Source organism: Cupressus sempervirens, chromosome 2, assembly GCF_028749045.1.
Source record: "Cupressus sempervirens isolate cs-2001-9-10 chromosome 2, ASM2874904v1, whole genome shotgun sequence".
Classification (NCBI taxonomy): Eukaryota; Viridiplantae; Streptophyta; class Pinopsida; order Cupressales; family Cupressaceae; genus Cupressus; species Cupressus sempervirens.
The window spans coordinates 309,272,499-309,344,587 of record NC_143119.1 but is presented as its reverse complement, the minus strand read 5'-3'; the positions used below and the strand labels follow the sequence as shown (position 1 = coordinate 309,344,587).

At 33.0% G+C, this 72,089-nt stretch overlaps 1 non-coding gene and 2 pseudogenes across 1 annotated transcript; 1 reads left to right on the top strand and 2 right to left on the bottom strand.

The window, feature by feature from the left end:
- Positions 1 to 21,447: 21,447 nt before the first annotated feature.
- Positions 21,448 to 27,149, bottom strand: LOC149572321 (origin of replication complex subunit 6-like; annotated as a pseudogene).
- Positions 27,150 to 37,443: 10,294 nt separating this feature from the next.
- Positions 37,444 to 37,515, top strand: TRNAT-UGU (transfer RNA threonine (anticodon UGU)). Its single transcript has one exon. It is a non-coding gene; the product is annotated as a tRNA-Thr (tRNA).
- A 5,435-nt stretch (positions 37,516 to 42,950) lies between these two features.
- LOC149572319 (uncharacterized) lies at positions 42,951 to 46,827 on the bottom strand (annotated as a pseudogene).
- Between the last annotated feature and the right edge of the window lie 25,262 nt (positions 46,828 to 72,089).

The window sequence follows — 72,089 nt, the reverse complement described above, 5'->3', positions numbered from 1 at the left end:
CAATAAAATGACATTGGGTGTCAATAAAAAATCCGACATACCTATCAATGCAGAAACTACGAAAGACACTATATTAACAAAACAAAACCTACAAATATCAATCAAAATCATAGGAAAACATATAAGGAGGCAATAGAAAATTGTAGCAAAAATAAAAATATAATGAAGTTGGAAAAAATGAGGAAGGTAAAGATCAACCTAGGGTAACAGTTACCAGAGAAACCTTCTAGTCTAAGCCAGGCAGGGAATCCGGTAGAGATAAAAATACAAATGAGGTTCTCAGAGAATCAAGTAGAGTGGTAGAATTAAATGAAAAGGAGCACAGGGTCCGTAAAATTATACGCCTCTTTTGCCAAGGAAAAATGCAATAGATTTATTTTCCAAAACAAAAAATTGTCAATCCAATCACCATTTCAAACCACTTTGAGCTTCCACAAACAAATTTAGAAGCAAATGAAGGAAACATCAGTCACCAAACCAAAAGAAGTAGCTAACTTCAACATTGGAAGATACTATCATTCAAAAAAAATAAAATGTGAAAGCTAAATATTCTATTGAAGTTGATGAAAGATCAACCCCATTACTCCCAATAATCACCTACATGCAAACACTTGTTGTAGAATGAGAGAAGAAAAAGCTATGGAGGTTGGAATTCACAAATCCATAGAGGAGACATTCTTGACGAGCAAAAGGAGAAATCGGTATTAATAGAAAAGTGAATGAATTTACAAAGAGAGATCAATCCTTATAAAAGAAGATCAAAGCCCTAATAGGAATCTAACCTAGGTTGTATGATAATAACTAATAAAAGAATTAATTATTATATGCCTAACGTTTAGCTTAAGTAAAATTGAGTCTGTAAGAAAATATCTTATTACTTAACACAATCAAATAGTAGATATATGATTAGAATATCAAAATATCATGAAGATGGTAAATCAATAGAGCATATAGAAAATCTACCTAATATTATGTTGAGCCCTCTATTCAAACTAAAAATAGTTTGAACAAAAGAAGAAGTAATGACAAAACCCCAATGGAATGCCAAGACCAACTAGAGGAACACCAACGAAGATTCCAATACATTCATGATAAACAACTATTACAGTGAAAATCAAAGGATGGAATGCAAAAATTTGGGAGTTTTTGTCTTATGAAATAGACCTAAAGTAGAGGACCTGAAACTCATAGATTGGTCATATGAATTTCATGGAGAATAGGTAAGTTTGTATCCCCTTTCTAATAGTTAGATTTACTTATATTGCAAGAATGTAGAAATTAAAGATAGTCTCCTTTTTGGATCAGTATGTTTTTTTAAAGGTTATAGCGTAATTTTTTTTCATTGGATGCCAAACTTTAATGAAAATATGGTAAAATCCTTAACAATGCCTACTTGGGTTGAGATTAAAGAAATTCGTGTATAACTCATTAACTTTCATACTCTAGAAAGAATATGATACTTTATCAAGGAATTCTTAGGCATAGAAGCCAATTACAAAAATTCTAATAAAATTAAAATATTAATTAACCTATAAAAATAACAAGAGTTCAAACAAATTAAAATCACAACTAATAGATCTATTTATAATTTAAACTGGGTAAAATATGACAAACACATAAGTGAAATTGTCCTTCTAGAATCTAAGAAAGGCACAAAGGAAGGAAGCTTCAAATATATAGGTAGAACTTCATATCTAGGGAGGATATTCCCAAGGTTAACTGTTTGAAAAAAAAAGAATAAGGTAATATAGCTACTAAACCCTAAGGATCAACTAAATAAACAAGTAGCAAGTTCCCTAAAACTGATCAATAATACCAAACAAAGGGATCATTTGGAAAGTTTGATATATAAACTAGATAAGGAAATAGAGGAAAGGGAAAATTAGAGAAGAAGACATAGACAACAAAGAGTGTCCAATTAGCAACCCCTCTCCTTGCCAGGAAGATATTCAAGACAACATCACAAAACAAGTAGAACACAAAGATAATATTTAGGATAATGAAGAGGAAGAAATATTATGTGGTTTAGTAAGAAAACAGAAGGAAACAATTGAGAATGATAGATTTTATTTAGATAATTCAGTCATAATAGACAAGATAAAGATGTTGGAGCAATGTGAAAAATGTAGAAAATAAAATGTATTTTTTGGAAGACAAAAGAGAAAATATCAAACTACATAGCTAGTTGATAAAGGACATAATGTTGATACATAATGGCATTTTCAATCAACTCACTTAATGGGAAAAAGGTGCATAACCTCACATAGACCCAAAGGATCAACTTATGGAGAATGATATGAGGTTAAAGCTAGAAACATCATCAATAGAGGGTATAATTTGTGAAAGCCAAAAGATAGCAGATGAACAACTAGACATGAATCTAATCTTAAGGACAGATAATCATATTCTATTTTCTAACAAACAAATATTTTTGATGCAAGAGCATCCTAGGTGTAAGAGAAATCTTGCATCACCCAAAAGCATTTTATTTTCAGTCTTAAGGACTAGTAGACAGGGTGGTACTATTTATGGGAACTTTTTATTTTTAGCAAGTTTCTCACATGGGCTTAGAATGTTCTCATTTTCTATATGAAGGTTCATTTTGGAATTATAAGCCTACCAAAAAAATCTCATTGCTCCAACTTTAGTATCAGAGAATTTATTGTGGATTTTTAGTGGAAAATTTTGTAGAAAAATCTTCAAGCTCACTGTTGGAGGCCTTAGAGTTCCTAGATGAGGTCTGAAAACTCAATGTAAGGGCACTTGCGTCGATCTAACTATGCTGTAGATCAAGAGTTGGCATTTCTGAAAAGTGGTTATAATAGCCAATTGGAGTAATGGTTCGAGAGTTATGGCCTTTGGAAGTTGGGCTACCAAAATTTCTAAAATAATTTGTCAAAGATGTATTTAATCCACTATATAATATGTATTGTTAGGGCTTATCAACCCTGGGTATTAAATTTGAGCATCTAGAACCTTCCTAGGCAACATAAAATTACCTATTTAAGAAAGGCCCTAACATTGTCTTGGACAACTTTGGGTGGTAAACACTAACAATCCATCCCTCCCCTCCAAAAGGGGATTTTAGTAAATAACCAAATATTGTACTTGGGTTAAGCATTCACAGCTTAGTCTTGCAAATTATTGTAATGAAGATGCCCATGTGGGTTAGCATATTGTATTTGTGAATTATGTAATTCTGCATTTGCAGTGGAAATAAGAAGTCCATATTTTGTTCTTGCAATTTTTGTTGTTTCTTTGTTTCTATTATGGTTTATGGTATTAAGGGGAGCACTCGTCATCAAGTGGTATCAAAGCTAGAGTTCTTGAGTGCATAGATAGATCATTGACTGCGAGGCAATTTGCACTAGAACTGTGGTTTGGGCTGAGTGTGTAGACAAATCTTTGATTGTGAGGCAATTTGCAATCGGGTTTCAGCGGAAGCACGAAAAATAACCATGAAGAAAGTGTGGTAGAAGAGTTGTAGGTGTTGCACTTGAGGGTTTTGGAGCTCTCCAAAGACAAATGCAAGCATTGGAAGAAAAAATGCATAGAGAAATAAATCTTCCTGTAAGAGATGAAAGAAAGGACGAGGACAAAGTAGAAGAAAATATCGAAGTAGAGGCAATTCTAAGACACCCTAGAGGAAGAGAGGCTTTTTAGGGTCATCTCCAAGATTGGGAAAAGACCTAAGTTTGAAGTTTCCACATTTTTGGGAAATCTTAACCCAAAGGAGCTGATCAATTAGATCAATGAATTGGAGGAGTAGTTTGAGTATGAAGATATTGATGATCTTGATAGGGTCAAGCTTGCTATGGTGAAACTGAAGAGACATGTGAAGATCTAGTGGTAGGAGGTTCAGTTGGAGTGAAATAGAAAGGGAAATGATTAAATCACTAGATGGGAACATATAATAGCTAAACTTAAGTGACAATTCATTTCGTTGGATTATGAGTTTGATCTCTTAAAGAAACTGCAAGGTTTGAAGCAAGTGGGAAAATATGTTCAGGAGTATACTGAAGAGTTCTATCGAGTTCTCATTAGAGTCGGCCATGCAGAACTTGATAAGGAGAAAGTGGCTCATTATCTTAATGGGTTAAAGCCAAGTATTCAAGACAAATTGAGTCTGGTTCAAATGAACAGTATTGAGGAGGCATACTAGTTTTCCCTAAGAGTTGATGAGAAACTGAGCAAGAAGTTTGACAAAAAGAATAGTGGAAGAGGTTGCAGTGGAAGATCTAGCAGACAACCTTATGGTGGCTATAATGCTGATCAAAAGAACAAGGATGAGGCTAGGAGTATCAGTCAAAACCAGAGGAGAAATAATCCCAATAATTCCCATGATCAGAACAATAGAGATTAGAGAGGAAGAGGCAGAGGACAAGGATCTGGAAAAGGAGGCTTCTGTGGGAAATGTTTTCACTATAGAGAAGAAGGGCATATAGCATTTGAATGTTCTCAATGCTAAGGAAGGACAAATTGAAGAATAGAAGGCTAGGCTAGAGTTGCAATGTTGATGAAGATGCTAGATCCTCACATTCTAAAGATGCTGAATGAGGAAAAGTCTTAGTTAATAGAAGAGTCCTGCTGAGTGGTGAGAACGAACTTAATCAAAGAAGGAGCTTATTTTGCACAAGGTGCAAATGTGAAGATAAGTGTTGTGATGTGATCGTTGATGGTGTAAAAACTAACAATCTGGTGTCAAAAATGATGGTCACAAAATTGAAGTTGAAGAGATAGAAACACCCACATCTATATTGTATTGGTTGGGTGTAAGATAACCACAAGGTCATGGTCAATAAGCAGTGCTTAGTGAAGTTCAAGATTGGAAGCTATCAGGATGAAGTGCTATGTGATATCATACCTATGGGCATATGTCATATGTTGCAAGGTAGGTCGTGGCAATTTGATAGACATGTTGGACATGATGGGTGAGAAAATACCTACACTTTGACCAAGGATGGAGTGAAACATAAGTTGAAGTCATTCAAGGAGAAAGAAGAAAAGGTATGTAGTGCTACCAAAATATGTTTTGTCAATGAAAAAGAGTTCCTCAAAGGTATGAAGCATGAGCATGTGTGTTTTGCTATAATTCCAAAAGATAATAAAGAAGAAATAGAGGAGGTACTTGCATAAGTTGTAGATATATTGGCAGAATTTTCTAATATTGTTCTCTGTAGTGAAAAAATTTCCCACGAGTCAATTTACCTAACAAGGCAGTGCACAGAATGACACTAGTAGAAAGTGAAGAGTTGAAAAAAAAAGTTCATGAGTTATTTTAGAAGGGGTTGATTGGAGAGAATCTAAGTCCATGTGTTGTATCAATTGTATTAACACCAAAGAAGAAAAGAGAATGGAGGATGTGCACTAATTCTTGCACTATCAACAAGATCACAATCAAGTACAGATTTCCATTGCCAAGGATGGATGATATTATGGACTGTTTGAGTGGCGCTAAGTATTTCACAAAGATAGATCTGAAGAGTGGATACCATCAGATTCATATCAAAGAAGGTGATGAGTGGAAGACTACTTTCAAGACAAAAGAAGGATTGTACGAGTGGTTAGTCATGCCCTTTGGGCTAACCAATCACTAAGAAATTTCATGCAACTCATGAATGAGGTACTAAAGGAGTTTTTGGGTAAGTTTTTCATTTTTTACCTAGATGATACTTTGATATTTAGTAAGACATTGGAGGAGCATTTGATTCATATTCGCAAGGTGTTTGATAAATTGAGGGAAGAAAAGTTGTTGATAAACTTGAAAAAGTGTAGTTTGTAAAGAAGGAGTTGGTGTACCTAGGATTTGTAGTCTCAACAGAAGATCTGAAAATTGATTTAGAGAAAGTAAAGGCTATCCTTGAATGGCCTACTCCAAGAAGTGTGATAGAGATAAGATCTTTTCATGGGCTAGCTAGTTTTTACATAAAGTTCATAATAGGTTTTAACAATTTTTGTGGACCCTTGACTGAAACAATGAGAGGGGATAGGAAAGAATTTAAGTGGATTATAGGAACAAATAAGAGTTTTAATATGTTTAAATAGAAAGTTATTGAGCAACATATTTTAGAACTTCTAGATTTTAACAAGGTGTTTAAAGTAGATTGTGATGCTAGTGGTACTGCAATAGGAGTTGTTATGAGCCAAGAAGGTAGACCTGTTGCTTATTTTAGTGAGAAGTTGAATGATGAAAAAAGAAAATATTTTGTTTATGATCAAAAATTTTGCACCATAGTTTAAGCATTGAAAAAGTGGACACTATCTTCTTCCTAAGGAGTTTGTTTTGTATATTGATCATCAAGCTTTGTAATATTTTAATAGCCAACGATAATTTAACCAAAGGCATTTGAAGTGGGTTGAGTTTTTGTAGAGTTATACATTTTTTTGGAAACACAAGAGTGGGAAGTCTAACAAACTTGTAGATGCTCTTAGTAGAAGACAACTTTTTCTAACATAAATGTGAATAGAGGCAATTGGGTTCAAGGAACATAGTACTTTGTATCCAGATGATCCTGAGTTTGGTGAAGCGTGGAAGGCTTGTAAAGAACTTGTTACACTTGACAAGACAAAGTGGTTGGATTTCATGATCTAGGATAGTATGTTGTTCAAAGGAAGCCAATTGTGCATTCCTATAAATTCAATGAGAGATAATTTCATCAAGAAGAAGCATAGTGGAAGATTGGCTGAACATTTTGGTGGAGATAAAACCATAGCTTTGGTTGCTGAGAATTATTACTGGTCGTAGTTGTAGCAAGATGTGAAGAAGTTTGTACAAAGTTGTAGAGTATGTTAGATGGCAAAAGGAGTGAAGCAAAATATAGGGTTGTATCAACCATTACTTGTACCAAACAAGCTATGGGAGGATGTCAACATGGATTTTGTTCTTGGATTACCGAGGACATAGTAAAGACATGATTCTATTTTTGTGGTGGTTGACAAGTTTTCAAAGATGACACATTTTATTCCTTGCAAGAAGACTAGTGATGATGTTCATGTAGCATAATTGTTTTTCAGAGAAGTGGTGAGACTACATGGTCTTTACAAGAGTATAGATTAAGATCAAGATACGAATTTTGTTGGGTATTTATGGCATACATTGTGGAAGAAGTTGAAGATAGATTTGAAGTTTAGTTCATCACATCATCCACAGATTGATGGACAGATAGAAGTTGTGAAATGCAGTTTTGAAAACTCGCTAAGATGTTTGATTGGAGATAAGCCAAAAGGATGGAATATGATTTTAGCACAAACAAAATTTTCATATAATAATTATGTTAACAAGAGTACTGGTAAATCACCATTCCAAATTGTATGTGAGATTAGTCCCAAAAATGCTTTTGAATTTAGGCACTTGGATAAAGGATAGATAAGTAGTGCTGAAGTAGAAGAATTTGTTGAATATTTGAAGAACATCCATGAGGAGGTGAGGAAACACATCATAAAGATGAATATATGATACAAGGCTAAGGAAGATGTGAAAAGGAGGTATAAGGAAGTTTAGATTGGAGATGAAGTCATGGTTCATTTGAAAAATGAGCATTTTCCAGTGGGTACATATAATAAGCTGAAGATGAAGAAGTTTGGACCATGCAAGATAGTGAAAAGGCATGATTCTGGAAAGCTTATGAAGTGGAGTTGCCTACTAAATTGAATATTTCAACAGTATTTAACATTTTAGATTTGATAGAGTATTATGAAGGAGGTGACAGAGATGAAGTTGTAGAAGTGTGGTGGAGTATTCCAGTAGCTAGTTTGGCTAAAAAGGAGACTAAGGAGATACTAGACAATCGTGTTGGCAAAATTACAAGGAATAGAACTTATGAGGAATATCTAGCCAAATGGAAAGAGAGGCCAATGGAGGATTCATCATGGCTAGCAAGGGAGGAGGTTAACTATCTTGGTTTTCCTCTAAAAACCTAAGATGTGATGGAGTTACTTCTCAAATTACCCTGGGTGTTTGATGCAGGAGCATCCTAGGTGTAAGAGCAATCTTGCATCACCCAAAAATATTTTACTTTCAGTCTTTTCTATTTTAATAAGGATTAGTAGACAGGGTGGTTACTATTTATGAGAACTTGCTATTTTTAATAAGTTTCTCATACGAGCTTGGAATATTTTCATTTTCTACATGAAGTTTCATTTTGGAATTATAAGCCTACCATACAAATCTCATTGCTCCAACTTAAGTATTAGAAAAGTTATTGCATATTTTTGGTGAAAAATTTGCAAAAAAAACTCCAGGCTCACTATTGGAGGCCTTAGAAAAGGTTTGAAAACTCGATGGAAGGGTGTTTGCACCAATCTGAGTCTGTAAATCAGGAGCTGACATTTCTGAAAAGTGGTTATAATAGCCAATCGGAGTAATAGTTCTAGAGTTATGGCCTTTGAAAGTTGGGCTAACAAAATTTCTAAAATAATTTGTCAAAGATGTATTTGGCCGACTCTATATGTATTGTTAGGGTCTGTCAGCCCTAGGTATTAATTTTGAGCATCTGGAACTTTCCTGGATGACGTAAAATTTTGCCTATTTAAAAAAGGCCCAAACATTGTCTAAGACAACTCTGGGTGAATCAATAGTTTAAACTTGGACCCATAAAACTTTCAATATTCATCTACTTCATGCATTAAATGATTAAATTGAAATAACATATAAAGTATATGCATCTAAATCATATAACCATGTAAGCATTCACACACATAACACTAGATATGACTACCCAGAAACCCTCCAAGTGAGAAGGTAAAATTGAGGTGGGGATGACACTCACAAATCTTCACTACTATAGTAATAAAGTGTATCCAATAAAGGTTACAATGTTTTGACCATAGAACATGATCTTTCCTGTAAAAGGTCTACCCTGTTAAAGGCTTACAAAGACTATTAGGTCTCACCTTGTTAGAGGATTTCAACATCCTATTAGAAGTGTGCCTTGTTAGAGGACTTCAAAATATAACTAAATAAGCACCTTGTTAAAGGACTACTCTATTAAGAGATTTGACTGAAACCACCTGTTAAAATATCTCATCATAGATCTTGTAGTTGGCACTTGCTTTCCTGATAACAAATCACCTCTAAACAATGTCTCCTTGATCCTTCATGATCATATGTCTCAATGTTGTATCCTTTTCTCTGTCCTCTGTTCTTCTCTAACTAATTCTACAATTCACTCTTTCTTCATAACTTCTAAGTCACCTTGAAAGCTCTACATGCAAACTATCTTTTTCACTCCTTTGACTCTCCTTCATCCATTGATAGTTTAGGGTTTTCATCCTCCTTAAGAAGACTTAGGTGGCTTAGGGTTAGGTATGAATCTATGGCTAAGATTCATCCATTTTTTCGCTTAATCCTTCCCATTTTCTGATTGGTTGTATGTAATTGCATAGGGAATTCAAATAGAGATTCATCCTTATCTTCCAAATATCAAAATATAATCTTAAGTTGGCTCAAAAATGGTTTACATAGTTGTTTGTGCCATTACAAAAAAAATGTCAAAACTGTGTCACTCAACATATGAAGTCTTTGATGCTTGACATGCACTGTTCTTTATACTATGACTTAGCACATGCATTACACAGCATCCACTATTTACTCGGCTCCTAAATAACTCGGCATGGTCTATCTGCTTGGCAGTTGAGTGACTTGGCATACAAGTGACTTGACATGGTCTAATATTTACATCATGTGCTCAGCATGTATTACTAGTTCGGCATGAACTAAGTAAATGACTTAAGTGTGTTGACACTCACATGTCAAAACCAATCTTAGACCAATAGTTAGCATATTGTACTTGTGAATTTTGTAATTTTACATTTGCGGCACAAATAAGAAGTCCATATTTTGTTCTCGCAATTGTTGTTGTTTCTTTGTTTCTGTTATGGTTTATGGTATTAAAGGGAGCACCCTTCATCATGTTTAGAGATAATCTGATAGAGCCTTTTAAGTAGACATTGTATAACAATACTAGAACCAATTTTAAGCCAAGAATGGACAAGGCTTTATCCTTATCACAACATATTTCACAAGTAAATTTACTAGAATAAGACGAAGGTATAAATAGAGATAGCATAAATACCAAGCACCTAACAACCCAAAAAGGCACAAAAGAAAATAATTTTAAAGAGGGATAAAATCAAAGACTCATCCAAAGTAGAGAAGGTAAGAGGGGAAAGAATTATATAAAAAAGACCAAAAAAGGGAAAATAACCTAGGGTGATAGATCATGAGATCAATATAGAAAATATCAATTCAATGTTAGAAAATGTAGAAGTGGAGAATGCAAGAAAATAAACTCAAGAAATAGAAAAATAACCAGATAATGAGGATACTAATTTGATCAAGGAAAAATATAAAAAGAATCAGAAGCTATATAAGTTTTGGAAAATGCCAATAGGAGGTAAACATTCTTTCAAAGAAGAAAATATACTTTGCAATCAGCTAGATATAGAAGGGAAAAATGAACAAAAGTTTACTTAAAGTCTTGAAAAGAATGAAATTAGAACACAAAAATGTTCAAAATCAAAAGCTGAGGAAACAACATTGAACATAGGTAGTAAATAGATCGACTTGATTCTTCCATTCTTTTGGATAAAGTTAACTTAGATGTAGAAGACTTCCCTGAGTCCTTGAGGATCTTGATGCTAAAGAAGAAGAAGAAGAAAGTAAAAAAGTGATGAGATAGAAAAAAGATGGTTAGCTGAAAGAATCATGGAATTGGATAAGGAAGAATTTGAAGATGAGCATATAGAGAATAATAAAGAAAAACATAATTTAGTAGATACCAAGGAAAGTAGTGAATCAATATTAGATAAAAACATAGATTTAGGCACTTTTGTTGGAACAAGGGAAGATAAACACTTAGATATAATAACAAGTAAAGAGTATAACAATGTAAAACAAAAGGAAATGGGATCTATTCCACATTCCCAAGAAAAATTTGAGAAAAGAGGAGAGTGAAAATATATTCCTATTGAGGTAAGACATTCTTAAGGGATTCTGAATTGATAAATCAAGAAGAGGCTCCAAAAAAAATGGAATTTGGTTAATCTACATAGGAACAAAGTAGGTAAAGTCCAAAACTGGGAGGAGTTCGAGATTAGGAACATGAAATTAATAACATGGAATAGGTAGGAACAATCACATTGCCAATTGTACAATTTTTTCAACTAGGAGTAGGGAAAAAAATTCATCCGCTCTAAGTAGTACTAGTAGGCTGTCCAACTATCCTGATAGGCTAGTTCCTAATTCCTATAACAATTAACATTAAACAAAGTTGAAATTAATTCAAAATTTAAAATTAAAGATCAACAAGTAACAAAACATTTATTCTACTATCACTTACTAAGTTCTTACTTGTTAGTGCTAAAACTGACACTAACAGATTACATAGATGGCCCAACTCCAAGGATGTTCTTTAGGGTGCTCCATTTTGCATTATTTGGAAGCTCTATTTTATGTAGTTTGTAAATAAATAGATGTAACATCGTCAATAGTGCATACTTTGAAGAGATATTTTTATATGAATTGAGGAGTTTATCTATAAATGCATTAAATGTTGACAATGGTTCGATGCAATTTGCAATTCTTTCTGGAGTGATTTCCTTGGGAAAGTTTCCTAAATTAGAGTTCATGATGTTGTGCAATTGTTTCATCTAATCTTCTTTTCTAATGAATTTGCTTCCTAAGTCAGTTGAATTTGGTAATCCAACATTTAGCAAGTGAAGTATGTTGTGATTCATCTTCATCAAGTCTCTGGAAGAATATTTCATAGCTTCATCTATTTCCATTAATTTTTCAAAATTTTGATAGATAGCTAAGGCCATTACAAAGGCACAATGGTTTTTTATTCCCTGGCTTGCCAATTCCTTGTTACTGGATCTCTATACTTTATGTAAAATTTATTTTGCAATATTTTCTATGGAATTGATGAAGATATTTTCTTTTATCATCAACAATTCTTTTATACGTTTTCAAAGACACCTCTGATATTGCTATTTAAACTAAGCCATTCAAACAAGCTATCAATGTTCTACATAATTTTTCCCAATTTTTTTGTTTGATAAGTTTAATTGTGTTTCTTATAGTATCCTTGACATGATGATCTCGGAAGATGTTATATTTTTTGAAATTGCATTCTCCATATTTATTTTTTCATTTCAAACATTTCCATTTCACTCATTCTATATTTCCTCTATTTTCCCTTGCCAATTAGTTTCTCTTTTTCTCTCATCCTCCAATTCCTTCTTCAAATCTTGGGTTGGCTTTGTAGTAGTTAACTCTTTTTTCATCTCATCCTTGAGTTCCCTTTTCGAATCATGGATCATCTTTGCAATATAATCCTCATTTTTCTTCGCATTGTCCAATTCCTTCTTCAAATCATGGAGTGTGTTTGCAGTATGAGTAAATTCATCTTTCTTTGCATTCTCCAATTCCTTCTTCAAATCAAGGGTTTTCCTTGCAATTGACTCCTTTGTTTTCTTCACATTCTCTAATTCCTTTTTCATATGATGGATTGTGTTTGCACTAGACTCTGTTGTCTTTGCATTCTCCAATTCCTTCTTCAAATCAAGGATAGTCTTTGTAGTTGACTCCTTTTTTTCTTCATATCCTCCAAGTGCTTCTTCAAATTATGGATTGTGTTTGCACTAGACTCCTATTCTTTCTTCTCATTCTACAATTCCTTCTACAAATTATGACTTATCCTTGCATTAGGCTCCTCATTTTTCTTTTCATTCTCTAATGCCTTCTTCAAATTACTAATTATATTTTTAGTAGAGGAGAACTTTTTCCTTTCATTCTCCAATTCCATCTTTTAATTATTATTTTCCTTGACAACAAAGTCTTGGTCATTTTTAAATTTATTATTTTCACGTGTACTATTCTCTACAGACTTGAACAACTGTGTAGTAAAGACTTTTTCATTCTCAAATCTTTTTTTGCACTCATCTAATTCTTTAGTCATATTTTTTAGTTGTTCCTTCGTCTTTTCTTGTTGGACAATTGCCTCTATAGAAGAAGAATTCTTTGTACTATTTTGTAATTATTTGAACCTATTGTCTGATGTTTTCTCCTTGGCCTTCACATTATCAAGGTTTGCTTGTAACTTTTCTATTTTCTTTGCAAGCCTTCTATTTTCCCTCTCTGCATTCATAAGTGTAGAGTAGACCATTTTTTGGTCTCTTTTGATATATTGATTTGGTCAATATTTTTCACTTTCGAGAAATCCATTTGAAGGCTGGTAACTTGTACATCAATACAATTTATTAGATTTTATGGTGAATTATTATGTATGCCTACCCCTAGTTTACTTTTCATGTTATATTGTTGAATTCTTTTAGGCTAGTTTTATGGTTATGTTTTATGATTAGCGGTACTTGGTTACTGGATTTGATGGGGTTGTTATTTCATACTCAATTTATATATTTGATGAGCTACTTGATACTTAGTTAATGTGTTCATGATTATTCTTCGATGATGATGCATATAGTGATTTCAGTTATTTCATGATGCTAGTTAGATGGATTATTTATATGTAGTTTCTATGGATACTTACCTCATACTTGCATGTGTATGGTGCACACGTATGTTTAACTTTATGTTTGACATTTTTGATGTGGTTGAGGGAGGGAGTCATAGTCATCTATTAGTTGAGATCTACACGATGCACCACTCCTTTCCATTGTCTGTTTAGTTTAGATTTTTATGTATATGTACATGCTAAGTTTTTATACAAATTGTAGGTACCAAGCATCGAATTTCTTGAATCGTCAGGATGAGCGTGCCCTATCGCAATATCTCAATGGTAAAGAGGGGAGATAGTTCTTGAGTCCAAATCCTAACCCTAAGAAAATTGTCCTAGAAAGTAGGACAAGTATTTGAGTTATTTAGTCTTTTGAATCCATCAAGTGACGTGAATTCGAGATGTTGACCTTTGAGTTTGATTTAGTACTTTGTCTTTCAAATGGGTTTTCTTATTTAATTTTGTGGGTCTGTTGTGATTTTCAGTTATAATTAAATCAAATTAAAAGAGTATTAAATGATTGAATTTAACAAAATAATAATAATAATAAATCAAATTTTAATTATATTTAATTAATTGAGAAATTAATTAAATAGAAGAAATAAATTTAAAAGATTTAATTAAAGTTCCAAATTTAGCACAGTAATATTTATTTGATTTAATAATAATTAATTTAAGAGTTACTTGATAATAATGAACTCTAAATATTTTTATTAGTTAAATTAATAAATATACTATTAAAGACGTCTTGTGATTTAATAAGAGAGCGAGAGAGAGAGCGAGAGAGAGAGAGAGAGAATAAATTTAATAAAGGTTATTTAAATAAAAATGCAAAAAGTTTGCACATGAAATAAAATAAATTAAAATAATAAAGAAAAGGGTTTGTGTGTTTGCAAAATTGAAAGCATAAAGGAGAAAACTCTTTCTTAAGAAATTGGAGCTAATTTCTCCGCACATTGGTTTGGAGGAGAAAATTTTGAGAAAGAGGGTTTTTGAGAAGACATGATTTCTTACGAGTTCCAAGCATTCGTTTGGTTAACATCAAATCGAGGTAAGGTCTTGTTGAGATTTGCATAGTAATTCCCCTTATTTCTTTGTCTTCTTCATGATTGTTATGGATCTATTTTCAAGAATAATTCTAGTTGACACCCTTGTTAAAATTATTGCTCTTCGTTATTGAATTGTTTGTGAGAAAAATCAATCAAAAATTCTTAGTGGAAATCATATTGTTTTTAAAAACTTATAATTCAAGTAGGGATTGAAAAAGAAAAGTAGGATTTTATTTAACGAATTCGATTGGTTGTAATTATTTTTCTTATTAGATCTATATTAGAATTTGATCATATATGTATATATATATATAATTTTTAAAAAAAATTTACCACAGTAATTAATAATTACTATGGTAATTATATTATAAAATATTGTGATTTATGCTGGGGCATTTTTTTACTATTTTTATTTATATATATATAAATGGGGAAGTGTGCCATAATCCTCACCCCCTCCTTTCTTTTTTTCGTCGCAGTAGCTCACACTACTATAGTAGCCATGAGCATTGCAAGTAGTGGCTCATACTATTGTAGCAATGATGAGCACTGCCTTGTAGCACTCACGCCTTGCATGAAGCCCATTGGACTATAAACAATTTGTTTTTTTTATATTAAATTTTAAAATGTATTTTATTATTATATAAAGTTTTAAATATTTATTATTATTTATAGGTATTATTTTATTATAGTAAATTAATAGTTATTGTAATTAAAAATTAAATTGAGGTTATATTAATAATAATACTATTATTATTATTAATTGAATAATTTTTAAAATGTTCATTTAAAGATTTGTATAGATAATTATATTTTTAAAAATATATATTAATATATTTTAAATTTAATTGATTATTATAATTCAATTGGGAAAACTGAGTGCATTTAATAAAAACTCAATTTTTTTTGTCTAGAGGGCTCTATTTTATATGAGAATGATTTTTATACTAAGTAATTTTTATTAAATTTGTAAATTTGAAAACCATAGTAATTATGACACTTTGGAAACGGGTGTAAATCAAACTTTTGTGTTTTCAAAACTAGATAAACTATGAATCTACGTGTAGTGTGATGTATGTTTTACCTTGTGTTGGGTTTGGGTTTGACTTAGTATGTTGACCATTTTTTGATGTTTACCAGAGGCTTTGGAGTTATTGTTTTATGATGTTATATGAGATATCGTGGTTTATGTTTTGATATTTGAGATATGGATCAATATTTATCATTTGGTCATATTTTTTATTCCTAGCCATTGTGATGTATTCATATATTTATATGATGAGTTTTGATTAGTTACTTACTAGTGCTTTCTAGTTGCTTTAATAGGACTGAGGTGAATGGTGTGATTTTCCTAATGTAACCTTTGAGTTTTGATTAGTTATCTTTTGATGCTTTCCAGTTGCTTGTATAGAATTGAGGTGATTATTATGATTTTCTTGTTGTAACCTTTGGGGTTTTGATCAATTACCTTTTGGTGTTTTCTAGTTGCTTGTATAGGACTAAGGTGAATATTGTAATTTTATGAGTTGTATTTTTCATGAGCTTAGGGTAGGTTATCTGCGTATATGTTGGAAAGCGGCTTGCAATGGAGGTTGAAGCCCTAAAGAGGCTACCTGGGTAACCCATTGTAAGTTGTTTTAATAAGTGATAACATTTTATTAAATGGGTCTAAAATGAATTAATAAGAGTCGGTGTTTTTTCTCACCCATACCTTGAACACTAGTATAGGCTAGGATGGGAGTAGAGAAGATGTTTGTGACCTTGCCTCATTAGTATGCCTTGTCTGTATGAAAGGATACTAGTGTTGCATAGAGACACTAGGGGTCCTGAGCTGCCAGGGTAACCTTAGAGGCTCATGCAATGATAGTTGCCTACTTAGATTTCCTACGTGTCGTTGTTGCCTCTAGGATTAGATGTTACTTGTGTCTTGGTACCTTTGAGATGGATAGCTATCAGGTTTTCTTTGACCTAGATGTTGGTTATGACTTGTGGATTGATATCTATATGAGATTTGAGATTATCTCCTCAGCATGGTGGGAGAGGGTCATTTAGGTTCCACGAGATTAGGTGGTAGTGTTTCTTATACCATTGAAATCCAATAGCTAGATGTTGTTGCTAGATGTACTTGTGCAGTTGTTCCTTTCATTTTGATCTTGTATTTTCTATTGGATGGTTATATTTTGTTGTATTCTATTTGATTATCTAGAGATCTTATGAGATGTTGGATTTATTCGTGATGTATATTCTTTGAGCTTTTCATATCCTATGACTTGTACATCAAATTATTATGCATTTTGATTATGCCAAGTGGCATCTGAAGTAACTATATATTATTTAATTGGATTTGTACTTATGGTTATTCTATGATGTGGTTTTGTTATGTATCATATTTAATATTAATAAAACTTATATATGTGATTCAACGTCATGGATCCCTTAAGAGATGTATTTTGTTTATGGATTGTTGTATGTATGTGAGTTATTGCTTCTAATATGCTATCTCTTCTTGTTTTAATCTTTAAAAAAAAAAAAATTTGGCAAACTTAGTGAAACTTTAGCTTAAATTTTTTGTGGGTTCCCTAGCAGGGTGTTACACATTATCTCTAGCTAGGGGCATAACAACCACGAATTTTATCCTTTTGGTATTTGGGTCATATGTTAGAAATATAATGTTAGTATTAGATCCCTGATGTTCACCAACTGCATCACTTTTGAACATCTTCATAATTTTCCTACTTCTTCTATTTTTCTTATCAAAGTTTTTTGCAAAGTCATTTAAAGTAAAATCTAGGTTTAGTGACACAATTGAGTGTTTAAAAGGTGAATTGTCATTTGTATTTTTGTATGCTCCTCCAAATCTAGTTACACTTACTCCACCTACAATTGTATTTTGAGGATTGCTAACAACCTGAAGATGATCAATTCCAAATCCTAGTGTTTTAAGACTATTTTTAGAGTTTTGTCCAGAAGCTACTAGTGCATACATTGGTGAAGTAACTACTGACATTTCTTTTGTTGTAATTTTCATTAAAAAAATCTTTTTTACACAAGGTTCACCTATGCTAGTGCCAGTGCCAGTCCAGTGCTAGTGCCAGTGGGATCAACTACAATTGGATTTAAATATTTAACAAATATTGTATTGGAATGACCTTCAGAAGTATAATGTGTTTTGCCCATTTTAGATGAATCATCTTCAATCTCATCAAAGAGACCAATGACTAGTTGACTTCCTTTTTTTGGTGGGTCTGGTAGTGCAATTGGATTCCAAATCCCTTCAACACAAGCACCAATGGACCCTATACCTCTATAACCCATGTTTTGTATCATAGTTTCCCCTTTAGTATATGTTTGTTTAATAAAACCACTCATTTAAAGTTTAACAATATGCTTGGTTGACCTAGGATCCTGAGTACCTTGAATGTCTTCATTAGAATCAGAGTCCTTTTGTCTTTGACGATTACTGTCATTGCAAGTGCCAAATTGATATACTAAAAATGGATTCTCTTTATTCCAATAATTGCAAAAATGTCCATCCTCAATTTCCTCAAAAGTTGCTGAGGTCTTTGGTTCACCCAAATTTTGCCTCATTTCCCAAAAATCACTCATTTTGGTTTGAGACTATAATTCAAATCTACATGGCTCTTTAATTGTTTTCTACATAGATCTCTTAGAAGGTTCAGAGGCTTTCTTGTAGAAATTGAAGTATGTCATAGGCTTTAATTTGTGTGACTCTGATATGTATAATGTCATAATTTGTGATGATAATTCTTGCATTGAAATATTCTTGCATGTTTTTAAACTTTTCTATTAATGACATCTCCTAGTATTGATATTTGCTTGCAGAGTTCCCATTGGTAATAAGTCTTGCTTTTATTATGTTTAGTGGATCACAATTCCACCTATTTGTTAGTTTGTGGTGACTAATCAGGGAAGTACTATACATACTCCATAAAAAATGTGGGCCCTATTTTATCAGTAATTTTGGGTTGACATATTATAATTAACTATAACCCTAAAGCGGCAAAAATACTTGTATAGAAGGGCTTAGGATTAGAGGTTTTTCTATAAGGTATGATGTGAAAATTTCTTCTTGCAATAGTATTGAGTTGTAAGGGATTACAGATTGTAATCAAGTTGTAATCATTGGATCGTAATAATATTGGACTTGTTATTTGGTGAACATAGCCTAGGGATTGGGTGAATCATGTTAAATCTAGGTATTTTGTGTTCTCTTCTGTGCGATCTTTTTTTTTTTGATATTATTTATATTTACATGTAATTGTTATTTTTGTCCATGGTTTAATAGTAACATGATTGATAAAATCAAAGCTAAAAAATTCACCAATTCATTTACCACTTTGAAAGCCTTTCTCTCAAATGTGAGGCCTCCAATTGCGAAAGGCAAGGAAGGAAATAAGGTCAGTCTTTACGTCCGCTCATCGAGCTTGCTCACTAAGTTAGCTCGCCATGTCACATCTCTAAGTGGCCTTACTAAGTCAGCTCACCAACTTGCCCCACCAAGTTTCCACTTTAAGCCCACTCACCATGTTAGATCGTCAAGCCAGCTCCCCTAGTCAACTCGCCAACCTGACAATTGAAGTACGCTCACCAAGTCGACTCTCTAAGTTCACTCACCAAGTTTGCCCCCTAGGTCAACTCTCTAGGTCAGCTCACCAAGTCACCCCCACTTGCCCCACCAACTCACCACTTTAAGTCAACTCGCCATGTTAGCTCACCAAGTTGACTCCCCTAGTTAGCTCACCAAGCCGACAATTCAAGTACGCTCACCAAGTTGACTCTTTATGTTCGCTCACCAAGTCTGCCCCCTAGGTCAGCTCACCAAGTCATCCCCACCCAATCACCTCAATGAGTCGACTCTTTAAGTTAGCTCACCAAGTCAGATCACCCAGTGATTTTACCACCTTACCTCGGCAAGTTGGCTCATTATGTGTGCTTGCCAAGTTGCCCCACCGAGTTGCTTCTCTAAGCCCATTCACCATGTCAGATCACTTGGTCAACTCACCAAATCGACTATTCAAATACACTCACTAGGTGGGCTCGCCAAGTCACCCAACCAAGTCATGTCACCAAGTCAACTGTTCAAGTACGCTCACCAATTTGACTTTGAGTTCACTCATCAAGTCACCCCACCAAAGCACATTACCTATAATAGCAAGTTTGCGTCATGATACCAACATTCCAAGAAGATATGCTCTTAGTATCCCAATAGTTATTGAAAACTATAGAGGAGTCAAGTAACAATGAATTTCATATTTAATTTGCATAAAATAGGAAGGACAGGAAAAATTTCAATAGTTTTCTTCAAATCTCAAATTACACCAAACAAATTTGCATAAAATGCCAAGCAGCCCCACTGGTTTAATATCAACATTTTCTTAGCAAAAACCCAGAAAAGCTTACCTCTGCATTCCTTATTCATGATTCTAATGAAGCAAAGTAGTCTTTTTGTTGGCAAGTATAAACTAAGGTCTAAAACTCAAAGCACACATTGTTGGCTTTTGTGTAGGATTGGTGAATTATAAGGTGAATTACAAAGTTTCATTCTTTGCAATCTTTGAATACATATAAGAAGATTATGCAGACTGTTACAAATATGAGACAGTAAATTTATTGTTTTGAAATGAAATAGAGTATCTATCTATTTTTTAGTCATTCTTCTTTAAGTAGTGGGCAGGGGTTGGTGGCCTGATTGTAGTTAGTAAGACTCTTGTATTGCCAGTGAGTCTTGTTGTCAATGAGACTTATATTATATAACAATTTATTGGTTTTTTTTTTTAAAGCTTTATATGTATTTTATTTGCAACAAAGTTGCTTTCTTTTAATGTTTTATTTGTTTGACACACGGACAGCTTCTTCCTGTATCAAGATATTGTGATATGGCCCAGATGAGAGCTCATTGTCAGGCAAGTAGATAGCTGTGCTAATTCATATATGAATCCATATCTGATATGCTTGTTTGTGTATTTGGTGTGTTGGGGGGTGGGAAGGAAGTGGTTATATTTGAATTAATCAAATGGTCTACACTCATCTATTTTTTGCCATATGTTGTATGTCAGTTGTACTATATCTGGGGTTTTATAAAAGATTGTTCTATCTATGTTCAATGCCCTTCTTATATCTATGCCCATGTGACATAGATAGCAAGCCATTGAATAAAATGGCCATATAGTATAAATATTCCTTTTTAGCCTGGTGCTCAACAATTGCAAAATTAAGAGTGCAATAAAGGAATATATATCCTTCCCACAACAATTCATGTCAAATGGGATCAATTAATTTGCATGTTAAGCTTTGAGTTGACTATAAAATAATGCAGCACTCAAATCTGAAAGAAGAATCTCAGTATTGGACCAGCCTACATCACAACCCCACAAATCCACCACCACTATTCCTTGAACAATAAAATTATATAGACATGATTCCATGAAAGTTGTGAAACTTAATTGAATAGTATCATAAGTGTACAGCCACAAGCCACAACTAAGCCAAGTAGGCAAATATTTTTTTCTAAGGCCTTATTTTTTCTATACTAATCATATCAGCATATAGCATATAGGCTACTGAAAGTAGGAATCAATTATGATTGTAAGAAGACTGGATGATAATTATGTCCCAGGGTATTTTGGAAGCAAGCTAGATCATGATAAGAGCAAATATTTTCTCAAACAAAGATCCAGTTATAGGTTTGTCCAGTCCAAGACAAGCATCTACAAATTAACTAGATGCATAGTAGAAATGTAGTTATATATGCTTGTTACATAATTAAGACTATTAATATATATGTTATTTTCAAGGTCCTATGGCAGCTGATAGCTCTTTAAAGTACTACTTGAATTAGACTAAACTAAAAAAATGTTACTTTACCTTGAGATAGTTATATCAGTACTTTGGCATGTGATATCAATAAGTCCATCATCATAATCACTAAGGCTGTAGCGATCTATCCATATATGCCATGAATTTGGCTTTATTTGAATTCCATCAACATCAGGCCCTTGGCCACCTTCAAATTCTAAATTTTTTATAATGATATGTTCACACTCTTTTAACTGTAAGCCCTTGCCCACCAGGTTTATTCGATGCCCACGGCCATCAATTTTCTTCTATGAGGAAACTCTCAAATAAGATAAAAGATTAATCATTCCCAACACTTCAAAAACAATCCATAGAGGTTCCTTCTGTTTACAACCTTCACGAAGGGTTCTAGGGCCACTATCTTTCCAGCTAACAAGCATTTTGTCAAACATATATTATAGCCTCAATATTTTATTTCTATATGCAATAAAATTTTGATATTGTAATGTTCAAAAGACTTCACTTACAATCACTGGGCGAATGTAAAATCGTGTTGGTTGACTAAAATTGGTGAAAACATTTTGAGGCTACATTTACACTTGCCCCAAAGCAATCTTTGCTAATCTATGAATTTATCATTTACAAACCAATGAATCCTAAAATAAAAATTCACAATATTTTGTTTTTCTAGCACATTGGACCATCAAACTATTGGACTTTCAACAAATGACAAAATCTTTTATGTATAGATGCTAAAAAAATCATGTTTTATCTATTTAATAATGAGTGAAATAAGATGAACATAAATACGTGGAGATGTTGGAACCTAAGAATTGGCAATTTAGAAAATTTAAGGCATGCATTACTTATACTAGTTTACGTTAAAACATCTAAGCCTAAGAAGGTTCCCTAAATTTTGAAAACATTTTTTTCATGTTGTTGCACAAAAGCACGCATAACACTAAGAAGTTCTATATGGCCAAAATTTGACTCCTAAATTGCCTTGATGTTGCACAAAACATCAAGTTTGCATGGCTTCAAAAACTTCACCAGAGGTTATACCACCATCTTCAATCGATTATGTTTGGCTTTGACTTGAGCCCTTTAGTAACATAAAGATCAACAACTTGCATTGAGAGTTGTGAAACCTTGTGGAAGGAGACTGCTTTAAGTTGAGCAAATATACAATTAAGCTTTGAGTTCATAGCCACATAATATGGATATCCAAAGCCCTCTAATATGGTATCTACCATCAATTTACATATTACTGAAGTCTTTGAGATCCTATGAAATATAAAGCTCCGTGCAAACTTGGCAATAAGAACAAGTTAATTAAAATTTATCCACTTCGACCTACACCACATAACCAAAAGAGGTGGCATTTTAGATAGGAATGGCCTATATACTAGTGGCTGGTGTAAAAATTCAAGTCAAAATTGGCATTTCATGCTTACAGATCATAGACCAGAAAATCCTTTGTCCAAGCAATAAAAAATTTGTGGACATAATAAGGGCCATAACTAAGAACATCTATGATTGACTATTATAAAATGATTAAGCTAAAGCTTTTGTGAAGTTCTAAAAAACACATTTCAACTTAAATCCCATGAGAGGACCACACAATATAGATCTAAATATTGAACATTTCCAAGTGATGTCCTCCTAACAAAGAACCCAATGAACATAAGCTATATCAATCATTTGTAGGTGAGGCCAACAAATCCAGCTTTCAAGCATCAATATACATTTATATTCACATTAAATATGGATAATCAAGTTTTACAATGGTTACAAACTCAAGAACAACTACATGCTCCCCATATTAAATGGTCTAGTTATTTGTGGACTTTCACATTTATAATCAAGTACAAGGTAGGGAAGATAAATGTGGTTACCAATGCTCTGGTTCTCAAAGGATTTCATGTACATCTATGACTAATGAGGTGGCAGGTTTGAGGCATCTCAAGGATGTATTACACTAAAATCCAGCCCTTCGAGCCACTAGTAATCCTTGTAAAGAATCAAATATAGGCATTATGAATTCCCATTTGGACTCCATGATGCATGATCAATTTTATTCCAGAGAAAATAAATTGTGTTGTCCTCAAGCTACCATGAGGAAGACCATATTATGTGAAGCACATGCTAGTTAGCTATTAGAATACTATGGGAGAAATAAAATCCTGCAACAACTAGAAGAGTGTAAATATTTGTCTTCTAAGACTTGAGATATTGTGATCTAAATGAACAGATGTTACATTTGAAAACTTGCCAAGCTTAGGCAACTAAAACTAGGAAAAATATTGATACTTAGTATCTTGGAAAATTTAAAAACATAAGCAATATATTAGCATGGATTTTATATTGAGTCATACACAGAGGTTTTGATGGTATATTTTGGTCATTGCCGTGGATCAATTTTCCAAGATTGCTCACACTGTAGCTTGTGAATACCACAAAGATGCATCTTATAAGGAGAATGAAATTCTGAGTCATGCTTGGTATAATTTATGGAAGAATCCATGAGCATGACCACAGTGCAGCTGTGGATATTATTCTCAAGCTTACAAGCAACGAAAACTGATTCATTGAATGCTAGAAAAGTTGTTGCACTATTTCCTCAGATAGAAATGAAGACTGTGGCAATGGTTGTATGCATAATTTGCTTTAACAATTCAGTTAATTGCTTCGCTAAGTATGTCCCTTTGAAAATGGTGTATACCCACTCTTGTAAAGAGTTCACACAGCAGAACTATTTTTTAAGAGATGAAGAATTTCTTTGAAACCATGAAAAAGGATATTTAGAAGTGACCAAATACTGAAACCTGTGAAGAGAAGGCTCATAGGAGGATGCTAAAAAAGGTAGAACATAGTTGGTGATCTACTATAGTGTATGTGCAAAAGGATTGATTTGAAAAAGGCCAATGTAACTAAGATTCGATCCAGTGCTATATTATCTTACACTTTTCCTACACCGTTTTAGTACCATGCAAATGGAATGTTACTATAGTTATAATAAAATATTATTATGTTTAACTGCAACATCCTTCAACCATGCAGAAATATAAGCTTGTGCTTCCAATCATCAATAAAAGAAACACTCAAGTACCAATGCTTAACTAAGAAACACATTCTTTCACATAAAACAATGCATCTAAGTTGATTTTACATCCTTAGTTATTAATTATTATATGAGAAATGCATTGCATGTCTATCCACATTGGAATAACATCAAATATATAAAAATAACTTCGTAAAATTTAAGGTATAATATATGAACCGAGTTACCTCAAGTTCATAGTCATCATCAATTGATTCGCCACTATTGTCAAATTCTGCCTCGTCTTCACGTATTCTCTTGCTTGGCAATGCATCCAAAAGTTTTGTCCAGACACACCCAATACACTTAGTTGCCTACAACAATCATAAAAACCAAAATTTAGACCAAGCTTTTGTTCCAATTTGCCATACTAAATCAATGTGAACCTAAGAAATAGTTAAAGATGGTGTGAAAATAAATTCAACCATGTAAAGAACAGAAAAATGATTATGTAGCTATTCTGTCAAACCAACTTAAGACATAAGAGTACAATGCACTTTGAAATCTTCAACAATAAGGATTTGAGATATGCCAGCCCATATGAATTTTATATAGGAGAAATTTGTAAAGATCACAATCACTACAATGTAAACAAGCCCGAAATAATCTTTCAAACTTTTAAGCACCAAGAAAGCACAAAAATATAAGAATGTATATATTAAGTAACAAGAATGAACCTAGTCTAAACTTGACCATATGTAGTTAAGAACAAACATAAATCATCGAGAGGGTTTCCTTGTTTGATTTAGTTAGCATCTGCAAATTGACAATGTGAATAATATTACAAAACCTTCAAGATTTCTATGCACCCAAAAAGAACACTCACATTTGAAAACTCAAAGTTTGATGTACCACATATCTCGATCAGTTTCATCCTATCAACTTTTAACTGCATCCAGATAAATAAGTTAGGTTTTTGCACAGCAAATTCTAGAACTTAGGGTGGGTATATGGATAAACAAGAAACCAAATTTTAGAGAAGACTAACTTGAGGCCATTATTGTAGCATTGTCATATGTGTGATGATAAAAAGCAACGCAAGAGTAAGGGTTTGAATTTTGTTTAAGTTGTTCACCGAAAAGAAAAAGAAAAAAGAGAAAAAAATTTCTCCTAGGTTATATCCTTCATTCATATTGGCTATAGAATTAAAAGATTATTATTGGCCTAATAACAAGCTTGAAATATGCAAGTACAAACAAACCTTATTTCTTCTTGCACATAGGTAAAAAGCTACTGCAGTGAACACTGGATGACCAAAATCAGCACTTGATCTCTAAGACTCTGGTAGAGCAGCTATAAATTTTTCTTTGTATCTATATAAGGTTAATATTAGAATTGCATATTTGATCATGATTTTGGGCTAACAAGACTCGGGGATCATATGCTAACCCCACACTTATCAGAGAGCTCAAGGTCAAAGTATAAGAGCATAGGATTTCATTTGGTATGCCCTTAGGCCTTACTCTAATGAAATCATTATACCCACCCTAATAATTTCCCTAAGCACATAGCATACTATAAGCCTTTCAGCCATAAATTTCAAAAGATTGGAAATCCAAGAAAACAAACCATTTGGGTCTTGAACTTTGAACTAAGGAAACCTAGTTTCTCAAGTTCCATAGAGCACTATATAAATATTTGACCAATAAGTTGCAAAAGGTTTGAAGTTTAAGTAAACAGACCATTTGAGAGCTAAAAACTGAGTCAAGGAAAATGGAACTTACGAAGACAAGACTCTTTGGGCAAACCCAATCAATCTAAGACATCCAAACTAGATTCCAAGTTCTCAGATGTCCAGCTTTGGCCTGCAAGGCAAATTAAAAGTGCAGACTCGTCATCATTTTTGAATATAATCCATTAATGTCAAAAGAGAAAACAGACAAAGAATTGCAACTAATTCGATTTAGATAATTAACCTACCTGACTCCAAGTGCATTTTGCATTGCATTCAAGGATCTGGTATATGCCTTCTCAGACATGCCACTTAGCCTAATGGCCTTCTGTTAGTCAAAGGGAACTTGTAATCTGTACAAATAATGCATTCAATCATTGCAAATTAAATGTCATTGTTACAATTTTTCTAATAAAATCATAAAGAATGAGAATTGGAAATCCATAAAGGGTAAGCAATGGGAATCATCAAATGTTCAAGGAATAATTTCTCCTCTTGTTAAATTATTTCTTCCTGGGCAACATAGATCCAGTCATGAGGAATGCAGTGTAATGGCAAGGATAGATGACATTAATAAGATTCGACCCAGTGTTATATTATCTCAGTGTTGGCATGTGGCATGATCTTTGTTGTAAGGATTATGCTATAAATTTGAGAAATGACCTGATCCTTTTCAATGTAAAATCAAATGAACCCATCTAAATAAGGTTCAAGAAAAATTACTTTGTAGAAACGAGTTCAAAGCAAAGAACTGATTTGCAAACCTCACCCTGTGGATGAAAAGGGGTTAAAAAAGGACTCAATGATGAATATTCCCAATAAATTGCATTCCAGATGATAAAAATTGCACTAAATTTGACACATGGCTTAGATAAACATACCACACCAAAAGTGGAAGAATTAAAATGCACATTACGTCTCAGCTCCTCAGCTTTCTTGATAACCTTGTTGTCTTCTGCAAGGCCTAGTTTTCTTCCTAGCCCATCCATGTCCATGTTTCTCTGCAGCGTATGGCTAGGAAATGAATGTTACCCTCCTTCGGCCACTCCAACTAAAGGACTTCTCACCCTCTGTAGCCCACGAGCTCGTCCTCTACATTCTACCAGACAATGCAACCCCCATCAAATCCATTTGTTGTTCACTAATTTGACCATGAATTTTTTTAAAATTCTATCCCCAATTCTCACACTCTCAATTAAAATTTCTAGATAAAGCAGCTACAAGAGGCACCAAATCTTTGGTAGAACACATAAAAGTGGCCACTTTATAGAGTACATCATTAGAATAGTCAGCTATGAAGGCAATGCCTAAGTGTACGTAGTGTTTGGGCACAAGATTAAGGAATGGTCCAAAAATCATAAACTTCAAAAGTAAACAGATGGGCAAAATCACAATCCTAACATATCAGTGTGTTATTTAATAATGTGCCTGCAATATCTATGGTGGTGACTTCAATAATTGAGAATGTTGAATATCATCAGTAGCTTGTCTTCCATACACACCAACATAGGCATTTAAAATCCACTTCATCTCAACATAAAGTTTTTAAACTATGCTTAGAACCATTTATTCAATAACTTACAACCGGATATTTTATAATGATGTTTAGTTTCTTATGAACTTCCACGGTAAATTTAAAAACGTACCGTTTTGGTGTACTGACTTCACGTATCTTACACAAGCTGGCTTGTGTTCTAAATAGTATTAAACATTAAAAAAACTACAAAGTGTGCAAACATTCGAGGTCTGAAAAATTTGTTAGCTGAAGATTATGCATAGTTGGTTGTTCCCTCCACGTCAGAGCATATTTCCCATTTGGAAAATAATTGATGCAATTTATTTTATATGTGACAAAGCTAACAACCATTGAATACTTCAATTACATCACTCCGAATTTCTATTCTAATAAAAATCAGCTCATTTTAAAATTTTAATAAAACAATGCCTACCTTACTTGAAGAGAAACTAGACAAAGAAAGCATGGCAGAGGGTATACTTACATAGCTCCTATGTACCTCATAGTCAATACTTATATTAATGAATTTAATAACCAAGCTGTAGCTGCATTTTATAATGAGATTCGCCCATAGCAGAATTCTAAAGTTTATAGTGCAATTACTGATAATAAATATGTTTTTCATTCTAAAATATAAAATTTATTCCCACCAACATGTGCAACATAATTTTATTATAATTCTTACTTGATTTCAAATAGGATGTATGAAATACCAAGAATCCATCTTCATGTGTTGTGCATTAAAGAAGATGATTGTAGCAAGTATCAAAGTAATGTCAAAATACTTGATATAAACTTGGATTTCCTCAGCATCCACATCCACTAAAGCTATTGATGCAAACTTTGACACTTCACATGCACACTTTGCAAGCTATAGACAAAGTGAGCTTGTATAGAAAATAATAAAATTAATGTCAACAAGTCCATAATCCATCAAAAACTCCTTATAATTAAAAAAATGGGGTAGGCATTAGAGAGGAAACATTACAATTTCATCAAGCTGCATGTAGACAATATTTGTGGCCCTTCCAAAATGAAGAACCAAAAGTTTGTCCAATGTATCCCTAATGTGCTTGTCAACTTCCTGTTTCCTCGTGAGAGTTTGTAGTAAGTAGCTCATCTCTTTAGAAAAAGGAATTCAACTTCACCCTTTTTCTACAAACAAACATTGGCTATTACCACAATGCAAGCAATAACGGACACCTCAAGCTTCTATATAACATGCAAAGTAGAGAATGGATTTAATAATAAACATCTATCCTAGAGAGATTTAGAATAAGGTCATAGGAGGAATGTAAAGCAGATCATTATGCCAGATTGAGCCCAACATTTAGTAGCATAACTTTTGAAAGATATAGATGTCACTTTTTTGGGAATCAACTGCACGTTTATTGAATGAAATCAATCTATATGATGCATCTTTTCACACAGAATGATTCACAAGAGACCATCTCTTGTGAGGTTGAATGTTCTACTTGTCATTGACTGCATCAGGATATGATCATATCAGTGATGTAGTGGAATTAAAATGGCAAAAAATAAACACCACATACTATCAATCAACACCATAAGGTAAACCAAGTCTTCTCGAGAGTCCAACCATCCAAAAAGTATTTTTGCTAGAGCATGCTAAACAATGGAACTCCCTCATGATCATTCCTACTAATCTTGGTGCCCAATTTGTTTACAAATATGAATGCTCACCACAATATGACAATGAAAATGCTATTTGGTGGGTAGTTCATCCACGGCCATTAATACCTTCTTATAACCATTTATTAAATCCCAACATTCTAAAACTCACAGAATCTTCTCTAAACTTTGTTAGTGTATATTCGGGTCGACTCTACCAAGACCCAAACTCAGCTAAGTCAGCCAAACTTGACAAACTTGTAGAGTTGGAACTAAGAAGCTTCACATTTAGATTGTGTGTTCAAACTTTTATGTGATGAACCCATAAAGTTCAGTCCACCTAGCCTTGATGGCAGTGCTGGCAAGAACCTGGCCTAGATGGCAGTGTTGGTTGCCAACTATGAAGTTTCATCTCCTTCTAGAAAAGGTAGGAAAAGATTAGATTGCTACCAACCATGTGGTCTTATCTGGTGTAGGAAATAAAGAAACAAATTTTAGTCTTGAATCTTCTAGTATGAACCACTGACTTCTTGAAGAAGCCCAATTTTGTCTTGTAGTGACAGATGTCTCTAAGAAGGAAACAACAGATTGCTGCCAACTGTGCAATTTTGTCTTCTTGAAAAAATTTATAATTATTCTTTATTTTATTTTGTTTTATTTTTTATTATCTATGCACGATTTGGATCTTGGGACGAAACTCCCAGGAGATCATCTTTTCTATTGTATGTTGTTGTTTGAGCTCTACATGGTCTTGGGATGAAACCCTTGAGAGTTCTCATCTGTTGTGCATTACTATTCAAACTCTCTCTATTGAGTTTTTTGTAATTTGAAAGCTTAAATTGACATTGTAAAGAAATTCTATATCAATTTCAAGAGTAAATATATTCTTAAATTTATAGATGTTGGCTAAAAATGGGATGCTTTGAGTCTGCATAAGCATAATTGACTGTTTCTTTTCTTGAATCGATGTTATGTATAGTTATTTTTTTTGAGGTTTAAATAGTTTAGAAAAAAAAAGTTCAGATCATATAGACCTTAAGGTCTTTACAGTGGTACCAAAGACAAAATCCTATCAGTCTAGGATGTTAAGGATGATTACAGAAATGGAAGAAAAGGATAACGAAATAGTAGCCTCTAAAATTGCTAGATGGTATAACAAATATCAAAAGATGAAAAATCTTTTAACTTTTGCCAAATATTTATGTTTGTCAGGTAATACTATACCTATGCATGAGGTCATCGCAATCTTTGATGAGTACACAAATGAACCGAAGAAGGTCAAGGCTACTGAATCTTTTGATAGGTACCACTGCACTACATAAGAAAAAGGAGAAAGGAAATGGATCTTGAATCAGGCACTCAATCAGAGTCAAAAGACTCATTCTTGAAAGAGAAAGAACCCAAGATAATGGGACTTGAAGCATTGAAGAGTACATTAGAGTCTAAAATTAAAATGTTAAAACCAAAGACAAATGAAAAGAGAAGTTACAAATATAAGCTATTCAAATCTTTGAAGAGTACCAAAAAGCAAGCAAGAGGGGTTTAAGAAACAAATTCTTAAGTGTGGTCGTAATCTTGAGGCATCGTAAATGAACTTGATGTAGTACATCAAAAGAATAACAAAAGAAGAATCAGAAGTTAGCCTTGAAGAAGGGTTAATGAAAGAAGAAAAAAGAACAAATACTAAGATGAATCATTTTACAAGTTTCGTAGATGACAGAAAGTGGAGTAAAGAGCTCTCTACTGTAGGAGATAAACTTGGTGACATGTCTTTGTCAAAAGATGTTTTACTTACATCAGTGGTGGATCTAGTGAACTATTTACATACAGTGGATCAACCACCTTCCAAAGTGATTCAAACAACAATGGTTCCAATAGTGACCTTCTTGGGTGAGCATAGGTTGCCAAATCACAAAGATAAGAAGGTGGGACTTTTTTTTACTCACTGCATGAGTGAGTTTATAAGAACTACAACTCCATGGGTTCCTGAGAAGGATGATAAAATAAGGGAGATCTTTCAATTGATTGTCAAAAGTTTTTATTTGTTAGGTGACATCAGATGTTTCATAATTTCCTCATTGCTATCAAGAGGATCATGACAAATACATTCATGATTACATGAGGATCATTATGGCTTCAATTATTGCTAAAAGGGATGTTATTTCCTAGCCTATCATATCTTTGTTATTGGCTATTCAAAACCAAATACAGATTATTTCTACAACTACTTATAACTTGGTATACAATGTTTTCAAGCAATGTGAAGGGAACCTGAAATCTTACTTGTTTGATGAAGAGTTAATGGAAGAGGAGTTCAAAATAGAAAATCAGTCATTTATTGTAGTCATATCCAAGGAGCAACCCTCACTTGGAAATGCAATTTTTAGACATGGGAAAGATGGTATTTCAGTTAAGAATTACTTCAAAATTGCACTACTCTGATTACAAATTATTAGTATTAAGAAGAGTCGAGAAGTAAAAAAATACTCAAGCCCATGCCTAAAAGTAAAATATATTTCAGATTTATGCATTTGGGCCTTTCTAGAATTTGCACAAGAAAAAAGATCAAACAAATCCCTTATCTGTAAGTAGAGTAAAAATGAAATAACTCCCCATGACAATATCACAAACACATAACCAGTGGTCTTGAAATCATCAATGCATTTCATAGATGAGAACTCTATAAACCATGTTGGCGACATTCTTCATTAACCCTGAAATGCAATACAATGATCTTCAACATTCAAATGAAATCTATAATTAACATATTCCTTGAATATGATAATCGGCCAGACATTTGCTACAGTTTCTAAACCTAGGTTAGATGCCAAATCACAGGGGTAAAATCTCCTCATTTCCTCAATATAGTGGGAGAAGGAGTGAAATCGCACCCATTTCCAATTGTGGGAGGGATTAAAACTACATTTTCTCTTCCCACCGATACATGTGTAGGGGCAAAATCTTGATACGTTCCTTTGAATCTAGTTGTAGGAGTAGCTCTCCCTTTTCCATCTGTATTGGAAGTAGGGGTAAAATCTTCTCCTTTCCTCAATATGGTAGGCGTAGAAGTGCTATCACACCCATTTCCAATTGTGGGAGGGGTAAAAACTGCATCTTCTCTTCCCACCGATACATGTGTAGGAACGAAATCTTGGTACCTTTCTTTATATCTAGTTGCAGGAGTCGCAGAATGATAATTATTGACTTCCTCAAGCAATTTTTGAGAAGGGATTGCATAACAACTATTCAGATGTACCTTTTGTATAGGAGAGATGTCAACTCTCTGGAGAGCAGCACTTGACGTGGGCCTGAGCAATCCAACCATTGGAAGACAAAGTCCAATATCTTGAGATCTTCCACGTAGGCCATCATGGCCTTCCTTGTGATCGTTAAGAGGCCTTCATCCTCTGCCATTGCCCATTGTTAAAGGGGGAGTTGCAGCTCGCCCTCGCCATTGCATTGCAAAGATAGGAAGCCCCTCCGCGCTCCCACCATTGATCCTGTTTCCCTCGTTCTCTTTGTTCCCCACAAGCATGGGGGACTTGCTGCGTGTCATGGGAGGAATTTTAGCCCTCATTTCTAAACCAAAGTGAATGCTTGTGCAGCTCCCACGTGCACAAAACATAACAATGAAATGGGAAACCTTTTTCATTTTGACATGTTAAGCTCATGTTGGTCAAAATTTTGACCAACATGGGCATGGACTTTTAAAAAAACATATTTTTCCTTCCATATTCCGACCAATCTAAAACATTCTAATAGATGGTCGAAAATTTTGTTCAAAAAATGGGGTCAAATGTACTAGTGGCAGTCCCCTTTTTCTTTTCAGCGTATCCTTCAAACAATGAACTGGAATCCTCTGAAAACTAATATTTTATCAGCAAGTTTGAGTTTTATTAATAAACTAAGATTGTGCGCCCAGCTTGCACCAAAAATGATTACAAAGAAGGCAGTAACTTCCTACCAAGTGAAGTATTTTTTTAAATTTTTTTTTAAATTATATATATAAGCTTGGTTAAATTGCAAAGTTTCAAATTTATTAAAGACTGGAAGTTCATCTACGCTAGCTTTCCAAGCCTACAAAATCACTGCCCAATGCCTTCTATTGAACAAGGAGGAACCTATGTTTCCAAACTATCGACCCATACAATTGTTCAAACTATCAGTCTACTCAAATAACCCAAACAAGTAATAGTTTTAAACTATTCTTATCAACAGCCAAAACGTATTTTGATTTATATGCAAATACAGCCCAACATTTCTCTAAATTAACAATGTAAATAAACCAAACATCTTCCATCATGCTCACAAACAACATGCAAAATCCAATTTCGTTGATCTCAAACATTCTCCATTAAAAATTTCATTGCAAATCAACCCATGACAATTTCAAATATGGCAAGCCATTTAAAGAAAATAACATGAAAGAACCTGGTTTGGTTTTTGGGGAAACACATAGGTCTAGAGCTTCTATACAGGAGTCGACTTCACCTCCCAGCGGTTGCCTTCCTTCCAAAAGCTTCTTCCTAGCCACTGCCTCTTTTCCAATAGCACCACTTCTCTTTCTCTCTTCTAACACTAACCTTCCTCTTCAAAAAGCCGTTGGAATATCAGTGAAATTCTCTCCCAAAGAAGAATGTCTTTCTCCTGTGCGGCTTCCCTATATGCTCTTTTTTTTTTTTCACACCCAAAAAATGTGCCTTCCTTTCATCGAATCCTCCCCACTTAAATCGCTCTTTCCAAAACCGTCATTCCTTTTCTTATGCAATTTCCATTATGATCATTAAATTTAAAATTGTTAGCAATAAATTAATTTCCATTCACTTGGATCTACGGCTACCACTTGGCCCAAGAACTTTAAATAAACTTTTAGTTCTATTAAAGCTTCCACATCTAATTCAAATCCACCATTTTCAAAATAGAAAAACTATTAACTACCATTTAATTTTCTAACTAACTTTTACCATTTCAAATTCATGCTTGTAATTACTTAGGAAAAATAAGTTTAGAGTATAATACTTATTTTAAAATCTAAATTATAATATTTCTAAAAAATAATATTTAATCATTCCTTTATTCATTTATTCGTTTACACTACACAATCATAAACTAAAAGTTAATCCATCTAGATAAATTTAAAATTCAAATCAAATGATTTATATTTAAATTTAAAAAAAATTATGTGTGTGTGCGTGCGACTACACCATTCAAATTTCGGCCCAACCCTGTCAAAGAGTTAAACTCGTCTAACTCAACCACTCTTCCGCCTTCAATACCTACACACTCACAAACTCGACATCATCCATTGAATCAGTAATGTCATCATCATGATAAACAAATAACATCTAAGTACATATGTATTTTTTAACATTCAAAATACATCATCAGATATAAATATGTAAATGCTACCATAATTTTAACCATTATGTCGCAAACCATAAAGTCGAACATAAAGCAACATCAAGATATTGACACATGTAAAAAAATTTCATTTAATATCATCGACTAATAAGGTCTAAAACAAAATATAAAGGTATTTGACTCAAGTCAAGTCATACATAGTCTTAGTCAAAAAGTCAATCAACATAATAAATCCAATTAAAAAGCATGTCGAACTTTGAGTCATGACAGATCCTATCACCACCTTCTAGTGAAATAACCATAAGATTATGCGTCTTCAGCTCCTAGTTTAAATGATGCGTTCCAACAAGTAGTTTCTGGTTTTGTTGACTTTTTCGGACGCTAATCCATCCTCATGCCAAACAGCATTGCCAAGCTTGTGAAATTCTTTGAGGACTTTTCAAGTACTCCCAGGTCAAGTCTCAACTAAGAGGAGTTTCTGGACAGCATAAGTTTGTGTCAAACAAATGGTCTGCTGAGCTAAACTCAAGCGGCTAACCTTGATATTATTAATTTCTTGGTGCAGTTGTAAATAGTATAGAAGATCGTTCAATCTTAATTTAAGCAATTTATCATGATAATGTGCGACGATTGACTCAAATCTTGTAAAATATATATTTTCTCGTTTTCGTTGTTGCTATGACTTTAGAAGAGTCAATAAAATAGGACGTAAATATTAATATTTTGTTCAAAGTTGATGACTAGATATAATTGATAAGTAAGAGATGTTTTCCGTAAGTCAAATTGTGAAGTTGACTTATGTTTCATGAGTATTGGTGGTTCACGCAAACCAGACTATTTTTTAACAATTTGAAAGTTAAGTAAACTTAGATTGTTGGATCGAACTAGTAAAAAACTTGCAATAAGAACATGTCAAGTTAATATTGTTATTATCAGTCAACAACTATTCATATAAAATGATACTTCTTTTAAGATCCATTGTTGATGTATTTAATGACTTCTTTGACTTTGTTTTTATTTTCAATACAACCTACTAAGACTTTTTCATAAAGGCTTTGTGAATTGTTTTTAAACAATAGCCTAAGAATAGTTAAACAATATATTAAAGAAAAAATAATGTAAAATCATAAACAAGTAATTTTTTTGATAGGTAACTAATCAAAGTTTAGATTATGTATTATTATTTGTTAAGATTGATTATTATTATGTATGAGTAGATTTGAACCCAAGACCTCCAAAATAAGAGGTTCACAGTTTATTGTCTTAACTATAAACAAATAAAAATACTATATATGATAAAGTTAGTAAAATTAACAAAAACAAAAATAAATATGAGTTTGAATCTAATATAGACAATAGAAATTTTTTTAGCCAATATTGACTTGTATAATAGTCCTAGCATATAGAGATTGAGATCACTCACCACAAACAAACTTGTTACTAATTAATTTTGATTGAAACGATGATTAGAACACAACCAATTTCTTTTTGCATAAATGTATTATTTTAGGATAACTCACATATCTTCTATTTGTGGACAATCTCATTATGTTGAGGACAGTTGTAATTGTAAATGCATTTTCCTATGTTTATACTATGACCTACAAGATTTTAAAAAATCTTTTAATTTGTTGGTATTTTAAAGATTTTTTGTACCATATTTTTTGCTCACCTTGGTAATAATATTATCTATAATTTTATAAGAAAAATAAGATTATTTACATTTTAGTTTACCAATAATTTTTAAAGAAAATTTAGGAAAAAATCTACACTCAAAGAAACTCAAGCACACATTAATTGTGGAAATCATTGCATCAATATGATTTTTACCTCTTTGCATTAAGGTATTGTAACAATGCTCGAGTGACCTACGAAATAATCTTGAAAAATACTATGTTAAGGTACTAATATATAGAAGATATGGATATAAGATACCATTAATGATATTGTTAGGCAAAATGACAAGTATCACTTTCCCAATTCTAGGCATACACCTCCATCATCAAGAATCGCATAGCTCACTAAATGATGAACCACCTTAAGTAATATGTAACCCCTCTGAAAACTATTTGTATCCTAAATCTCGTAATAACAATAATTTTTTCCATTATGACGATTTTCTCATTCTTAGACCCTTCACTATGATAAGATTTACCAATCTTGTTATAAAATTCAAGTAAAGAGGATCTCCTTATATCCTCCAATTTTAATTAATTTTCAAAATCCTTTTTATTGTAACATCTTATCTCAAATATCATTACAAATATAAGTCAAAACAATATAATACTATAAATTTCCTTCTACTTAAAAAGAGATATTAGAATCTAACCTCTTATAAGTCTTGGAAACATAATATTATTTATTAACAATGATATACAAATTAAGATATGAAAATCTTTAAGATAATAAATCCAAAATTCTCATCCCATTGATCCTTGATCGAAAAAATTAAAAATTCCAAAATATTAAAAAATCTAACATTCAATTTTTAATCGTATACATATACTAACAGAAACTAATATATCTTATACAATGATCTCCTACCACAAATACAAGGTAACAATCATGTTAAAAAATACAGAAAAAGAAAACATATTGACGCAAAATGATTGGTAACACTTCTCATGTGAGCACTCTATTCAAACTTCGTTCTCTCATGTTGCTATTTGTGCAAGTATCTTTTATCGAAGATTCTTCAACTCTTAATTTTATTATTTAGGAAATGGCTCGTTTTATTATGCTTTAAAAAGATACAATATAAAATGGATAACCACCTGTATGCCTTTATAGCTCAGTGGTAGAGCGTCAGTCTTGTAAACTGAAGGTCCGCAGTTCGATCCTGCGTGAAGGCATAATGGTTTTCCGTAATAGAAGCGTAAAAATAATTTTTGATTGGCGAGGACTTTCAAAAATTAATAGAAGATAAATGGTGCATATTAAAAACATAAGTGTTTTTATGGGAGGTTATAAAGGAAACGCATAAAAATAATAATCTGATTTACAATTTTTAAGATTCAATCTACTTCCTTTTCTTGTGGTATGTTTGAAATTTAATATTAGTTAAGTTATATAATAATAATAGAAGTGTAAAAATAATTTTTTGATAGGCTAGGACTTTCAAAAATTAATAAAAGATAAATGGTGCATATTAAAAATAATTTTTGACAAGCTAGGATTTTCAAAAATTAATAAAAGATAAATGGTGCATATTAAAAACATAAGTGTTTCTTATGGGAGGTTATAAAGAAACGAAACGCATAAAAGTAATAATCTGATTTACAATTTTTAAGATTCAATCTACTTCCTTTTCTTGTGGTATGTTTGAAATTCAATATTAGTTAAGTTATATAATAATAGTAATCTGATTTACAATTTTTAACATTCAATCTAGTTCTTTTTCTTGTGGTATGTTTGAAATTCAATATTAGTTAAGTTATATGTTAATAGTGTTGCTAGGCTAGATACTTTGAGGACATTGAATCTTGAATTTGATTGTTGCATGTTCTTAAGACTAAATTAATTAGGCCAAAGGCATTTCCTTATATGAGATGGGGTGCAGCGACTTAGTGAGCTGACTTAGTGAGCGGACTTAAAGTCTAACCTTGATGAGGCGCTTTGGTGGGGTGACTTAATGAGACAACTTAAAGAGTCAACTTTGTGAGCATACTTGAACAGTTGACTTGGTGACATGACTTGGTGGGATGGCTTGGCGATCCGACCTGGCATGCATACTTGAACAATAGACTTGGTGAGCTGACTGAAAGAGTCAACTCATTGAGGTGATTGGGTGGGAGTGACTTGGCGAGCTGACTTGGAGAGTTGACCTAGGGGATGGGCTTGGTGAGAAAAATTAAAGAGTCAACTTGGTGAGAGCACTTGAATTGTCGGCTTGGCGAGCGGACCTGAGGACTTGGTGGGACATGTGGGACTTGAATTGAAGAAACTAGAAAAACATTGTGTACAAATGAAGGCATGAAATGGATGGTTTTGGAGCACTTAGCACAGACACTCAACATTCAGTACATATCATCATTCGAGATCAAATGGGTGTATGGGATTATATGCATAGTGAATAATAAAGGAGGGAATTGAACCCTCCCTGAGGCTCACAATTGTTGAGGTCCACTTCAGCAATGGCCCTTCCTATGGAATTGATATCTAAAACATTTCTAATGAGATAATGTGTTATGAGCTCTTCATCAGTGGGATGGAACGTGAATCCAGGAGGCAGTTGTGCATCACCCCTATCATGGACCTCAATAACTGTGAGCCTCAAAAAAAATTTGACCAATGCCAACAGTTTTCTACCAAGCATTGGTCGAAATTTCGACCAATGCCTAACAGTTTTCTACCAAGCATTGGTCGACATTTCGACCAATGCCCTGTAGTTTTCCATCAAGCATTGGTTGAAATTTCAACCAATGCCCTGCAGTTTTCTACCAAGCATTGGTCAAAATTTTGACCAATGCCAGTAGTTTTCTACCAAGCATTGGTTGAAATTTTGACCAATGCCCTACAGTTTTCTACTAAGCATTGGTCGAAATTTCGACCAATGCTTGGTAGAAAATGTGCTGCCAATTTCAAAAGTTTTCGACCAATGTATTGGTCAAAATTTTGACCAACTAGTAGGTTGGTCAAATTTTCAACTAGAAAATTTTTGACCAATGTGTTGGTCGAATTTGGGCGAATTTTGGTCAAAAATTGGGTCAAAATTTCAACCAATAAAGGTTAAAAAAAGAGCCCAAATGTACTAGTGTGTAATTCAGAGAGCATTATTCTTCTATATACTTGTTTGTTTATATGCATATAGAAAGGTTTATGTGAGAGAATTTTTTTAAAAAAAAATCTCCAATAGGTTAGGAAACATGTTTGTCTATTTTTCATACATAGTGATCTATGCCGATAGTTTGTATCCATTTGTTCCAGTAAGAATGTATAAGTAAAACCATATCCGTAATACGGTGGGTTTATGATAGTCATTTTTTTTTTATGAACCATTATATATTTGATTAATAACTCAATAGCAACTTAAAATAATAGAATTTTTAAAATTTTTTTTTGTAAATTGTTAGATCAATTAGATTTTTAGTGATATCTAAGTTACGAAGTATCATCTTACAGTCAAATTGAAATATTAATGAGGTAGAAATTGTGATGATAGTGTTAAATTATCTTTGTATAAAATCTTAACTCTCAATTGCAGGAAATGTGGAAGTAGTGATGTTTTGGTCTTCATATCTTATTTTTCTTAAAAGATCATATTGTTTTAGAGGTTGCTGAGTGTGGGTTTTAAAGAGGAGGGTAATTGAGGAAAAAATGTTTTGAGATTAATTAGAAATTACTTGCCAGTCTTTTTCATTATACTAGTTCATAATGCTTGGCCAAGCTTGGTAAAATATTTATGCATATGATTGAGATGCATTGGTTATTTTATATTTTCCCTCTTCCACATCCTTGTGTATGTTTCTACTAGAAATATGTGTATGTAGATTAAGCACAAAGGTTGCACCAAATCTTTCCAATCCAATTGTGTCGAATTGCTAGCCTTCTTGTGCCAGGGTTGGGTAGTTCTTCTTCACCTGAGAACCTCAAGGAGCTAACCACTCCATGGTTGGGTGGTAAAAGTGCTTGGACCACTCTTCCATCTCATGATAGCAAATGGACATTGTTTTGATGGCTTGGAGATGAGATTACATGCAGATGGACACTAAGGTTTGATGATATATATATATATATATATATATATATATATATCATACAATGTACTGATGTTACAATCATGTTCGACGTGCAGGATTTATATAGTTTTGACAAAAAATGTCATGTCCACCTGATTCATTTCTAGCATTTATGCTTTGATTTGTTTATGGTATTGATATATGGTCAACCTTGTATTATCTAGTGTATTTAGAGAATTTGGTGTTATGTAATAACGATTGTGATTCCAACTTCTTCTCTACTAATTGCCAATATGTATAATTTTTCATCTAGAAATGGACAATGAATTAAATGATTATGTGAATTAAATCGACATTTGAATTTTCAAATTATATATTTTTGCATCTTGAGGTTGTTTGCATATGTGGCATGTGATGTGGATTTCAAATTTTACAGGATCTCATTCATTAAATCAGTAAAACAAACCAACTAATAGTGAAAATTTCTTCATCTCCTTAAAAAATGTGCCCTCTGCTCTAAGCGGAATATTAGATCCTTCAAATTGAAAAGTAGATGTTGAACTACTGAGTAAGGTAGGCCATTGTTCCATTTGATAAAAAAAAATTCACTTATAATGAATGAATGAATGCTTTTCAATGACGTCCACGAGACCAGAGTAGTCTAAGGGACTGAAGAACAACCACACTAGATAATTTCCAAATTTCTTTTTATTTCTAATCTTTTGGTATGTATCTTAACTACAAAAAAAACTAGTCTATTTTATCTTATCCCCTTCAAATAAACTATGCATGTTGTCTGCCCTTAAGATGACATCATAGAGAGATTGGATGTTGTTGTATGCCGCGCATTCTGAGAGAAAATGCCATTCTATTTCAACCGCTCCAAACTTGCAAAATATGCAAATTCTCTACTCCCAAGTCTCTTTGGACCTCTTCTATCTTCATGTCTCGCATCTAAGGTAATGAGGTCCCTTCCTTAGTTGTGCCACTAAGAACCTCGCCCTTCCTTTAATAGCAGCCCCAAGGTACACTTTTTCGCCAAGTTCCCCAGTTGGATTAAATTATTTAATATAATAGATTTTTTTTCACTCATATTATTGTTCCACATGGCATTATGAAACTTCCCTTTGACAAATTGTCTTCTGTCCACATTTGTGTTTGGGCAATCTTTTAACTTGATGTTCCATTTAGCCAGCCACTTAATGTTTTGCTTCATCCATGTTTTCTTCCTTCGATTAAGAACCTCACTTTTCATAGTTTTTAGCCAACGATAATCCTGCATGTTTTTAATGATAAGATACTTTGATATAGACAAATATGCTTGTGACTAATTATAAAGTACCGTACCTCCAAACAATGATGAACCTCGTTATCCAGTAGATTCGAGATGGTGTACTTGGTAGTGATAATATCTTGTACGGCATCCCAAGGACATAATATCAACTTCTGCAAACAATGAAAGAAGATCATTGTCTCACAGTATCAAGTTATCAACTAATATCCAAAAATAATTAAATCATTGCACATGAAATGATATGCCTTGTAAGAAAATTTAAAAATCATAAGATAAGTCTAATTGTAAAATGGGCCATTTCTGCAGCAATAATCTAGCCAAAAACTCAGCAATCATGCCTCTGCTGCAATGAAATGTTCACTACCAATGGGGACACACTTCATTGTCTTGTCATTTTCTCTCTCAAGGGAACAACCTTTCTATGTAACCATTATTCTTAGGTGCTTTTGCAAGAAGAGAACACAACTCAAAACTAGGAAAGTCCAGAATATTTTGCATTTGCTCTTCAAAAGCCCAATTTCTCTGCTAGCCTAAAAATTCAAAATGGGCTGGTAAAACCCTGGTAGAAAAATCAAATTGTAGATTTGTAAATCCTAGAGAAGGCTCTTGGAAATCCATTATGCATAGCAAATACTTGGGACACATATGCCAATTAATATTGACATTAACCCAAGCCAACATCAAAGCACCAAATGGCATGGTGTCATATGAAGAGAACAAGACTCCAACTCAAGGATTGGGCACTTCATTATCCCTGCCCCACCCACTTGTATGCAATTTCTCCAACAGATATAGTTAGACCATCCACCACATCTTTTGACCCTTTTTTTTGATGGTAATGCCAAGTGAAATACTTGCATACAATGGGCTAGCTACCTAATAACTTATTCTAAGAATGGCAAGATCAATACTTCCACTCTAATATAGAATAATTAGTTTTCTCATTACTGGAAAAATGAAATTTTGCATACTCAAACTGGTGTTTATCTTACCACTTCTCCTATTAGTTAAAGAAGAAGATACAAAAGCATAATGGTAAATACTAGAATTGATTCATCATATCTTCACCACTCTTGTGTTGCATAAATAAGCATACTAGTAAAATATTTTACATATTCATACCAATCCATATTGGTGTGGTCTTTGTACTGTTTGAACCATTAAACCATCTCTAGGGCCCATCCAGTAGGAAGTTAAAACACAATCTCAGCAACAGGAATGCCACGGTGAGGAAAAAACATAATACGATGAGTAAAGTAGAACTGCCATACCAAAACCACAAAGCTTGAAGTGAAGATCTCAGCGAATGATAGTCTCACAAGGCATATGCAGCATCTCTAGCAATCAACTCTCCATGCAATACCTGTGATGATCAAAATACTAAAATAAAATGGATAAAGTGCTGTAAATCTTCTTTAGAAAATACAAATCCTTGCAAACACTAGAATAGACTGATCACAAAAGATCAACCTTACCCTTCTACATTGCTATTAAAGACTGTAAAATTGAGATGTTCCCATTCCATCTAACAAAAAAAACCCAAGTAGATGAAAGCTGATGGTAGTATTGGTCAAAACTCAAAAGGGTATTGAAAAATCTGTTAAGCAGAATTAATGTTGAATTACCTCCCAAGGCCAGTTGCTAAATAGTCGTCTCTCAAACTCATGCAAACCTGCTACTCTTTGCGGGGACTTGACATTGCAGTCAAACATGAAAGTTGAAATTGCAGAGGATAATTCATATGCTTGTTTTGCTGCTGTGTGTAGCAATATCTTAAATTTGGTAGACTCATTCAAGCTGGGAGCTGCTCTTAGTTGGAAGTTGACATTGAGTTGCACCTCAAAGTACACAAAGAATCACATGCATGTGTGCTTTTCTGTCAACCATTGAGATGGCTCAGATTCAGTACAACTTATGCATGTACACTGCTCTTATTTGGTACTTGTCATTGGGGTGGGATCTGAAACTGCAGAAAGTGTCTCATCTGCTTTCTTTTCTGTTGGTCGTCGAGATGGATCAAACTCAGTGCATGAGATGAACAAATCAGCCAAAAGTTTAATCACATCTTTGTTTTCTTCAGGAAATAAGCCCTCCTTTCTCTCTGGAACCTTATCATCCCATTCTGATAAATATTTATCAAGTTCTCTGGTAAAGGGAGGTTGTTATACCATCTAATTAACAAATAGAAATCATTGATTAAAAAACTTAAACTGAACCAAACAAATAAATGTAAGCACAAAAAAATGTTGCTATTAAAGTTGATCTCTAAGGACAATGGTTTATCTACTTATCATGCCTGTAAATAATGATGAATATCAACATTTGATAATTCTACATAGGGTATTTGTAATGTCTAACAATTCCAAGATAAGACATCCAAAGGACCAAATACCAACTTCCTGCAAACAGAGAAGAAATATTTGCTTAACAATATGCAAAACATTTTAGGATGGTAGAAATCATTGCAAGGTTTAAGAAATAAAGTTTGTCATACTACCTGTACAGTAGTTAAGAAATAAGATTCAAAATATAATGGAAAATTGACAATAGAACTCATTCCTTATATTTATTTACTGAACCAATGAAACAGATACAAATACTGGTAACAGATATTTTATTGTACCATACCATTCCATACCGTTGTGGTCCATCCATTGCTCGAACTACCTTCGGGGCCATCCAATGAGGAGTTCCAGTACAAAACTGAGCAGGAGCAACAACATGATGAGCAAGGCAGCATGTATGAGATGATGAATGAAGAGGACCCGTCAAATCAAAATCATAAAGCTTGACTACTTGTAATGCCTACCCTAGTTGACTTTTCATGTCATATTGTCAAATCCTTTAGGCTAGTTTTATGATTAGCGGTACTTGGTTATCGGATTTGATTAGATGTTTTTCATATTCAGTTGATATATGTGTTGAATTATTTAGTTATTTTATGTGTTTATGATTATTTCGATAATGATGCATATATGTTCGTATAGTGATTTTAGTTATTTCATGATGTTATTTAGATGATTAATTTATATGCAGTTCTATGGTTACTTATGCCATACTTGCATGTGTATGTTTTACTTTATGTGTGATGTTTTCTTACACCATATTTGTATTTGTATGGTGTACATGTATGTTTTACTTTATGTGTGACATTTCTGATGTGATTGAGGGAGGGAGTCATAGTCACATGCTAGTTGAGATCTACACGATGCACCACTTCTAGCCATTACCTGTTTAATTTAGATTATATGTATATGTACATGCTCAAATTTTATGCAAATTGCTGATACCGAGCATTGACTTTTCTAAATTGCTAGGATGAGCGTGCTTTTTGCAATATCTCAATGGTAAAAGAGGAGAGATAATTCTTAAGTCTAAATCCTAAACCCTAAGCCAATTGTCTTAGAAAGTAGGACAAGTATTTGAGTTTTTTACTCGTCCAAATTCGTCAAGTGATGTGAATTTGTGATTTTGACCCTTTCGTTTTGATCTAATATTATGTACTTTATATTGAGTTGCCTTATTTAGTCTTGTGGGTTTGTTGTGATTTTCAATGAAACTTCAAGTTAATTTCTTTTGTGTTCCCTAGCGGGGTGTTACATTTGGTATCAGAGCTCGAGTTTCTATATTGGGAGCTCTGGTATATAGGAACACCACTAGTTATCAACTAGTTAACTGAAACAAAACTTAAACAATTTATGTATCTATTACATTTTGAATACTTGAAACTTTAGACTTGATTTCTTGAAAATTAGAAAATAGGAAAAACTTGAATAATACTTGAGTTGGATTTTAGACATTTTCTTATGATTGTACTTTAAGGTGGTATACCTTTGTCGACTTTGTGAGCATTTTTGTTGTTCTTTCTTGGGTGTTTTTAGTGGACTCTTATCCTCCTACAGGGGGAAAGGGTCCAATAGGACCTGCACAATGAGTGCTAGAGTTTTTATCTTTCTTGTAGGCTTCCAATAGTAAGCCTAAGTCTGGGGGCTGGATGTAATGCCTAGCCCTAGTTGACGTTTCATGTTGTATCGCCGAATTCTTTTAGGTTAGTTTTATGATTATGTTTTATGATTAGTGGTACTTAGTTACCGGATTTGATTAGATGTATTTCATATTCATTTGATATATGTTTCGAGTTACTTAGTTATTTCATGTGTTTATGAATTTTTGATAATGATGCATATATGTTCATATAGTGATTTCAAATAATTCATGATGTTAGTTAGATAATTGATTTATATGCAGTTCTATGGTTACTTATCCCATACTTACATGTTTATGGTGTACGTGTATGTTTTACTTTATGTGTGACATTTTTGATGTGGTTGAGGGAGGGAGTCGTAGTCACTTGCTAGTCATGATCTACATGATGCACCACTTCCTGTCATTGCCTATTTAGTTTAGATTATATGTATATGTACATGTTTAGATTTTATGCAGATTGTAGATATCAGACATCAACTTTCCTAAATTACTAGGATGAGTGTGCCCTATCATAGTATCTCAATGGTAAAAGAGGGGAGATAATTCTTGGGTCCAAATCCTAAACCCTAAGCCAATTGTCCTAGAAAGTAGGACAAGTATTTGAGTTGTTTACTTGTCTAAATTCATTAATTGACGTGAATTTGTGATTTCGACCCTTTGGTTTGATCTAGTATTATGTACTTTATATTGAGTTGTCATATAGTCTTGTGGGTTTGTTGTGATTTTGAGTAGAACTTTAGATTAATTTCTTTTGGGTTCCCTAGAAGGTGTTACACTACTAGACTTTCATCCATTCTATTAACTTCTAAATCTATGAGAACATTTTTGCTTTTGACATCTCGGTGAATGATATTTCTAGAATGAAGTTCCAATAATACACATGCAACATCTTTAGCAATAAACAATGCCAACTTTTTTGTAGTGCACATTTTATCTTCTTGTGCTAGCCTACCAAACAATGTCTGCAATAATTAACATACTTAAAATGAATAAGTATGGTTTTTTTAATATTTTGTGGTGAATGCAACTCTGTATTTACCCTAGAAAAGACTAACGTCAAGAGAGCCACCATTAACATTGTCCATTGTTATTATAGATTGCAAAACTTGAGTTTCTCCCATTCCATCTGATGAAGAAACCCAACTAGAGGAAACCTGATGACCGTATAGGTCAACAATTCATAGGTGTTTCTTCAATGCACCCATGTGAACTTTTGCAAGAAAATTTCCCTCAAATTTGAGTTGCTGATCTTTAGAAGAGCTAGATACTTTGAAACGGTGTACTTGAAAAATACAATGGCAAGAGAATTATTTGACTTGACTACTCCTGTCAAGACTCAAAATCTATTGCTAAAGTTTCAAAACATTTTTGAAGCCATTATAAGTTAACAATTTGAAGCTTGGACAACCAATTATATATATATACACACACACACACACACACACACACACACACACACATATATAGATACATACATACACACACTCATTGCAACTTTCATCAAGAAAGTTGGATTTTTAGATTTCAAGTTCTAACCATATATGCCTTAATTTTTAATCTACAAGATTAACTCAAAAGAATTTGATTATAGTCATGAATTTGTCATCTAGAAATTTTCACTCAATTTAGAAAAGTTATTTCAAGGTTTAGTCAAATTCATTTAGTCCATCCTTTTTTTTAATTGGAATGTGTAATTTTCCCCTCGCTAATTTAGACGTTTCTAGAAATAATCAAAGACCTCTATAAAAGAGTCACAATGTAATGTTTTCCTTGATTAGACAATGAAATGATTTTATAATTTCTATAAATACCTATATTGTATATATTGTGTTTATTTATTGTTTTGGATCCAATCCATCACTTTTATCATCAGTTTCTGAGTTTTGTGACTTTTCTAAGTAAGATGGAATCAATAGGTATAGATGCATTGAGTTTTGCTTCCATCCATTGCCTGAAAACCAACTCTCAAATCTAACTCCAGAAGAACATTATTATCATAAATTTAGCTTCCCTTACAGACATTAGTCCATCCCACATTACTAGCCTCCTACAAACCAACTCTCAAATCTTAATCTGGGAGCTTCATCCAGAAGAACATTATTATTATAAATTTAGCTTTCCTTACAGACATTAGTCCATCCCACATTACTAGTCTCTAACCAAGCATTTTCCAGAAGGAGTGGAAAATTAACATCGTATAAGAACAAAACCTGAAAGACTCCAATTCTTCAGTTTATTTCATGTGAAAGTTGAAATACATAATTAAATTAAAACAACATACTAGGAAAAGACAGGTCTTTGTATTTGAACTGATATGTTCTAAGTGGTCCACTATAACACATCCCTTGCAACCAACTGCACATCCATATCTCTCTCTCTCTCTCTCTCTCTCTCTCTCTCTCTCTCTCTCTCTCTCTCTCACACACACACACACACACACACACACACACACACACACACACACACATCTCTCTCTCTCTCTCACACACACATTGTCTGAGTTGCTGATTGAGAGATTATTCTAGTCCAAAACAACACCAACTGCAGTGACTGTGATTTACCTTTTGATTTTTTAACCAATGTATTGAAAGATCAAAAAAGTAGCCTTTCATAAATAGAGAGATGTAGGAGGAAAAATAAATGATTCACACTGGAACAGAGAAACTAGCCTAGAAAAACAAATCGTAGTTGCAAACTATAGATAGATAAACACATAACTAACATTGCAAGCTAACTTGAGAATGAATGAATGAAAAACTTTTAACATCCATAGAGTTAAAAATAGCCTATGGCACAATCAATGTTACCACTTTTTTCGTCTTCATATCATTAATAATTTAATTGTTTCCCTATTTGGTGTAGAAGTACCACCTTCACTCTCAAATTTAATATTTTTAAGTCACCTTATAATCCCACTAAAATCATTAAAATTGTAATGGTCGATTATTCATCTATTCTTGGGAAAATCAGAAAACATTATATTACATGTTAAATGTAATAGTCATTTGTATTACATATTAAAATTTAATTGGTTGGATGGGAAGTTTGATAACTACCCAAGAAACTTGTGCTTTAAATAGGCACCATTGTAATTGTTGGAGAGGAGGAGATCAATAGGAAGTTTTTGGAAGATAATTTAGTGTGAGTAATACTCCAAATGGCTCTTTGGCTAGAGTCCAAGAGCAACATACTGTTGTAATCTACAGATATTATCTTAATGGAAGTATATATGTTCATATTTAATGGCATCTCAATTTTACTGAGTTATATTCTATCGATTATTATTATCTTTTCCATGGTTGTCTAGGTTTTAATATATTTGCAAAAGAAGAGAATTCAATTATGAAAGCTGATAAAGAATGAAAGTTGGAATTTTGATATTTAAGAGGCTTCGCATCAAATTGGTATCAGAGCTCAGAAGATTTTGAGTGTGTAGATAGAAGGAAATCTACACCAGGCAGTGGTTGGGTTTATTTTGATTCTTGTTTTCTAAGTTTTTGGTTGCAGATTGGTGTTGGTTCATTTAGCTGCAGTAGGTGGACATGAAAGTCTACTGAAGACCATAGGAGATGGTCATGTGTGTCATCAATAGTCTTGGGGAGAGAGGCATGAAGGGACTCCCAAGTGAGGGACAAAAGTTGTGTAGCAGCATGGACGAGTGGACAAGGTTTTAATTAAGTGTTTCTTGTTGGGGCCATTGTAACCCCTAATATTCCAAGATGAAATCTTCATTGGGAAGGTGGGGGACCTTCCCATTCCCATTTTGAAAGAAAGAGGTGAGTTTGGCGTGATTTCCTACCTCATCTTGTTTCATTAGAGATGAGTAAGATTTCCTACTATATTTTTTAGAAATTTTACCATAGTTGGGGGATTTCTCCCCTTGTAAATTGTCTACAAGGCCAAGGTAAAGAAGGGGACCTTGAACTTCTCGGGTATTTCCTTCTAACCCTAACTTCAATCCAAATGGAGATCCCATGTTAGGATGATAATGGTTAATAGAAGGGTTGGAATGAGGGGAAGCTAATTCTTCAAAAATTCATCCATCTCATTAATGTTAAGTATGTCATAGATGGATTCAATTTCTATAGGAATTTTATTATTGGCTTGATGCTCCTGGGAGGAAGATCTATGTAAGGGTTTGGAAAACATCCAATATTCAAGGTCTTGCCATCTGAGAAGCTATTGTTGGACTTCTTTGTTGGTGTAGGAGAACTCTCCCATAAAATCTTTGAGCTGTAATAATCACGTTTGGAGTGGATTGATGATTTCTCCAGCCTCATCTTTGGTTGATGCATCCAAGTTGGAGGCATTTGGGGAGGGTATTAGTGATGACTTGGAGGGAGGAGAAAGTGTCTCCATATCCAACAGAGACAACCCAAAATGGAGAACCTAATGATTAGGTTCGAGGGAATAATCTACCTCAATACTATTAAGATCAATGAGTTGGGGCTAGAAGAAGGCCAACCTTTCTAAATTAGGGTAAAAAGTGATAATTAATTGAAGCACTATGATTTAATGAATAGGGGAGGTGACAGGGAGGAACAACCATGGCCGCATCTAGGGGGAGACTTGAAACCAAGTTAGGGTTAAGATTGAAAACAAATCCTCTTTATTGGATAAATTTGATTGTTGGGATAAGGGTTAAGCATGTAGCTTCTTAGGGATCAAGTATTAGGGAATGTAAGATCTATTAAGGACAAACAAAATCCTCCAAAAGTCAGACTCTATCATCATCGATTAGATCCAAGAAGGGTTTATGATATATTCTAATAGTAGAGTTTTTTATTATTATAGTCATCCTAGATAGATTAAAGTGGGGATTTATGAGAAAGATAAGTTTAAAATCTTAATGCTTAGAGCTAGGGTTCTTAAAACCTAGGAATGTACCAAGACAATCCCCAATTCTATATATTAAATTAATATTTAAAAAAGATGGGGGAAGCATTCCCAAATTGAACCAAAGGGTTTTCCTATGTAGAGAGCAAGAATGGGGGTTGAAATTATTGGGGTAATCCATAAAGAGAAAGGGATAGCTAGTGAAATAAATTTTATCTTCTTCTACCAATTTTTTTTCAATTTCATAACAACAATCTATGCAAAATGAGTCACAATAAAGGTAAAAGATTCTTATCTGAATAGAAAAGACCAAGCCATACCAATCCATCATTTCTTCTTTATTTTTCCTTCTCTAGTGTGCCAATAGTTTGAGTGAGCCTAAAGATGCGATCGGTGCCAAAACAAAAACCCTTACCGAGTTCAAATTTCATTCTTCTGGAAATTTAGGTTTAGAATGGGACTAAGATTGAGTGAGATTTTCTAAGTTCTCCAAAAGACAAGGTTTTCCAAGAAGGAGCCTAAGAAGATAGGGGAATAGCCCACATTCCATCTTCTCTCTGGGGAAGGGATTAATTTAGAGCCGAGGGAGGGGGGGGGGGGGGGGGGGGGGGGGGGTGGGTAGTGGTGTATTTTTTGGTTCTCCTATTGTGGATGTGCATGTCCTATCTTTCCATTGATAAAGGACTCTACTTAGTGGAGGCAGTTTGATTTAAAGACTATAGATCTTGCATTTCTTAAGAGGATTTGATTTTTAGATTTTCCAATGACTTGAAATTATGGGTGGGGTGACAATGAGGGATTACAATACAAGGGGAACATAGAAATTTCTATTCTCTGTAATAGAGATTCCCTAGAGGAAGGAGAAAGTTGAACCAAGAAGATGCGATGCTTTACGAGTCGACAAAAGATTTAAAAAAATCAAAAGTAGAGAAGTATAGTTTATTTCCAATATTATTATTATTTTAGGAAAATAATCAATTTCTAAATATTATTCTGAGTAATTATTCTCAATATTACTATTATTTGTCTTTTCAATCAAAGGCATATTTTGTTACTTCCAATCTATGGATCTTTTCCAATAGAGGGTGGAGGTTTGAATCTCATAAATATTTTTAAAATGGGATTGGACCTATAAACTTTGAGGGAGTCCATGGATGGTGTCTAGGTGACTTGGATAACATACATAATCCTTCAATCCAAATCCATATAATAACATCAATTGATAACCAAAAACAACTATTATGAATATTGTAATTGACTTAAAGACAATAATTATGATGAACCCAAAAGGGGGACATTATATTAATGAAAGAATCTAGATGTTAGATCATTGGTTCTACTTGTTCAAGTCGCACAATAGGAGACAACGAAGTGTTCATTAATCTTGTGAACTATGAAGAAAGACTAATCACAATTGTTAGAAAAGGTTTTTCACCTATTTATAGATATATAATTATCTCCATTGATGAGAAGCATAAATTTAATGATGTTTATTATGCAAAGGATTGAAGGAATAGTATTTTCAGTGCAATTCATTTGTGTAATAAAGGATTTCAAGTTAGTTTTCTTGGAGGTAAGAGTGAAATTGGAACAAGCTTCAAAATGGTTGTTGTTGAAGGAAAGGAAATGATAACATATAATATTTGAAGAAGAGAAAAGAAGAGAGTTATTATTTGGGACAAAGGAATGTGTGTTGGCTATGGCACAACATGGTGGGACATATTAGCTTTGACAATATGGTGAGGATTAGTTCTTATAATTTTGTAAGGTATTTTCCATAGATTTTATTACCTACAAACAATATGTTCAATTGAAAATTAGAGTAGGAACACAATAAAAATAAGAGAGTATGCTACTCCAAGACCCTCAGTGTTGATTCATAATCATCTATGTCAGACGAGGAATCAATAGTGAAAGCTACTTATTGATAGTTATTCTACAATGAAATGGATGACATTTTAAATAAAATTTGAAGCTTTAGACAAAAAAAAATTTAAGAATCTTGTTGAGAATCAAATAAATGGAAGAACCAAGCATATAAGATCATATGGAGGAGGTGAATTTACATCATCTAGATTTCGTCACTTTCATTAAAGACACAGAATCATAAGTCAAATTTGTGCCCCTAGGACCCCTTGTATGCACCCTAAAATGGCTGCCTAGACTATGAGCCCCCATTATTCAAATTTATCAAATTTCCTAAATCAATGGTTTGCAATATTTTATTAAATCAATTTAAATCAATTTATTTGATTAAACTATAATTAATTCAATTATTTCAACATTTCCTAAGGTTTGATCATTTTATCCTAAGTCTTATTTAATTTTAAAAAAACATCTCTTTTAATTAAATAATTAATCCACATTTAATTAATTAAGAGAAAAACCCCTCTTTTAATTTAATTAAATATTTCCTATTTAATTAAAAGAACTTGCTCCCTTTTAATTAAATAAAATCCCACTTGAAAAAGGAAATAAAAATTAAATAAATTGTTTTCCTCTACACTTAAATGCACATATTTCTAAGTGGGATTTCATTTAATTTTCCTCCTCGTTTCTCATTGGTGGAATTTTGTCTCACACGGATCATTCTTTCTCCACCCTTGATTAAATCTTATTGCCTCTTAATCTTAATCGTCCATTCTCCTTTATAAGGGAGAGCCCTCTCCTCATTTTTAACATAAACGATTATGCTATTGTTATGTTGCAAGTTTGGAGAGCAATTTTTGGAGGAGTTTGAGCATTAAAGCTTTTTGAGGAGAACTTCTATCTTCTTGTCTTCTTCTCTCTTGCATTGATGGCTTCCATCATCATGCTCCATCCTTGCATTTTCATATTAGCTTAGATCCATATTTTCTTTCATAGATTAGATTTTTCATTGTTATTTCCTTTCATAGATTAGATTTCCTTTCTTGCATTATTTTTTGCATTGTCATCATTTAGATTAGCTTGCATCTTCATTTGTATTCATATTTTGATAATTGAATCTCTCATTTTATGATGTACTTGCATGGGAACAAACTAGGTCAAAACTGAGGGCCTCCATTACAAACCCTTGCACTCCATGAATAGAGAGTTATGAGCCACCATTTGAGACCTCAATCTTGAGAAATCTTGGATATAATGACTCATAGAAGTGTGTTCACATTTTAGGCATACGTTTTTTGTGTGCTAAAATGTTGACACACTTCTATGAATCATTATATCCAAGATTTCTCAAGAATGAGGTCTCAAATGGTGACTCATAGCTCTCTATTCATGGAGTGCAAGGGTTTGTAATGGAGGCCCTCATTTTTGACCTAGTTTGTGACCATACAAATAAACCATAAAATGAGAGATTCAAAGATCAAAATATACATGCAAATGAAGATGCAAGCTAATCTAAATGATAACAATGCAAAGCAATGCAAGAAAGAAAATAACAATGGAAGATTAATCTATGAAAGTAAATATGGATCTAAGCTAATATGAAAATGCAAGGATGGAGTGTGATGATGGAAACCATGGGTGCATGAGAGAAGAAGACAAGAAGATAGAAGTTCTCAACAAAAAGCTTTAATGCTCAAACTCCTCCAAAAACCACTCTCTAAACCTACAACATAACAATAACATAATCGTGGATGTCCAAAATTAGGAGAGGGCTCTCCCTTATAAAGAAGAATGGAGGATTAATATTAAAAGGAAATAAGATTTAATCAATGGTGTAGAAAGAATGATCTATGTGAGACAAAATTCCACCAATGAGAAAAGAGGGGAAAAATTAAATAGAATCCCACTTAGAAATACGTGTATTTAAGTGTAGAGGAAAAAAGAATTTATTTTATTTTATTTTATTTTCAAGTGGGATTTTATTTAATTAAAAGGGAGCAAGTTCTTTTACTTAAATAGGAAACATTTAATTAAATTAAAAGAGGATTTTTTCTCTTAATTAATTAAATGTGGATTAATTATTTAATTAAAAGAGAGGTTTTTTTTAATTAAATAAGACTTAGGATAAAATGATCAAACCTTAAGAAATGTTGAAATAATTGAATTAATTACAATTTGATCAAAGAAATTGATTTGAATTGATTTAATAAAATATTGCAGACCATTGATTTAGGAAATTTGATAAACTGAATAATGGGGGCCCATAGTCTAGGTGACCATTTTAGGGTGCACACACCCCTCAACAAAAGTGAGTAATGGAAAGAGGAAAATAATTATTTTTGAAATGGTTTAGGACCATTTTGAATAATGTTAATCTTCCTAATGTGCATTGGAGGAATGTTGTACATTATAAATTTTATCTTTTCAATAGGGTACAAAGCAAAGTGAATTATACAAAGACTCCTTATGAACCATTTTTTAGTAAAGTGTCTGCTATCAAATATTTCAAGATCTTTAGAAGTAAATATTATACTAAGCAAGGTGAAGGTAATCTTGGAAATTTTAGCACAAGATCAAATGAGAAAATATTTTTGGGATAATTCACTACAAGAGATGTGAATCAAAGATTGAAGAGAGTTGTAGTAAGTACAAATGTCAAGGTTGATGAAGATGTTAAGGAATATAAGATGAGAAATAGTGATAGACTTATTCTTGATTTAGTTTATTCTTTGGATAATAATGAATTCTTATTTGAAATTGTAGGTTTTTTAGTGGTCTTTAACTGATGTATATATAATGCAATAGGAAATCATAATTCCAAGTATATATAATTATATTATATTTGTTGAGGAAAATGATCATTGTATATTAAGAGTGTAGTCTAGAATACATAGAGGATATTGCCAATGTTATTGATGTCCTCTTAGCATTGATCGCATCATGTGTGTGTGTGTGCGCGCGCATGTGCATGTGCATGTGTGTGTGCGTGTGCATGTGCGTATGCGTATGCGTGTGCGTGTGCGTGTGCATGTGCGTGTGCGTGTGCGTGTGCGTGTGCGTGTGCGTGTGCGTGTGCGTGTGTGTGTGTGTGTGTGTGTGTGTGTGTGTGTGTGTGTGTGTGTGTGTGTGTGTGTGTGTGTGTGTGTGTGTGTGTGTGTGTGTGTTACGTGAAGGGTCATAACAACATAAGGACATGATCCTTACATGGTATGAGCCACATATGTTCATGGCCTTATATGGTCATTCCCCTTGATAAAAAAAAATTCAGCACTAACAATACTACATTGATCTGCATAATAAATATACTAAGAACATCACTTTGGATCAATGACAATTAAAATTGCAAGGTCCTTATCACTATTTAAGTTACTAATGCGATCTACAGTGACTTCACAGTACAAGGCCCAATTGGGCATGATTATATATGATATGAAATTAAGTTTGAGATCAGATTTAGTAAATTAGTTAAGTCATTTGATACTAAAATGACAACGCATCATGATCTATGGTACATTTTAGGAAAACAACTTAATGCAATCTATCATGATAACAAGTCAAGCTATTGCTAAGATCATCAACTTACAATATTGACCTCATAAACACATCAAATGAAAGGTCGTCACCTTTCATGACATAGACCACATATGAAATATTGTCACTCTTTCAACATTTAAAATATAAATGAATATATATTAAATTTAAGCATGATTGAGACTTAATTTCAAGAATTACAATTACATTTTAGTCATACTAAGTTTACATCTAAAGTACTCCATTTTCAACTTTGCGAGAGGTTTGGTAAATATGTTGGCATTTTGTTGTTCAGTGTTGATATATACCAACTTGATAACATTCTTGTTGGAAATGAAGAGAGTAATCGAGAGGGGAAGGGTGAATCAGTTAGTGCAGAAAAAATTCTCTATCTCTAGATGTCAAATCAAAATTTTCACTGGTCATACAATGTTGTCCAACTTGGTTAACACTAGAAGTTCTTTGATGCTCAACCACTCAGTTAACACTGTAAACTAAAATATCATTCTTTTCCTGACTACTCGGTTAACAATGAGTGCTCTTTATTATTCGACTACTTGATCAATATTGAATATGCTTGGTTAATACCAAAAGTTCTCCATTTCTCAGTTAATACTGACATTTGTGTAACATCAATGACAATATACAATTTGAAGAATTGTTTCCAACAATTCCTCTCTACATATCTCTAATGTAGTGGTATGGAATCTCTATGTACTTAGATATATTATGGAATATTATATTTATAAACAATTTAATACAACTTTCATTATCACAATATATAGTGGTAGGATTCAAGGACTTCCCAAATAGTCCAACCAATAACTTCCTTAACCAAATTGCTTCTCGAGCTCCCGTAGAGGCAGCTATATATTTGTCTTCAGTGGAACTCTAAGAAATTATTGATTGCTTCCTACTAAACCAAGATATCATAGTAGGGCCAAGGCTGAAAATAACATCTTTTAGTACTTTTACAGTCGATGGGGCAATCAACCCAGTCATAATTTGAATACCCTTGAAGTTGTATCTCAACATTCTAATATTTTAGACCTAGTTCAATGGTACCACAAAAGTATCTCAAAATGTGCTTGGCTACCATGAGATGTATCTTCTTAGGTTCTTAGGTTCACACATGCATTAGAGATCCAATTATTTGTATGTAGTATGTGGGATATGTAGGTTTAGATTCCAATGTATCACTTTTAAGCTTATGAAAATTTGTTTCCATTAGTGTGGATAATGGTTTATAGTCCATCATTCCAAATTTGGTAAATATGTCAATAGTATATTTTCCTTGATTTAAGAAAATCTAGTTTTTTTTTCATACTTCTAGACCCATAAAATAGTGCAAAAGACCATGATCTTTCATATAAAATTCAGATACAAAATCTTGTTTTCATTTTTCAATAAGATGATCTTCCCCTATTATTAATAAGTCATCAACATATAGAACAATAATTAGCATATCACCATTTGATATTTCGAAGTATATATTAGGATTAGCTTCATTTTTGAATATCTTAATTTTGTAAGATAATTATCTATCCTTTTGTACCATACCCTATGGGTTTGTTTAAGGTCATATAGAGCCTTCTTTAATTTACTCACATAGGATTCTTTGTCATGAGTTACAAATCACTATGGTTGTTCTAGATATACTTCTACGTCAATAAAACATTTTTGAAAATAAGTCTTTAAATCTATTTGATGTATCTTCCATCCTTTGGATGTTGCAATAGCAATAGTGGTTCTTACAAATGTGTGTCTAGCAACAAGAGTAAATGTCTCTTCATAGTCAATTCCAACATTTTGTGAAAATCGCCTGGCAATGAATTTGAATTTGTTTTTTTCAATAATACCATCTGGTGCATGTTTAATTTTGAATAACCATTTAGAGGAGACAATTGATTTGTCCTTATGTCTAGGTACAACATCCCAAACATCATTTTTAATATAGATTAATATTCTTTGATCTTTGCATCTTTCCAAGCTTGACATATTAAGGCCTCTTCATCACTTGATGGTTCATATTTATTGAGTTCTGATATAAGAGAAACATAACATGAATGACTTTTAGTTTTCTTACTTTCTCTAAATATTTCATTAGGTGCTACATTATTTTCTTCAATCATCTTTCTTTCCAATAGTGGTATTTTCTTATTATTTGAGATATCAACATTTTCTTTTTATTTGGGATCTCAAAATTTTCATATATACCTAGAGGGTAATGCATAGATAAGACATTGTGGTCATGTCTCCAATCTAGATATGACAATTTTGAATCATGAAACTAACTCATGAGGCTAACTCTACTTCCCAACTGATATCTTGTCTAACTACCACTAGCTCACAATGCTCCACTATAAATGGAGATGTAAAGGAGTCAGTAGCTCTAGAATCAAATAAAATAGCAACCATAATACCTTGTATTATACATGTGGCCTCGATAACTATGGCCTGATACTCTGCCTAGTAGTTTTCAACCACCGCAAACACTATGTGGGATCTACCCATATCACCAATTGTAAGCTCTAAGGTAGCACCTCTTTGCCCACCAATTGACTGTCCCTACGGATGCTCTTTATCTAGGTGACCCATGCCACCACAAGTGTAGCATGGTCCCCAAGTATAAGCTTGCACACCCTATGATCTGGACTACTCTGGGCCTCCAAACCTACTAGATCCATTATAACCACCGCGAGAAGACTGTTGAGTCTTCAATGGCTATGATTGTGGGGCTTGTGCCATTTGATCCTATTTAGGACCCTGTGACTGCCACTGCTTAGGCTTAGAGACCTAATACCCCTATGATGGTTTCTACCTAGAGTCTTGATGTGGTTTTTGTTGTTGGGACTATTGGCCCTTAGAGGACCCTACTGAGTAGTTCTAATTCCCTTTTTAAGGGGGTTTTTGTTGTCCTGACTATTGGGTAGAGTTTTGGTTCTAAGACCAATCTTGAGACTCCTATCTGCCCTGAGTATCCTCTGTAGCTAGTGCTATCTCAACCACCCATCTGAAAGTAGTAGGGTATGCTAGGCAGATGTTACCTTGGAGAGAGAACTTAAGGCCCATGATAAAATGGTGGATCCACAATTTCTTGTCCTTCATGTATTCCACATAAAGAAGGAGCTTGAGAAACTGACTCTCATACTGGGATACTATGAGGCCCATATATTGTAGAGAATGGAACTCCTTGATATGCTTATGTTTAAAGTGTTTGGAAATATACTTCTCTCAGAATCTAACCAAAAACCATGTGAGGGTGTCAATCTTCACTCCTCCTATAGATTCCTTTCACTGCCACCACTTGGAGGCATTCTCCCTTAGTAAGTAGACTACAAGTCATGCCTTTAGATGACTCCCATGAGGATGTAATCCAAAACACCAGTGAAAACTTTGTAACAAAGCCTCTGCTACTGCCTCATCTGTGGAACCTAGAATAAATGGTGGTTGGACTCATGTCAACTCCTTGATCTCATCTCCTACATGTTTAGGAGGTCTATCAAGTGGTGGCTCTAACTAATGCATCAACTCACCCTCATGATCACCTTGTCCCTCAAACTCCCTCAGAGGGGGATTCCTACTCCTCTCCCTATTATCTGCTCTGCCTCCTTAGGGTACCTATGCTTCCCCTTCAGGATTCTACTGCTCAGGTTGTACTATGGGTGGTAGCCTGTTCTAGACTACTCCAATCAAGGTTTAGAGAGAATCCAAAATATCTTGATTAGGGTTTTGTGGTGGTGGTGGTGGAGGTGGTGGTCCATCCTCCTATTTTGCCCCAACACCTACAACTCTACGACCTTTGCCTCATCGAAAATTTTGAGTGATGGGAGGCATTCTACCCAATAGTAAAGTTTTGAATAAGTTTAAAATATAATGGGTTTAGGTTCCTAGTGTTGAAATTGACGCTCTAATACCAAAATGTCATGCCCAAAAATTGGCGCAAAAACACACGAACAATTTTTTTAAAGTTAAATAACACCATGTTTAACACATACTAATTTGAATAAGTTATGAAAAATTTTAATGGGATATAAGTTATTTTTTAGTCATGATTCATAATGATATAGAGTTGACATCTCAACCCTATTACACCATTACAAAACCTTAGGTTTAGTTGCTACAGTTACACTTAATTTGAGTTATGCAATTCAGTTTGATAAAACTCTAGTTAAAGTGTGACATCATATTCAAGAAAGAATTAGGGCTCCATAGTTCCTTAAAATTGAATTAATATGTTTGACTAAGAAATATAAGACACTCTAGGTTTTCTATGGTTCCATATATCATTTCGTTATATGGTTCAATACCCTAGGTTAGCTAAATTTGCATCTCTTAAGAAGTGTTTTGGTACTTTAATATTTGATCTCATTCAGATTCATACTTTAATATACTAATTAAATCATTATTATTCATTATTTAATTACCTTCAACATTTATTTCATCTCTACTACATATTCCTATTTCACTATCAAGTCTACTACCTAAGAACCCCTTCATTTGCATTCAAATCATTTGATCTTCATAATTTGAGTTAATTAAAACCTTACATAATTATATTATAATACATTATTTAATTTATTCCCTAAATATAATTAATCTACTCCCACATTTAAATTCCAGCACAGACATTATTTACTAAGGTGTTACTTACTAATCTACACTTTACTAACCCAAGATAATTTCCTAGCAAAATCTAACTAATCTAATAACACCTAGTACTTTCATTTTATTATAATTAAATATTAAAAATTAAAAAATTAAAAAATTTCATATACACCTATTTACTAACACTAAATTTCATAAAATAAAACTATAAAATAAATACTATAACTAACACTCATTTACTATTAATTTACTAACTAATCCTAACTATCTCCCTAACCACCTAAACCTCTAACATATTCCAAATTCCTAACTAACCCTGCTTACTCATTGACCTTGAGCGGCCTCCCATGTGGGGCACACTATCTTAAACATTCTCCACATTGCCCAAGCCCTTTGCATGCATTCCAATGCTTGACTCCAGACATGGTACGTTAGGTGAGTTGGGGGGGAAAGTTGTATTGTTTAAAGTTTTCTATAAAAGATAGAATCTCCAACACCAAACTCAACACCACATTCCCTTAATGATGTGCTCCCCAAGTCATACCTAACATTCTGCATGGGGATTGGCACATCATTATCTTTAGTAGCCCCTAATTGGTCCCAATGTATGTGGGTTTTGGGGAGGAGAAACCTTTGGTGGGGGAACGAACCAATGGGAGGGTTCTTAGGGGAAACTCAATTATTTGCAATCCTTGGTTTTTAATTACATGTGGACTTATGTCCCTTTTTAACCAATCCCCTATGCATGTGTACTTTCTTGCAGGGTGGGGTGACATCACCAAGTCTAAATGCATGATAGGAGGGAAAGGTTATGAGTTAAAGTTTTATATATAGGTGATATTAGGATAAGGTAAGGGTAGGATAGAAATAGGTTTTATTTTCCTTTACTTTTATTTGATAATGTATATTTATTATTTGGTAAGGTGTCAAAAGGATTTTTAGGGAAATCTTATAGGGAATATTCCCTGTTACTAAAATTGGGAATTAAAGTTTTCCATACAAATTCCAGAGAGCATTTTTGCTCTCTAAATAGGTAAAATTTTAAGATTTCTTTTACCCTCCATAGCACTAGGTTTCCTATTAGAATTTTGATAGTGTCATAATGTATTATTGTTTGGACATTTTATAGAGTGGATGGTATTTAAAAATTTGAAGTTAAATTTTGCATTCAAATTAGGAGTAATTTTAAATAGTTTATAAACAGTGTAATATAAGGTAACATTCATTTGAATTAACAAAATTTATATGAGATGAGTTTTCAATATGCAATTAAGACAAATTTATCTAATTCGAACATTGATTTTACCACAAGATTTTAAAGATGAACTATTGCATCTATTAGTTAAATAACTCATTTACCCATATTCTATAATAAGAGCTTTCAAATACAATGATTCAAAAAGAATATTTCATGAGGAAGGTGGAGTGTTATCAGCCTGAACTTTTGCAAAGCAATCTAATTGAAAGTAAGGAATGAATTATTATTTAATAACACTTGATCTCATAACTTGATTATTTCATTCAATAAGTGAATATTTGATTCATCAATATTGAAATTACAACATTTAATCAATTCCTCTCATATTCATTTTCAACATGAAAATACAATATAACAAATGGTATGACAATGGAGAAATACCCAATAACATGACACCAAGAACACCATTAGTGCATCAAGATAACTAGGTTGCTCCATCATGAGAACCTATCCAGAAAATTTGCAAAACATAAAGAATGACCATGGAGATCTCACTTCTCAACCAAGGCCTCAATGTGAGCCCACACCTCAAGCTAGGAGAACTAATAATCAACTAGATGACATTCAGACACAATCAATAAGACACAACTCAACATATAGTTCTCATCCAAGGTATGCACAACAAGTTTCAAAATGAACCTATGACTTGAGAGAATGCGAATTTTTCCAAGTAGGAGATATCAATCATGAACACAAATCATATGCCTCTTTCAAGGCTCCCAAATCACATAAAATTCCTTTTCTTTCTCTCCTTATTCCCCCCCCCCAAAAAAAAAAAAAATTAGTTTGTATTGACAAGGGCCCATAAGACCTTACTTTCTCCCTCTCCTCAATCATGAGAAGAGACTCTACATTGACCTAGAGTCCAACTAGAGCCCTTCCCTTGTACATGGCCACTTTTCCCTATCTAGGGTGAGTAATACCAACACTCCCTTCAAAGTTTCCCCAATAAACCAAGGAAAAGAAACATGAAAAGAAATTAATAAAATCCACAATACCCATCACTCACATGATACAAACACACACACATGCTACAATATGCAAGAATTTAACACATACAAGCAATGAACAAGAACATAACCATGGCAATGGAGATCCTACCTTCACAAAGGTTATGGAAAATGAAATTTGAGATGAGATAAATCCTCTCCTTCTTGTAACTCTAAATTTTACTTCTCTAAATGTAGAGAATGGGTGAACAACCTTCAACTCTTCAAAGGGACTCTAAATAGCCTCTAAACTCAACCTCCTAGAATAACAATAACTCCAAACTTGACTTAGACCTCCCATGGTCTTACCACTTCCCCTATCATAAAGGTGACCTTTTAGAGGAGTGAAGAATTGGATAACCTCATGGAGATGGTCCATTTTTGCACAAAAGGGAAAATGAGATATTTTAGGGATCATAAATGTTGCTAGGAAGTTCTAGAAGGTTGGAAATGGTTCCTAACCCATACGCATACCACTTGGGCACTTGGAGTACATTAAATTTGGCCTCTAGGATCATTTTAGGACCTATATAAGTGGATTGAAATATTTGATCTTAAAAAACCCTAAGGATGTAACCTTTCCACTAAACCCTAATTAAGGAGATTAATCTATGTTACTAACTAATCAGTCTTAGATTAACAGGTTACTATGCTAACACTAAATTGACATGTTGACACACATAGGTGTTGAAATTATTTAAAATAATTGAGAGGGGGGTGAATCAATTATCCAAGGTCTAGATGTATAAATAAAACTTCTCACATCTTAGTGAACCCATAGCCATAAAACATATTCATCATGCATGCATCCATTAAATCATACAATCACTTAAACTTGTAGGTTGTACTATCAAATCAACTTTACAAAAATGTAAACATGAAACATAACATATTCAATAACACATTTGACACAATAGTTTTATGTGGAAACCCAGTTTGATAAAACCAACCAGTAACATGTTACTCATTCTCACTCTTCTGAAGTGATGCCATGTGAAATGCCAACCTTGTTAAAGGTTACAATGCACACTATTAAATGTGAACTAGTTAGAGGATTTCAATCACCCTGTTAGGAGTGAGCCTTGTTAGAGAAATTTAAATCATTCACTTGGAATGTCACCTGATTAAAGGAATTACAAATAATTGTTAGGTCAACCTTAATCCAAAGGATTTATCCTAGACTAGTACAATGATTAGAAAGTAATAGTAAGGCTTGTTCTGATAACAACTTATAACTCACTTTGCAAATTACAAATCTCTATTTCAATCCCCCATTCTGCTTGGCTCACTTACACTTCATCTCTGATAGCTTGTTCACCCTTCAAGCATCCATATCCTTAAGCCTTCTTGCTTTTCTTGCCAATAGAAATCTCTTCTCTTTGGTTACTAAATGAAGCAATACCTTAGACTCCTTGTCTTCCTTAGGTTTTCGCACATGATAACCTTTTCTTCTGACTAGCCATCCTATAAATAGAAAAGTAAGATCTTTTGTCATTCAACCTCTATCATCCATTTTAGGGTTAGGTAGGATTAGGTAGGATTCAATGAATCTATCCATCTTTTCATTTTGTTCCCTTCTATAAACTTCTCCTTCAATCCTCTTTGAATTCACCACAAAATGGTTCATCTCAAATTTTGTGCCACTAGTTCATCAAGCTTATCTTCCACAGAGTTCACACAATCCAAGAAATCAAACTTGTTGGCTCAAATTCATCAAATTCATGATATTTCTCATAATGTTGACACTCGGCATTAACTTGTTTATGATGCTCGGTACATACTGCATTGCTTGGCATCCACTATCAATTCACTCAACATGAAATAAAGTTTATTGGTGCTCAGCATCAACTAAAATTTGCTCAACTTACATTGTATCACTCAGCATACACTAAAATCTAATTTTTCTCGGCTCCCACTGATTTTATACTCAACTTACACTAACATTGCTTGGCATCTACTGTGCATATTATTAAGCTTAACAGACTTAATTTGTTCTATTTATTCTTCTAAACTTTAATCAGTGTATCCATCCTTTACAACTTTAAGTAGATAATCAATGCATTATAACATCATTGTCTTAACTGATCTTTGTACTCTTTTTTCATACCATAACTCAACCTTTCCTCTAGGTGCTATTGTTACCTCATTTGATCAAAGCCTCCTTACCAATCAAACAAATGATAGTACTGAAATCATTTAAGCAATTGTCTTACCAGTAAGTAGCAAGTTTGACATTAGTAACAAAAAAATGATTGAAACACATTCTCATACTTGTATCAATCTATTTTTAACAATCTCCATCTTTGGAATTGATGGAAAACCAGTTCAACTAGTACAACCAACAATAATACCAAAAATAAAATAATTCCTTGTATTGAAATCCCTCCCTCTACCAGCAACTTTCATCTTCTGTATAGGTTACAAAATTATGTTCTGATCAACAGATTATCAACTCATCCTTATGACTCCCTCTAGATCACTTCTTATATCTCCCTCAACACTATCTCCCTCTTACTAGGTAGATGTTCCATACCACTTCTATCTATATAATATTTCCACCAATATCTCCTCTAATATCTCCCTCTTTGAAAATAATTCCAAAGACTTGTCATCTTAATATGCATATATGAGCATTTTTAGTTTCTCCCTCTGTCACCCAGCTTGTGACTGATTTGTAGTTCCATCTCTTTGATTACTTTAGGAAACTCCTAAAGTAAGATCCATTGCATCAATGTGTAACATATGTCAATCATCTCAGTTGATGTAGGGCACTTCTTATGCTTCTTAAATAGCCTTGGATAGGGGTATCACCCCTAGTTTACCTCTTAGATACTTATGAGCATCCTTTAGTAATTCTTTTGTGAAGATATAGTTATTTACTCTTTTGTGCTAACACATTCCATCTTCACCTCTTTATCTTGAACTAATTCTCTAAAGTAATGATACTTGATTGCAATGTGCTTAGTCTTTGCATGCATCACATGGCTCTTTGATATATTTATAGCATTTTTGTTATCACAATAAAGTATCACAAGTTCAATATTTTCCTCCTTCATAACTTTGAGTAGATATTTGATCGATACAATGTTTGTACAATTTACTATAGCATAAACATATTCAACTTTAGCAGTAGATTGAGATATGCAATTTTGTTTTTTACTAGTCCATGTAACCAACCTTTTTCCTAAGAAAAATTCTCCTCCACTAGTGCTCTTTATGTCATCAATATTTCCAACCCAAACAGCATCAATGTAGGCTCTCAACTCAAATTTTTTATTTTTCTTGTAGTATAAACCATAGTCTTATGTTCCTTTCAGATATCTCATTATTCTCTTAACAACCATAAAATGATTCTCCCTAGGATTAACAGAGAATCTTGCAACTATCCCAATAAATAATGCAATATCAAGTCTTCTATGTACTACATATTGTAATTTTCAATCATAGACCTATACAATGTTTCATTCACCTCAGTTGAATTATCATTTTTTGACAATTTATGTCCTGCCACCATATGTGTGCTTACTAGCTTGGAATCTTCCATCCAAAAGTTTTCAATATCTCCTTTACATAATTTGACTGAGTGATGTATATACCATATTTCATCTGATGTACTTGCAAACCCACAAAGAACTTAATCTCTCCACACATAGACATCTCAAATTCTTTCTTCATTTCATTTGAAAAAACTTTACATAAAGTATCTTGACCTCCAAATATGATATCTGTAAGAAAAAGTGATTGAAATGATAAAATATAATAAAATGAAATAGCATAAAATAATAGATTTAATCCAAGAGAGCAAGAATAGTTTTACCATACAAATGATACAATATCAATAGAGCAATACCAAAGAGGAAGCAACACAAGAGACAAGGATTTGATAAGGGGAAAGCAAAGAAAACCCCTTGTGAGTATTATGAATGAGGCAAAAGCCAGAGAGAGAGAGAGAGAGAGAGAGAGAGAAGAAATGGAGCAAAATAGCTCATTTACAATAGCATCAAAAACTTGATGTGAATAATGGAGACTAGATGAAAATGAGAGAGAGAAGCACCTCTTTTAAAGAGATGAGAAAGGAGTTGCATGTCTTTGCATATGTAACTTTCATTTCTATGAATGCCACATTCATAAAAGGTGTGTGCAAAGTGTCAAGTTCCTCTTAAGGAGGAATATCTATTTTCTTTATTAAAGGAAATACAAAAATGAGTTGTCCTCACAAGTGGACAATAGGACAAGAATGACATGTCCTTTACATGTGGACTAGAGGACAAATAAATAATACATAAGTGATACCTTGGTTTATCCCAATAAATAAATAAATACAACCAAGGAAAGATTATTAATTCTAAAACCCCCCTTTAATCTTTACTTGGGGAGATGTTGTCAAAACCAACTTGATTTTTTGAAATATCTTCATTGTGCAAGAGGTCTCTTATTATCATGGGTACATCATTGGAGAGCTAAGAGAAGTGGATAATTCTTCAAGTGTGTTACATCTTCAAGTGGATTCATGTGGCATAGGATCTGTACAACAAATAATGATATCTTGTATGTGCTTTGATGGATTACCTGAAACATAGAAACAAAGGCAACTATCCACAAGGATAATTTCATCCAAGTTAGAAACTTTTTATGTATAAGTAAATTCTCATAGAGTAAATATAAGTGTAACTTGGTACCGCAAAGAAATCAAAATAAATCATATCCTGCAAAGAACAAATATGTTATCAAAACTTTCAAGAAAAGATCATAGAAAAGGCTAGCTAATGAATCCAACATCAACAATGCTTCAATCACGTGGATATAGATAGTCCACTAATAAGTCATTTTACTGCAAGTTAATGGGTGATCAATCCATAACCTGCATGACTCATGATTTAAGCAAAGAAGTATACATAACATTATATGACATATTTTCAAAGATGTCAAAGGGAAGAAGTATGAGTATTAACAATTGACTGCCTTCAAATAAGAGTAAAATGCCTTCAAGATGGGTCAAATTAACTAAAATTGGAGAGAAACTCCAATAATAAATGGTATTAACTATAAAGTGCCAATATGGCAATAGAATAATGCTAAAAAAGCATAAACTGCACTTATGTGCCAATCAGTAGAACAAAATAAATGTTGAAGGCAATAGTGTATAATAACTCATAATCCCAAGGAATAAGAAAAATAAATAAAATAAATTTACTTATGTGAAATAAAGAATGCACTCATATTTGATAAGTCACAAGAGACACAATAATTTGTATATTTATCAGGATATATATGTGGGCCCCCATATATACACATGAATAAATATACCTAAACTATCATGGTATGAAATCATGCAAATAGAATTAAGATCATATATAGAACATAATTTCTAGGCAACATACTAAAGAGAAATGCCAAAGATGATGAAAGAGAATTATTAACATCAGACAATATTTGTAGTAATTAATCTTCCTAGGTTGAAGTCCACCCATTCTAAAAATTGATCTTTTTTACTGAGTACTTTTTGAAACCATTTATTTTTTCTCTTAACAAATTTATCACTAGAGGAAGAGTCATGATGTATGAATGCATCATTTGTTTCAACATTAGCATTATTAACATTATCAATATTAGCATTATTACCATGATCTATAAATGCATCATTACCATTACCATTGTAAGAAAGAATAAGAACAATAAAGGTAGATATATGAGGAGTAGGGTTTAGAGAAGGAGGTTGGTCCTCCACTAACACAATTCTATTTCTATGAACTTGTTCATTTTGAGCATTAGAGACATCATGCATATTTTTTTCTGCAATACAAACATTTTGTGCTATTTGCACTTTGTTAGTAATAGGATTATAAGCTAAAAAACTTTTTGTATTTTATATTTTTCCACTCATGCACCTAGTGCATGCAATCTTAGATGGAGCAATAGAAAGTAAAATGTCAACCATATTAGATAAGATATGCTCATTTTCCAAATGAGTGAGCCTTTCATGCTTCATATTAAAAGAAATATCTTTGTACAAAAAGAGTCTAGAAGAGGTGAACCCAAAAAATTTAAATAAGTTATCATCGCCTAACTTAGCATTAGCAACAACTTCATTAGTGTTAGGATCAATAACAGAGCACATGTCCCTATGAAACTCAACTTTGTAATTTTGACATAATTTTACAACAGAAAGAAGATTGTATTTCAACTCAGGAACATAAAGGACATCATGTAATTTTTCATTTGGAATACTAACATTACCAAATTTTTCAACTTTGCAACTATGATTATCAGCTAATTGAATTGAAATATTAGAAGGATCGAGTTTTAAAGAATCAAACACTTATTTATGAAAAGTAACATGTTGAGATGCACTAGTATCAATAATCCATTCTAAATTTTTAGGACCATTGTAACTAATAGTAAAAGCATGACGAGATGGATGAGAGTTTTGATATTGTCATTGATAGGTTGCTTATCTTTTTGTTTTTAAAAATAATTATTAGTTACATGACCATCTTTCCCACAATAAGTATAGTGCGGTTTTTTATTAGATTGATTAGAATGAGTATTATTACGATGAGTGTTTGGATGATTATTGTGATTATTATTATTATAAGTATTGGGAGAATTATTATTAGAAGATTTGAAATTTTGATTTTGACTTTTAGACACAAAAGCATGTTCATTAGATCTAAGAGTACCAAATTGTAACAACTTAGCTTCCTCTTGACGTAACAAATTTTGAAAAATACTATAAGTTAATTGAGTAGACAAAGTAGGAATAGTAAGTTGAGAATGAACATTAGTAATAAATTGTTGAAATTGTCTAGGAAGACATTTCTTTAAAATAATGGTAATTAATCTAATATCAGTGAGAGTAACACCTAATCCAATTAGTTAACTTTTAATATAATCAAATTTAAGTAAAAATTCATCCATGGATTTGAAATTAATATACCTTAAGTCTTCCAAATTGTCTTGCAATTGAATCTTGCATGATTCAGATGGCTTGTCATACGTTTGCTTTAAAATATCTCAAGCTTCATGGGCATTAGTGTAATGAGAAATTAGAACATATAAATCTGGGTTAAGAGATATACCAATGAGGCCAAGGGCTTTCTCATTTTTAGTATTTCATGCATTTTTTTTCATCTTGTGTAGCCCAGCTACTAGGAACTACAGAAGGGTCAGTAGCAACATCTAAAATATGCTTAAAACGAAATATAAACGAAATATGAGTTTTTCAAGCATGATGGTTTGAGTTATTTAACTTGATTTCTGGAATTAAAGTCGACATGATTTAAAAATTACGTTTAAAATTTAAATAATAGATTTGAAATAAAAGAGTGAGACTTATTATCCACAAGAATGTTAAATAATTATTAAGAGATTTAGAGAGTCAAAATTAAAAACTAAAATGTTCCCTGCAAAACCACTGGTTAGATTGAAGAAACAGGAAAAATAAAAATTTGAAAAATTGAAAAAAATGTGTTACACACAGAGAGTGATAACTTTTTTAATTTAACTCTATTTTCAATAAAATTTAAAAGAGTTTTTTTATTTTTATGTTTTCTAAATGCTGTTCAAATTTCAGCCAAACCCAGATCACGGATTGAGAGATATCATAAAAATACGAACTGCTCTCTTAAAACTTAAAAAATAAATAATACTACACATATAGTATAATAACTTTTGCAATACTATTCTGATACAAATAAAATTTAAAAAGTTTTTTTATTTTTATATTTTCTAAATGCTGTTAAAATTTCAACCAAACCCAGATCATAAATGATGAGATATAAGAAAAATACGAACTGCTATACTTTCCTTTCTAAAACAAAAATAGAAAAAAAACTTGAATTTCAAAAACTTAAAAAGCCTGCAACAGAAATAAGGTTAAAGATATAATAAAAAAAATTAAAAATAAGAATCCTTTGGCGGCAAGCCTTCCAAAGGAGGTTAGAAAAAATAAAAAATGAAGAACTCTTTGGCAGCAAGCCTTCCAAAGAGGGTTAGAATGAATATGAAAGAAGAAAATCTGAAAAAGAATAAGATAAGACTTTCAATATTTCAAACTTCAAGATCTTCACAATATCAAGCTCTTCTAATGAACCCTTCACACAAGCTCAAAATAAGGATTAGTAGCTCTGATACCATGTAAGAAAAAGTGATTGAAATAATAAAATATAACAAAATGAAATAGAATGAAATAATAGATTTAATCCAAGAGAGCAAGAAGAGTTTTACCATACAAATGATACAAGATCAATGGAGCAATACCAAAGAGGAAGCAACACAAGAGACAAGGATCTGATAAGGGGAAAGCAAAGAAAACCCCTTGTGAGTATTATGAATGAGGCAAAAGCCTAAGAATGGGAGAGAGAGAGAAGAAATGGAGCAAAATAGCTCATTTACAATAGCATCAAAAACTTGATGTGAATAATGGAGACTAGATGAAAATGAGAAAGAGAAGCACCTCTTTTAAGAGATGAGAAAGGAGTTGCATGTCTTTGCATATGTAACTCCCATTTCTATGAATGCCACATTCATAAAAGATGTGTGCAAAGTTTCAAGTTCCTCTTAAGGAGGAATATCTATTTTCCTTATTAAAAAAAATACAAAAATGAGTTGTCCTCACAAGTGGACAATAGGACAAGAATGACATGTCCTTTACATGTGGACTAGAGGACAAATAAATAATACATAAGGGATACTTTGGTTTATCCCAATAAATAAATAAATACAACCAAGGAAAGATTATTAATTCTAACAATATCATCAGCAAAAATTTTAGATAGTAAAATACCTTTTCCTTTCTCTATCATCAAGTACAGATTGTTGTTATCATCAGTCCTCTCAAATCCAATCTTCATAAGATAATTGTGAAGCCTTTCGTACCATGCTTTTGTTGTTTCCTTCAACCCATATAAAGCTTTGTGTAGTCTACATATCATTTTTTTTTTTTTTTGCTATCAACAAATCCTTCTGGTTGTTCTATATAAACTTTTTCTTCCAATATGTCAGTCAAAATGCAGATTTAATATTGTTAGATTTGAAGTTATCAAAATTAGATAGATCAAAAGCAATGAGCCTACCTACCAGACCTTCAAGAGTTAGATTAGAACTCAGTATACATCTCAATTTTTGTATTGTAGAAACTCTAATAGCATAAATGGGAAGCAGTGTTCTCAAAACTTTTCTTAGTACAATCTCATCATCTATCCTACCAGTAGCTCCTCTAATTGCATTAACAACATCTTTTATCCTAGAACAATATTGAGCAACATTCTCACCTTCTTGCATTCTCATATCATCAAACTTACGTCTAAGACTTTTAGATTTGGCTCTTAGAACATTTGTGTCTCCTCCATAAATGGTATGAAGAGCATCCCACATT